Genomic DNA, 72,089 nt, shown 5'->3' on the forward strand with positions numbered 1-72,089 from the left:
AGAAGATGCAGCACAAGAGGGGAGAATAGGGAGATGAGGAACAATGTAGCACAAGGAGGATAATAGAAAGATGGAGGAAGATGCAGAGCAAGGGGATTATTAGGGAGATTGAGGCGATGCAGCATGAGAGGAGAGAATAGGGAGTTGGGGAAGATGCAGCACAAGGAGAAGATTAACGAGATAGGGATGATACAGCATAAGGATGGAGAATAGGGAGCTGAAAGGAAGAGGTCAATATTGGGGGACCAAGATGGCGTCTTGAGTGGAGGCCTCTGCAAGTGCTCCACATTGTGCTGCACTTCAACACTTTATATTTTCCTGTTCCTTCTGGTGAAAGCCATAACATATTTTACTCATAATGCCAAAGATGAAATGGAGATACAGAGAGGTTCCTCCCTGAGCACTCTGACAGTATTGCTAATTCTTTCGGGATGGTGCTTGCGACTTCTAGTGGTAGTCAGCTTCCATTGTTTAGGGGTTCAGGAGGGAGGTAGGGCCATGTTGAGGGGGACTTCTATTGTTGCAGGGGGCGTTGTACCCTGTTCATAATTGTGAACTCCTTTATTGGGCTGATAGAACAGGCCCATTAAATGGTTAACTGTGAGCTGAAAAAGTCTATAAGGATGACAGGTGCCTTTATATTTTCATCTTTAGCTACATTAACTACATGAATCAATATTTTTATTTGCATCTGAACTTTTGTCTTTTTTATTGCAATTTTCAAAATTGTTTACACAATCATAAGGAATGATAAAAAAATATACAAGAAACAAATCAATACAAAGCATAACAAGAAACAGTCATACATTATTAATCCTAGCTCACATTAATCGAAGGAGAGAACAATACCATCCAAAACAGAACAGAAAACAGGAGAAAGAAACACCTATCTCCAGTAATAGAGCCAATAAATTAGACCTGATGACCAGTGATAAATCTCCAATTACTATTAACCAACAAACTACAGAGGCCAATTAACCCTTACCCTGCTTATCCTTAAGAAAAGATTCCAAATGATCTGATTCCAGAAACACACAATATGAATTTTTATATGAGATGCATTTTCTCCCAACATTAAGACTTAGATTTTAACTAAAGAAACATTCTATGATGCACCTTAAATTAGAAGTCACAGATGATTTTAAGATCAATTTAATTTTGTAATCTAAACTTTAACTCATGCCATCCATGTCTCTATATTTTGGTTAGAAAAATTGGCTAGCTGACACACAAATGACTTCAATATCAGATGACTTCTTGTAAACACTATCCAAATATTCACATGAGAGATATTTGGTTCCCCATTGATATTGTCAGCAAAGAGACAGCACCAAAATCAGGAACAATCGCCGGGGTAGAGACATTGATAATACTAGACAGAGAAGCAAATTGATAATCAAAATGCAGCCCAGGAGTTCAGCATCTTTCCCCTTCTCAATCTTCTTAATCCCCTCTGCCATACATTAAAGGGCTGTGATTCGATTAAAATTTGTAATCACGATTAATCACATGATTAAAACAATTTTAATCACAATTAATAACACAAATAAAGGAGTGGAGGAGTGGCCTAGTGGTTAGAACATTGGTCTTGCAATCCAGAGGTAGCCTGTTCAAATCCCATTACTGCTCCTTGTGATCTTGGGCAAGTCACTTAACCCTCCATTGCCTCAGATACAAACTTAGATTGTGAGCCCTCTTGGGACAGAGAAATATCCAGAGTACCTGAAAGTAACTCACCTTGACCTACTACTGAAAAAGGTGTGAGCAAAATCTAAATAAATAAATTGTATTTAGTTAGTTATTTATGTATTTCCCACTGCAGGTCCTTGTGACTCTGGGCAAGTCACTTAACCCTCCATTACCCCAGGTACAGAATATATAATATGTAAACTGCTTTGATTGTAACCACAGAAAGGTAGAATATCAAATCCCATCCCCCTTCCCTTCCCTAAAGAACTGATAACCTCCCTCCCTACCACCCCCCAATCCAACATCTCTCCTTTCCTCATTTTCCAGATCCATTATCTCTCTTTCTTTCTTGGGGTCCATTCTCTCTCTCTCTCTCTCTCTCTCTTCCCTTCCTTCCTCCCTCCCATTGTCTACACCTCTCCCTCCCTCCCCTCCACCTCCATGAGCAGCGACACAAACTTAGTGGTGAACAGCACCAAACTCTTCTTGTGGCTGTTGGAGCTCACTACCTTGGCCATAGTTTCCATCAGTGGCCCCTCCAGTTCTGTTTGCAGGCCTGCAGATCACACCCCTCCCCCCATCCATGGTTCATCATTTTTCCCCTTCTCAATCCCCTCTGCCAGTGTACCTTAAAGGTGGTCTTCTGTTGGTCCCTGGAAGTGGCAGCATTGCACATATGCTGCATGTGGCCTACCCTGAAGCTTTCCCTCTGGCCTGCGCATCCTCTGACATCACTTCTTTTTTTCTGCATGGGTAGGATGGGTCAAAGGGAGAGCTTTGGACGAGGCTGCAGGCAGCATATGTACAATACTGCCACTGACAAGGATCAACAAATGACCACATTTAAGGTAAACTGGAGCAGGTATGGGTGTTATTGAAACACAGGAAAGGAGGGGGAGATGTCAGATTGCACCAAGGACATGGGTTGGTAGTGGAAGAGAGTAGAAGAAATGTTTGGTGGAGACAGGAGATGCTGTAATGTGATTCATTTTTTAATCACAACTAATAATACATTTCCTGTGATTAATTAACTGCGATTAACTTGCACCTGCACTAATAAGAGATAAAATACAAGTACTAATAAAGGCCATGGTGTTTCTGAATATAGTATGAAAAATGCATTCCTTATACTTACTTGGCTAGAAATACGCAACATTGCACAGAATTTGCAGACACTAAAAATAAACCCATTTGATTCATATCACCCAGGTCCCAAGAGATGATATTAACTATAAGTACATGGAGAAATGAAGTTACATTAAGCTACTAGCAAGTATTTAGATTGTCTAGGAACAAAGTGAAAGACAAAAAATATAAAAATTGGTTTGCAGGAATTATCTTTCAAGCATTCATGCAATGGGGAATATATAATATTCTTAGGCCTTTGTGTACACCCTTCTTTCCATGACAAAATAAATTGACTTTCATAATAAATCCGCATTCCAATAAATCTATCTCAGAATATACCCAGTTTTCTGATTGTGTTTTAAATTGAATATTAAGGGCATGTTTTTTTAGCAGGATACCTATATGAGGGTCATAAAGGTACCTATTTCAATCCTGTTTTATAAAGGCAACAGATCATCTATATAACTTTATAAAATAGATTCCCAGAACCACCCCCAATTGTACACAAAAGCTGACACACACATTTACAGCCAAGGAGATGGCTGTAATAAGACAGAAGATGGCATGAGCCTATCTGGCCCATTCTGTGGGCTGAAGTCAGTTGTTGGATCTTGCCGCCATATTGAGTGACCCCTAAACATTCGCAGACACTATTGAAAACAATAGCAAACTTGTGAGGTTTATATTGTTTTAGTAAACCTCCTTAGTTTTACAGTCTTTCTGTTAGGAGGGATCAGAGGGATGCAAGAGGAGGGGGGGGGGGGGGGTTGGGAGTTTTTTAGGGGTCTGTGAAGGGGGGAGGGTTGTTCAGTAGTTTGGGTCCCCTGCTGGTCGGTGAGGTTATTCTCTTCATTATTGTTCTTGGATGATCAATCAGTGCTGGGCCTCCCAGCCTTCCTGCAGTTTTCAAACTAGGAGCAAAAGAGTGTGAGTCCCTCAGACTGGCGCTGGACTGTGGCCCTTCTCGTGAGGATTGGGGATATATTGTGCTAATACGTTATTCTAGCAGGTTGGTGTGTAGGATGGGAGGGAATCGGCAATCTCTTCAGTGTGTGGGCATAATTACTGTAATTACAATTAATCTCAAGTGCTCGTTTGTAATAACCACTTTGTCCAAGGTTCGCAGCTGATAGTTTGTTTCAAGGAGGTTTTGGTTTGTTTAGGGTATGGCAGCTGTGCAGGGGAGACAGCTTCAACTATTTGACATCATACCATCTCCTGTCTTATTAATCCTTCTTGTTTACATTTGCTCTGAAGTTGATGTAAATGTGTGCAAGCTCTCTATGCTTGAACCATATGTCACAATCCAGCTCATTTTCAAAAGTGATCGCCGGCCATCTTCTGACACAAATCGGGAGATGACTGGCGATCTCCTGAACCCGGCCAAATCAGTATAATCAAAAGCCAATTTTGGCCGGCGCCAACTGCTTTCCGTCATGGAGCCGGCAAAACATCAAGGGGGCGTGTCGGTAGGGTAGTGAAGGCAGGATGGGGGCGTGCTCACGAGATGGCTGGCTTCGCCCGATAATGGAAAAAAATAGCCAGGCTTGACGAGCATTTCGCTGGCTTTACTTGGTCCCTTTTTTTTCACGACCAAGCTTCAAAAAGTAGCCCCAACTGACCAAATGACCACGGGAGGGAGTCGGGGATCACCTCCCCTTACCCCCCCAGTGGTCACCAACCCCCTCCCACCCAAAAAAAACATTTTTTGCCAGCCTCTATGCCAGCTTCAAATGTCATACCCAGCTCCCTGATAGCAGTATGCAAGTCCCTGGAGCAGTTTTTAGTGGGTGCAGTGCACTTCAGACAGGTGGACCCAGGTCCATCCCCCCCTACCTGTTAGACATGGTGGTAAATGGGAGCCCTCCAAAACCCACTGTACCCACTGTAGGTGCCCTCCTTCACCCCTTAGGGCTATGGTAATGGTGTAGAGTTGTGGGGAGTGGGTTTTGGGGGGGGGGGATTTGGGGGGCTAAATAACCAAGGGAAGGGAGCTATGCACCTGGGAGCTATTTTTAATTTTTTTAACAATTTTGAGAAGTGCCCCCTAGTTTTTTTCCACCCATTTTACTGTGGCTTGTAGCAATTCTGGGAAAACCATTTCTGGTAATTCTTCTATATGTTTCTTCATTTCTCTCCTGAGATCAGCTTCTTTTAATCCATTCATAAATCTCTCTTTAAACATTTTCTCCATATTTCCAGTGTAGGAATTATCTCTGGCCAATATATAAGTGAGCTTATCTTGTAAAGCATAAAATTAATCCCTAATGAACTCTTTATATAAATGTTTCTGGTTGTAAAACTCTTTTAATCGTTCAGTAATTGGAACTTGATCTCCATAAAATCTGGTCAAGAGTTCAAAAATGTATTCCAAAGTTCTTGATTCTGTGATCAACATAAATTTAAATGTTTCTTTAGCTTGTCCTTTTAAATTGTCTTTTACAATTTCTACTTGATCGTCAGGTGGAATTCTTAGGATCTTCAAAGCAGATTTAGTCTGTTTAATCCACATTTCTTCCACATTTGGATCACCCTGTTTTATCAGTGTACCATAAAAATCAGGGATATTCTTATCTCTAGGAATATATAAAGTTGCAGGTTGTGTTGGTATCACTGGATTTCAGCCTGACTCTGGAACTCTTGCCGTTTCATGTGATCTTTCAGATAAGCGGCCTATCAATCCTATAGCCTAGGCAATAGCTTCTCTCTGCTCCTGAAACTGAGCCTCCTGTATTATCAACTTCTAAATGTGCTTTCATTGCTTCCATTTTATCTTCTGGGATCAGATCTTGAAACCAGTGAATGAGTGTTGTGCAGAACCAGCAAAATTCAATATAAAATTCAAATTCCAATTTAGAATTCAAGGATTTGAATCCTGTCCTTGTGACGCCCAAAAGATGTCAAACCCCCTAGTGGTGTGGTGATGTAATTGTATTACAAATTAACAGTTACAGTTAATAGTCTTGTTTTTTTTTTTTTGTTACATTTGTACCCCGTGCTTTCCCACTCATGGCAGGCTCAATGTGGCTTACATGGGGCAATGGAGGGTTAAGTGACTTGCCCAGAGTCACCAGGAGCTGCCTGTGCCTGAAGTGGGAATCAAACTCAGTTCCTTAGGACCAAAGTCCACCACCCTAACCACTAGGCCACTCCTCCACTAATTGCACATGATGTTATTATAGTCATGGTTAGATGTTAAAATGGTTTCCCCTTTAATTTACATCAACACAGAGATTTTTTTTAAAGTGTCTTCCCTTTATTAATCAAATTACACTGCCTTCCCATCAAAGTGAGAATCACCTTCAAATTATGTACCTTTATCATTCAAATACTTTTTTCCCCCAACATTTTTTATTGGTTTTTCATATAAAGTTAACAATACAGAAAGGAAAAGTTATGCATGGGGAAGTACATCATAGAAATTGAATGTACCTTTATCTTTCAAATACTTTTTCCCCCGAAATGTTTTATTGGTTTTTCATATAAAGTTAACAATACAGAAAGGAAAAGTTCTGCATGGGGAAGTACATCATAGAAATTGAAGACATCAGCATATGACCAATAACATCTATGATTGCAATGTTTTAATATAGTCCTTGAGAGGAGCCCAGATTAAGTTCTTCTTCTTGTTGATAGCTCCTAGTAGATGTGCTGAAGTTGATTCAAACTTGTGATATAACAAAACAGATTGCCATCAGAAGTGTTCAACACAGAGATTTAACACATTAAAACAATTATTTATCTTTAATAATAATAATTAAAACAGAATCAAGATTTTAAATTAACAATCTTAGAGCCCTGTTTACTAAGCAGCGCTATAGGCACGTTAACATTTTTAATGTGTGTTAACCATGTATGGCAAAAGTAGAGACTAATAGACGATTCACCACTGGAGACGTGAGTCCAACAGTCTATTATATCAGAGATAACGACCCGACACAGGCCGTGTTTCGACAGAATATGCTGGATACAAACTATCAGAGTTTGTATCCAGCATATTCTGTTTGGTGCTACGTGATCAGTGAGTTGACAACACATATACAAGTAGGACTCTTCGTTTTGCATTCATTACTTGGTGTATTTATTGACCCCTGATGCAGACGCTTTTTAGCGTCGAAACACGGCCTGTGTCGGGTCGTTATCTCTGATATAATAAAGACTGTTGGACTCACGTCTCCAGTGGTGAATCGTCTATTAGTCTCTACTTTTGCCTTCTGTTAACCATGTATGCGCATTAACCATGTACATGCCTACAATATCCCTATAGGTGCCTACATGGTAAGTGCGTGTGCTAAGTGTAGGCAAACAGGGCCCTTAGTTTTCTTATGATGTTTCTCAACAGTTCAGATGGAAATCAGTTAAATTTTTTAATTTAGAATAACAAATTAAAATTATTATTCAAGAGTAATCAATTTTATATTGTTCATTCAGATATATGTAACAAATGACAGTTTTCAAGTATTTTATATTTTTAGCTTGAAGCCAGATTTCATTTTCAGCTTCAGAACACATGTTCCCCACAGGATCAAATACGTGTGGAGAGAGGGAGAGTGGCAGATGCTGCTCTGGTTCCTTCCCACTCACTGTGAGCCGCGGTTAGGCGCTATGGATGAGTACGAGGAGCTGTTCGGAGTGGAGGATGATTCTGAGAGTCAGTTTGAGGCTGAGCTGGAGCAGAGCTGAAAGGTGGAAATACTGTGCTGTATATTGGCATTCTATGGTGCTGCCTTTTATAGATGAAAGACTACGGACAGCAGAGCCAAAATGGTCACAGTTCCAAACCAAATGCAGCTTTGAGGAAGCAATTGCAGCTGGGGATGGAACATGCAGCTCTGCCAATAGAAATTGCAAGACAAAGCAGAAACCAAACTCTGAAAACCATACCAAATTTTCAGAGTTTAATAATGCAAATCCCAACAAATGTGATGTAGATAAAGTGCTTTTGGACATCTGTTCTAATAGTGAACAAAGCCCAAATGGCCAAAACTCAAAGCTGTCAAGAAGTTGGACTTTGGTGTAGACGATTTGCCCATCCTAGATTTTATTTCTGAGAACAGCTTACCACCTTCAACTGAATAGAATTCCAAAAATCAAAACACCAGGAGTATAGAGTTCTTGAACACAGATGGTCTTGAGGTCAGTGATGTGACCCCCATGCAAAAGATTAGGAAATGTGTAGTAAAATGGCCTCCTGTCCTTGAAGAGTATATCCATGTTATATCAACAGGAACCAGAGTATACATGACACTTAAGGATGAACTCTTAGAATCTCGAGCAGATCTGACCAGACCTGAAGGTGTTGGTTGGAATGGTGAGCATCAGCTTCATTTGCTGGGTGTTCCCTCTTCTTATCTGAAGGAGCAAGTTGCTGATGAGCATCATAAGCAGGTTTTAGAAGAATCCCAGCAACTGACAGATTTCTTAAACAGGCCTGAGGATGGCTTCCAGGCTGATGGCATGGTTTCTCTGATCACTCCGTCCCCCTTCCCGATTTCACCACGGGGCCTTTTTGAACAAGGCACTCAGCCCCACTGACATCTGGACTGAATCAAGTTACAGCGGGAGACTCCATCTTGACCTCTCACTGAACCCATTGACTGGAGGATCAGATGTGGGAGATCACTCCGCCCCCTCCCCAATGTCACTGCAGTACCTTTTTGAACAAGGCACTCAGCCCCACCGACATCGGGTCTGCATCAAGTCACAGCTGGAGACTCCATCTTGACCTCTCGGACCACAACTTACTGAACCCATCAACTAGAGAACTGGGTGTGGGTGATCACTCCGCCCCTCCCCAATGTCACTGCAGTACCTTTTTGAACAAGACACTCAGCCTCACTGACACTGGGACTGCATTGAGTCACAGCTGGAGACTCCATCTTGGCCTCTCAGACCACCACTTGCTGAACTCATTGACCAGAGGATTGGGTGTGGGAGATCAGTCCACCTCCCTCCCCAGTGTCAACACGGTGCCTTTTTGAACAAGACACTTAGCCTCATCATCACCGTGACTGCATCGAGTCACACCTAGAGACTCCAACTTGGCCTCTCGGGCCACCACTTGCTGAACCCATCAACCAGAGGACCTGGTGTGGGAGATTGCACCACCCCCTCCTTAATATCACAATGGTGCCTTTTTGAACAAGGCGCCTAGTGGCACACCGCTACTTGGCATGTTGCCTAAAGCACAAGCCAAAGGCAGGATCATCTTGCTGGATCCCCAGCTATGGGATGCCCCAGGGAGTAATATCAATTATTGCATTTCCTACATTGACAGTTGGGCTACCAGGCATCATCTATGCTTGAATAAATAAAAAAATAAGATACTCTGGTTTGGGGATAGGGCCATGCCAACCCAGTAAGCAGGGTAAGCACCGCAGGGGGGTACCTGCCTTCAAGGGCACCATGCCAGCCACAGCGCTGCCGGTCGAGTTCTATTTCAAAATTTAAAAAATAAACTGTACTGTACCACGTTGGCGCGTCGGCACCTATGCGCATGCGCTGCTGCCTTCCTGCGCGCAGCGCTCGGGCTCGGATCTCCTCCCTCCCTCCCCATCAGCGCCTAGACATGTCCGCCTGCAAGTTCTACACCCGGGTAAGTGAAGCGAGGAATCTATCTCTTCAGCTGCTCAGCAAGCCGGGGGGAGGGGCGCGATTTATCTCTTCAGCTTTGCTTAGCAGATGGGAAGGCGCGGCCTTAGCTTCCTTGCTGCTGTTTCCTGAACTAGTACCGGGGCCGATGTTGCTTGCGGTGTGGCAAGTTCTCACTCTGACCGAGTCGAGGAAGACCAGGAGCGGATGGGGGGCCGTGGGGTGGAGCTGCTGCTTGTCACAGCCAATGTGGGCTCCGTTTGTGACAAGGTGGGTATTGGGGGAGGGAAGGGTCTGCCCTGAGGAAGACCTGTAGTGTCCACGCGACTCCGGCTCCTGCAGTTGTGAGTCTGCAGCCGGGGGGGGGGGGGGGGGACACAAAGCACAAACCAACTTGCCAAACTCTCTTCTGACAGTATGTCTCCCTGGACGTAGTGAACAAGTTTGTACTCTCTGCTGACAGTACTCTTTCCCAGACACGCTTGAACAAGTTTGTGCTATAGTGGTGATGCTCAAGCAACCACTGCACTCATACAGTTGACATTTTTGACAGATAGGACTAGCTGTTCATTTATGTGCTATTAATTTTACTATTATTTTGTGCAACTAGATTTTGTTTGAGTTTATTATATTTGTTGTGACTCATGACTTTAGTACTGGGCGCCTGCTTTCAAGGGCGCAGTGCCGGCCGCGGCGCTGGCTGTCGAGTTCTATTTCAAAATTAAAAAAATAAACCGTACTGTACAGTGTTGAGAGAAAGGAGATGCCACACCGGGGGGGGGGGGGGGGGGGGGGCGCCAACTGATAGTCTGCAGGGGAGCGCCAGAGACCCTAGGCACGGCCCTGGGGATAATATTCCAAAAAGCTTAGCATCTGGCAAAAGCGTGTAATTTGAGGGATCCTCTAGATTATTTGGAGTAATTCTGGACTCCAACCTTACTTTTGAAAAACAGGTCACTGCTCTGAGCAAGAGGTTCTTTCTAAAGCTCAGGCAGCTGTGTGAAATCAGGTCTTCCTTACAGAAAGAAGACTTTAGAAGTCTGGCACAGGCTATGCTATTCCCCCAACTAGATTACTACAATGAAGAGCAAATGTAACAACTGCAAAAACAGCTCTCCAGGAAACCAGTACCTCACTGGTTCCCTGGAGAGTTGTTTTTGCAGAGTTGTTACATTTGCTTTTCATTTTGGAACGGAGTTTTTCAAGGAAATGGATTCTGATATCTTCTGGATCTAAGGCTACCCTTCATCAACACCAAATAGAACTAGTTCATTGACCCCTGAGGCAGGCCTATGTGCCGAAACACGGCTGTGTCAGGTCTCTTCATACGACTGCTACAATAAAGTTCCTTTTTTTCAAATCCTCCTTGCATTTCCATCTCTTCTGGTTGATTTTCACTTTTTTGTGTGGACATTGTCTCCCTCCTCTTTTTGTTTTCCTTAGTCTGGAACCAGCAACTTCTTTGAAGAATTCACTATGTGCTACTACTCTATCTTAAACAAAATGAAAGGGAGCAAAACCCTATTCTTCCTGTGTGTGTAAGTTAAATCAGTGTCTTCCTAGGCTAAAGACATGTATAGCTAGCTAATTAACAAAACAAAAACAACAACAACAACAACAAAAAAGAGATAAGCAAATATCCTTAAGCCAAATCTCCCATTTACAGAAAATGTATTTGTTGCATTTGTATCCCACATTTTCCCACCTATTTGCAGGCTCAATGTGGCTTACAATGTTCCGTAATGGCGATCGCCAATTCCGGAATGAGAAATACAAAGTGGTATTTCATTAAAGTTCATAAGTGACAGAGTAGATTAAGCAATCAAGAATAGAGAATTCATTTTCGTAGTGATTGATAAAGTGGTAGCGTTAAAGTTCATTAGTGACAGAGTAATTTAAGCAGTCAGGTATAGAGAGTTCGGTTTTGTCCAATTCTGGTATGGGTTTTGCTGTCTGGTATTTAGGATGGATCATTGTGGTATGCCTTTTTGAACAAGTTGGTTTTTAGTATTTTTCGGAATTTAGTTATGTTGTGTATTGCTTTTGTGGCTTTTGGTATTGTATTCCACAGTTGCGTGCCTATGTAGGAGAAGCTGGATGCATATGTTGATTTATATTTTAGACCTTTGCAGCTGGGGTAGTGGTGATTCAGGAATGTACGTGCTGATCTTTTGGTGTTCCTGGTTGGTAAGTCTATGAGGTCTGACATGTAGACCGGAGCCTCACTGTGGATGATTTTATGAACCACAGTGCAGATTTTGAACGTAATACGTTCTTTCAATGGGAGCCAGTGTAATTTTTCTCTTAGGGGTTTGCGGCTTTCGTATTTCATTTCTCCAAATATGAGCCTAGCTGCTGTATTTTGGGCAGTTTGGAGTTTCTTGCTGATTTGTTCTTTACATCCAGCGTAGATTGCATTGCAACAATCTAGTTAGCACCATTGATTGTACCAGGCTGCGGAATATTTCCCTTGGGAAGAAAGGTTTTATTCTTTTGAGTTTCCACATTGAATGGAACATTTTCTTTGTTGTATTTTTCGCATGGCTTTCTAGTGTGAGATTTCGGTCAAGTATAACTCCTAGAATTTTCAGGCTATCTGAAACAGGAACGGTAAAGTTTGCGGTGCTTATACTGGTGGGTTTGTTCGTGTTGTATTGTGATGAAAGGATGAGACATTGTGTTTTTTCTGCGTTGAGGTTTAGTTGGAATGCGTCCGCCCATGAATTCATGATTTGGAGGCTGTGATTGATTTCATTTGTAATTTCTGATGGATCATGTTTGAACAGGATGTAGATCGTGACATCATCTGCGTAGATGAAGGGATTAAGGCCTTGGTTGGATAGTGCTTTGGCTAGAGGTGTCATCATTAGGTTGAAAAGGGTCGGTGAAAGCTTTGATCCTTGGGGTACTCCACATTCTGGTTTCCATGGGAATGATGTATTCGAATTTGATATCACTTGATATGTTCTTGCTGTTAGGAAGCCTTTGATCCAATTAAGTATGTTTCCTCCAATCCCGAAGTATTCTAGGATATTTAATAGTATACTATAGCTTACCATGTCAAACGCACTGGACATGTCGAACTGTAGGAGAAGTATACCATTGCCAGTTGCAATTGCTTGCTTGAATTTGGTTAGGAGAGTGAGTAGTACTGTTTCGGTGCTGTGGTTGGATCGAAATCCTGATTGTGATTCATGTAATATTGAGAATTTGTTTAAGTAATCGGTAAGCTGCTTGGTTACCATGCTTTCCATTAGTTTGACTGCCAGAGGGATAGATGCTACTGGGAGGTAGTTAGTTATGTAATTTGCTTTTTTCTTTGTGTCTTTAGGTATTGATGTCAGTAGTATGTTTCCTTTATCCTTAGGGAAGAGTCCATGTTGTAACATGTAGTTTAGGTTTGTCCTGAGGTCTGTTATGAAGCGTTGAGGGGCGGATTTTATTAGTTTGTTGGGGCATATGTCCAATTTGCAGTGGGATTTGGCAAACCTGTTGATTGCTTGGGTGACGGTTTCATCATTAAGTAGGTCGAAGTTCGTCCAGATTCTGTCTGCTGGATATTCATCAGGGATTGGGTCCAGATAGTCAAAGAATTTTTTGTGGTCAGTGGTATTAGGTGATAACGTGAGTCATTGCTTTACTATTTTCTCGTTGAAGTATTTACCAAGGTTGTCTGCTGATGGGGTGTCTGTGTTGGTTGTAGTAATTGGTAGTTTGCTCACAAGTAGGAAAAGTTTATGCGTGTCTTTGTAGTCTGGCCCTATTTTGGTTTTGTAGTATGATCTTTTGGTTTGTCTTATTGCATATTTGTATTTTCTTTGCACTTGTTTCCGGGCATTAAGTGTGTATTCATCTTTTGTTTTATTCCATGCTCGTTCAAGCCTCCTAACTTGTATTTTTAGTTTTTTCAGCTCTTCGTTAAACCACGGTATCGAGTTGTGTCTTTGTGAGGTTCTTGTTTGTAGTGGTGCTATGTTGTCTAATATGCTTCTACATCTGTCATCCCAATCTAGGAGATAGTGTTTCAAGTCTGTTTGTGCTGTCCATTCATTCTTGTAAAACTGTTGCCAGAATATTGCAGGGTCTATCTGGCCTCTCGTGGTGTAGGTTGTGTGTACTTGATTGTGGTATGAGCCTTTCTTTCGCCATTGTAGGGATAAGTTTAGTTTGTGGTGGTCTGACCAAGGTATGTCTGTCCATATTGTATCTGTTAGTATTAGGTTTAAATCTGAGGACAGTTTGTGTATGATGAGGTCGAGTGTGTGTCCTTTGACGTGGGTTGCTTGCATGTTTGGCCAGTCGAGGTCCCATAGTTGAAGGAAATCCTTACATTCGCATGCATTGGTTGAGTTAGGGTCTTCTAGATGTAGATTTATGTCCCATACTATAAGTAGGTTGGAGTTAGATACACATGCGTTCGATATGAAATCCATGAGGTGTGGTTGGCATTCATGTCAGTTACCTGGTGGTCTATAAAACAGGACGACGTTTAAGTGGTTGAGCGAGGTTGTATGGTGGATTTACAGAAATGTTTTTTTGTTAAAGAATCATTTCACAAAATCTAAAAGCACTCTCCTTCAAATTGAGCTCTCAGCTTTTCCATTCAAAGCTTGTAGAAATTCTAATACTGATAATATTAGAAAATTAGGACTCAAACACTTTAGTGCTGCTAAGTTTGCAATTTAGTTAAGATACCTCAGTTTTGAAATTTCCAGCAGAATAAAGATTGAAACAAAACTGCAGAAATATAATACAGCATTGGACTAACTAGCAGATTCAAAATTAACTGTTCTTTCCTTGGATAAGATTTATATCCCAGATAAACAAAGTTATTAATAAAGAACAGCAGAAATTCAGTTCAGCACTGCTACATAAAAATTCACAAACTCAGATCAGGCAAAACAAATAACAACCCTCTGAAGGAGTGGCCTAGTGGTTAGGGTGGTGGACTTTGGTCCTGAGGAACTGAGTTCAATTCCCACTTCAGGCACAGGCAGCTCCTTGTGACTCTGGGCAAGTCACTTAACCCTCTATTGCCCCATGTAAGCTGCATTGAGCCTGCCATGAGTGGGAAAGCGCGGGGTACAAATGTAACAAAAAAATAATTCAGCAAATATGCCCCCCCCCCAATTTATAAAGCTGGCCAACACAGCCCATTCACTTAGTGAATGAGCTATGTCAGCATTACTGCATTGACAGCCACTAGAGCAGCTTTGTAAACATGGGCCATGAATTAGTACTTCTACAAAATTGAAGAGAATATACTTTATCTCTCAGCATCTGATGTTTCTTCTAATCACAGAAATCATCAAATCAATTTTAAATCACAAAGTACACTTTCAGAAATCCAGCAATATTTCCCAAACTCACTCCAACAGTGAATGTTCAAGGAATAAAAGAAATTTTTATCTACTTTGAAGAAAACAGAATCAAGCTCATTTCAAGTTTTCACTCTTTTAAATGTTTCAGTACCAGCATTAAAATCAAAGCTCCCTCAAATAGCTTCAACTATAGCCTGTACATATACAGCCTAAAACTCATACCACCTCAGAAATGAATAGCTATTAATCAAATTTTGACCCAAATACTTCTCACAGATTCTCAGCTGCCCTTTCCCCCTCAGCCATCTGTTTCTTCAGCACATCTCAACACCAAACAGTATTTTTTCTCTCTCCCAATAGATCTATTTGTTCACCTGTACACAGTTCTAGAACACTGTCTGCCATCCCCAGGCAACATTTAGTTTGCAGTATTGCAAATTAAACTTTCCCAGTTTTCTCATACCATTTCTTAAAATTAAAATAATATTTTTCTTTGTTATTAACACATAGTCATCCCACATTCACACTGTCAGCTTTGTTACACAATCCTTTTACGTGCACACATTCCAGCACTACTCTCTTTTACATTGATCATCCCAGCAGAATTTGAAAGCCACCAAAATCTCAGCATATGTAAAATACATTGCCAAAAGCTTTTACCAGATACTGTAGTACTTTCCTTATTTAAATTAACCAAATTACACAACACCTGCTTTCTCCCAATCATTCACACCACTAGCATGCAAATTCTCCAAAACCTCTTTTCATCTCCCAACTTCTGTTCTTGCCCTCACTGCAATTTTCAGTTTGTTTAGATCTCCAAGAAAACTTAGAGATCCTTAAAAATTCAGCCATGAGTTATTCATGACTGCCATGACCCTCAGTTTACAGCTCCCAGTCCCGTGAGCACACTTCTCACCCGCTGCACCTGGATAACTCTCATCCTCTCACTTTTTTGCTGGCTCCCCTCCTTAATTCAACCCCCAGTCTCTCCTAGTCAATCAGAGGACTGTCTCTAGGGTCCAATTTGCACCAGACACATCCCGGCACCTCTCTCTCTCCATGAACATGCATAAGCACTAACTGCCTGCACAGTATCACCAGTGCCACGTTCATACTCTGATGAGAGCTGTATTACCAACACTTCCAAAGGCAGCCACCACTGCCATCCTCCACATCCCATGGGTGTTGGATAGTCTACAGTTTTGTCCCCTTACTCAGCTATTTCACCCCAAAATCATAGCTAGCATCACACAGCTCAAAACTTCTCTTCTGCTCTGTTCTAGAGCAGTTCTGGATTCAGAGGCAAGCACAGCTCCACCCCTGGACCAACTCCACGGTGCGTTCTTTCTCTATTCTATACCTTCTTGCAATTGCAGTTATTCAGCACTGACATATACCGCTTCAGAAGGGGTGTGGGTTAGCTGAGCAGCCACCCTGTGAATTAAGCGTCCCACCCCTAAGTTCCCAAACCACTGGCCAATCCATAAGCCTAGACCACCAGTAACAAACCACTGTGGCAGAGAATAACTGCTATGCTACAGAGTCCAGCACTAGCATTAGGAATCTGTCATCATCACAGCACATGTCAAAGCTGCGAGGTATATGGGAACTGCTCTCAGGCTCCATAGTATTGGGTGGATATACTGCAGTCTCCCCTCCCAGCTCCCTCTCCAAGGTCATGGCTGTATGGCAGCTGGGAGTGGGGCCTTTCCTCAAACTTGGCGTTAGGCCTATCCTACCCGTACCTGTTTCCAGGGACACCCCGGCTACACAGGTGTTCAGGAGATGCCCAAGAAATATTGTGCAGCAACATATGTAGGTGCTGGCTCTGGTGCATGCACAGAGCTCTCATCATAGTTCTTTGTGATTTTCTGAACACCTGAGTGCCTGGAGTGCCTCCTGAATCAAGTTGCGTAATCACTGTAGCCATGGGAAAGGCCCCATTCCCACCTGTACAAAAGCCAGAGCACTAGCATTGTTCTTCTGTTGGGTGGAGGAGAGTATCCAGGTACAATGGGAAATGCAACAAACCCAATCTGCTGGTACATGTACCTAGACATGATCAGACAATTCATTTGAGATGTACAACAATGTGGGTCACTAAAAAAAGTCCTGACAGGTCACCTATGTCCATAGACCTATGTCCCTTGGGGGCTTACAATCTGTGCATATGCTAGGCCTGTGCTGCATAAAGGTATCTGCTTTGTAGTGCTGTTAATGTGAGTGGGGTGGAATATATTGTGCCTGGTTCTGTCTTCCCAAATCTCCCCTTATCTACCGACTACTCTCAACACCCCTGATCTCAAGCGCCCCATATCTGACAACTTAAAAAATACTGGGAGTAACAATAGACAGCCATTTATCTTTTGATAACCACACTAAGCTCACCACAAAGAAAATGTTTAATATGATGTGGATATTGAAACGAGTGAAGCCTTATCTCCCACTCAACACTTTCTGGAACCTGATACAGTCTACTGTTATTACCCACGCCGACTACTGCAACAGTGTCTTTTTAGGATGCAAAACCCAAATACTGAAAAGACTCCAAACCTGCCCAAAACACGGCTGCCAGACTTATTTTTGGCAAATCGAAATTCGAAAGAGTATCACCTCTTCGAGCAAAGCTTCACTGGCTCCCCATCAAAGAAAGAATAAATTTTAAGATCAACACAATGACCCACAAGATCATCCACGGCGAATCCCCTGGCTACATGAATGAATTGATCGACCTCTCTGCTAGAAACAGATCTAATTCTTCATGAACTTATCTTAACCTACACCTTCCCAATTGTAGAGGAATTAAGTACAAGACCTACTACGCATCCAGTTTCTCCTTTTTGGGCAGTCAGCTTTGGAACGCTATACCCAGACCAATCCGATTAATAAACGACTTCTTGCCCTTTAGAAAAATGCTGAAAGCTCATCTCTTTAAGCAAGCCTACCCAAAATGCCCCAACCTAATCTCGCCAACTTCCACCCCCAATTCTGTTCTGACTTAAATACCAACCTCCCATCCTTCTCTTTCCATCTCTCCTTAATTTTATCCCTTCTTACCCTTTCTCTCAAATTACACTATCCTATCTACCCTCTTTTATCCTAGTCATATATTACTACTACTACTACTATCATACACTACTAAGCCCAACTTTACATTGTTTTACTACTGTTATATTAAAATTCTATTAACTTTGTATTTCAAATTACTATGTAAGCTGCATTGAGCCTGCATTATATGGGAAAGCGTGGGGTACAAATGTAATAATAAAAAAATAATTAATAATAATACATAACCATGTCAACACTGGGATCATGCAGGCCCCTACAGTGGTCCCCATCATAAGTGAACCCTGACAAATATGATAGCCAGACAGCCTTGAAGGGTGGCAGCCACACCTGATACAGGGCAGATACTGCTAGCTGAAAAAGCAATTTTCTATCCAGCAGTAGACAGCAAGAGGTAAATATCAAACAGTGTAAGCTTTTTGCCAGCTGGCACCTTTGTTGCTGCTGTTTTCCACAATTATCCTCTCCACCCCATAACAATATTCAGTCAATATCCCTAACCTTTTAAATTTCTCCCCTTAGCCCAACAGCCTGGCGTGAACCTATGACCATCTTATTTTATTGCATTTGTATCTCACATTTTCCCATCTTTTTGCGGGCTCAGTGTGGCTTACAATATGATATGAATAGTGGAAATACAATTTGTTACAACTTGGTTATGGATTACATTGTGCAGAGTTATGCGAGATAATCGAAGTATCGTTGAGGAATATAACAATGGAACACAAATATTGAAACATTGTAAGGAAACAATGGAAAGCTTAAAGGGCAATATTAAGACACGATGACATATGGTATACATATTTCTGTGAGTAAAGGTATGAGTGATGTGAGATTACGGGGGATGAGAGTTCAGAAGTGGATGTATGATGCATTAATGAACAGAGAGTGTGGACTTTATGTGTTTTGGCTCTTTCCGTAGATTTTTTCAAAAAGATGGGTCTTCAATAATTTGCGGAAGGAAGCTTGCTCATAGATCGTTCTTAAGCTGCGCGGCAGTGTATTCCAAAACTGCGTGCTCATGTGAGAAAAGGTTGATGCGTGTAGCGTCTTGTATTTCAATCCCTTGCAATTAGGGAAGTGGAGGTTGAGGAAGGTTCGGGATGATCTTTTAGCGTTTCTGGGTGGTAAGTCTATTAACTCAGACATGTAGGCTGGGGCTGCGCCGTGAATGATTTTGTGAACTAATGTGCATACTTTAAAGGTGACGCATTCCTTGAGTGGAAGCCAGTGTAGTTTCTCTCGTAATGGTTTTGCACTTTCATATTTTGGTTTTCCGAAGATGAGTCTGGCTGCTGTATTCTGGGCTGTTTGAAGTTTCCTCAGTATTTGCTCTTTGCAACCTGCGTATAGTGAGTTGCAGTAATCCAGATGGCTGAGTACAAGGGATTGTACTAGGCTGCGAAAGACGGATCTTGGGAAGAATGGTCTAATCCTTTTCAATTTCCACATGCAGTAGAACATCTTTTTAGTTGTGTTGTTTGCGTGAGTTGAGTGTTAGGTGGCGGTCGATAGTGACTCCAAGGATTTTTAGCATTTCTGAGATTGGAAGGTTTAGGTTTGGTGTGTTTATAGTGGTAAATTCCTTCGTGTTGTATTGGGAGGTGAGTATCAGGCATTGAGTTTTTTCTGCATTTAATTTCAGACGAAATGCATCTGCCCATGTGTTCATGATATGTAGACTTTGATTGATTTTGTTGAAGATTTCTTTGATGTCTTGCTTGAAAGGGATGTATATTGTCACATCATCAGCGTATATGTATGGGTTGAGGTTCTGGTTTGATAGGAGTTTTGCCAAAGGGATCATCATTAGGTTGAAAATGGTTGGTGAGAGGGGTGATCCTTGTGGTACTCCGCATTCAGGTGTCCAGTCAGATGCAGCCATTTTCCCAGTAGAGCTATACTGAGCTGTAGATGGTTGCTTGCTAGCTCCACAGCCCTGCTTACCACATCCCCTAACGTAGTGTCTGCATGAACCCTGCCACCTATTTCCCAGACAAACCAAGCACTACATATACCCCGTACCCCATTCCCCTTGCTAGGCTACCCACATATAGTAGCTAGCACAATAGCAGATATATGTCAAGGTGTGTTGTCTAGCACTAACCACATGGCAGATACAAAGCCAGGAATTTGCTCTCTGCACTGCAGTCTACTTTCCCCATACCAGCTCTGACTGTTGGCTTTATTATAAGTGCATTCAGGTGTATCCTTAAATGTACAGGGCTTTAAATATAAACAGAGGGATAGGTAAAATTATAAATAGAGAAAAAGAAAATAACTTAAAGGTCTGTTGTCTAGCCCAATCCACAAGTCTGGTTTGACCCAGCAGGTATTTTCTGCCTGTGCATAGACAACATTTGCTCTGTGTTCTGCAAACCAAGAGGCATAGTAGTGGCGCAACATAGGGGTCCCACTGTAACCGGACTGTTCAGCAAGTAAATCAGGAGGCCGAGACGCTCACTTCCAAAGCAATGCAACTTTTACTAGCTAGCTGACACAGTACTAAGTTCAGACTCAGGATACTGCACCCCGAGCGTCATATGACACTCATTCTTATACATCATGAGTGATCATGCGCATAACACATGCCATACATCACACAAGCACATGCACAGTACAGTTTAGTAGTTCTGTAGTTCTCACAGAGAAAGAATACATCAGTTTCACAGAAAATGTTACTTTGCAAGAAAATGTAACTTATTGCATTGTTTCAGCACATCTACATAATACAGCCTCTGTGTATTGATCACGAGACTGCGCTGACAGAGCTAGCTGTCTCCCTTACAAGCCTTAATTGCTGACTACTACAAATTGTTATCTAGCTGCTGGTTAACAAATAGGTTTTACTATTAACAAGTTCAGGCTGTAAAGTTTTTAGTTTAGGCTCATTAGAGGAACTCTGATTCTTTGGTTAAAACACAAAAGTATATGCAAAGTCCAAGTATATGCAAAGTCCAAGTATAAAAAGTCCTTCTAGTTCAAGTAGTGCAACCTCGCCCCCTACAATCCCCCCTTTGATACTTTATCAATTGTCTAAGTGAAAAGTATCACAGCCAAGTCCAAGATGGTTAGTGTGGAGGAAGGTAAAGGATTGAAGTCCAGAGGTCTGAATGTTCCAAATAACAGATAGTTGCGAGTGAAGGCTAAGTTCATGAATGTGTGGCCCTAAAACTCCTCCCTTGGCCGTTGAGGTCTTCACCAGGGTTGAGACAAAAGGGCCCCTATTGGACTCTCCCCCCTTTGTAGCCGGTCTTTGCCAGGAAAGGTGTAGTTGGCCCGGTGTCCCTAATCGGAATGTACAATCAGGACAGGAGTTGTTCTGCTTGGTCCCATGATGGTTATGTGAGGCACCTGTAATGAGACAGAGAGGTTAGCACTTTAAACTAAATTTATGGTTCATCCACATATGACTCATGATCGAAATCCGCTGAAGGTAAGGGAGAATACATCTGCAAGGACATAATGTGTAGTGCTGCCCTTTGGTCAGCAATACGCTCCATTGCTCGGCGGGCAAAGGACAAAAAGCAGGGTATTAAACAAGGTAAAAAGATGAGTCCTCCAAACAGACATACCCCGAAAAATATTAATTTCTTCCACCAAGTACCCCCAAACATGGAGTCCCACCAACTATCACCCAGTATAGATGTCCATCTCTGGACGGGAACATGTGCATGCTTTCGAATGTCAGTAGCTATATTCATTACTGCCGCTCCAGTATCATCAATTTTCAAGCAACAATTGGAAGTATTCCACTTCCCACAAACCCCACCTTCTTCCGCAAGAAGGTAATCTAACGCCAGACGATTTTGATATATGGCAGTTCACATTTGGGTTTGTTGCTTAGCAATGAGTTCAAGAGCTTCAGCTGTATGATTGGTAATGACTTCTACTACTGCCTGTAAATGTATGATACGGTTCAACATATAAATAGGGGTTCGATACCCCCAGGACCCATCCTGGGCCCACGCTGCGGGTCCATATGTCTCTATGATCCGTTCTGGAGGCCACTCATCAGATCCCCACTTCTGGTCCCCTCCTATGGGAAAAGACCTATGGGAGTGATGACTCAAATCATCATACAATGGTGTACCTAAATCTGCAGCCGCAGAGTGAGGCAATAAGAAGAAGCCTGGATAGATTAACTCAATAGTGCAAGAGCCTGACCAGGTACCTGGCAATCGGGCGTACGCATTGTGCCCACATATCCAGAATAACCCATCGGGTGCTTGCCAATGTCGAGCACCCCGGTGAGCTGGGTTATTCCAGCGTCCTCTCAACTGAGATACTCCTTGAAAAGGGTTAGGTCCAGAACAATTAAAGAGTTGTATAGTACCTGTAAAGTTATAAGGTAAACATGATTTGTTGGCTACTGAACTGGGGTACCATGTGACAGCTGCCGGCCAGTATTGTACCTGGGAACCATTAACAGTAAGGATGGATATACATGGAGTGTCTCCCACAGGGCTAGTGAAATTGCCATCAGGATATCGGGAAATACATTCATGGCCTATCACCAGGGAGCTAAGAGTCCATTGTCCTGTTCGCTGTGAATATGAAGGGCGTCTAGTCCAATTCCAGGCCGCTAATTGTTCCGGAGTCATTGGGGAACCTCGCCAGGGCCAGGATTCTCCCATCAGGGCTCCCCCACAAATCCAACAGTTGGTAACATTAAGTGCCTGGCCTATACGGGAAGTCAGATCAATAAATTTTTCCCTTGCTTAAAAACATCATCAAAATCAGAAGTGAGGTGGACGACAGATTCATATAAAGTAGTACTACTGTTGGTTCCCTTAGCGAGGGGTGGGACAGGTCGGGTAACCCGCGCAACAGCTTTCTTCACTAATAATTCCTGTACCATGTCCTGTTTCCCTCCCCCGTCAGACAGGCCCCACTGTCCAGCATAAGTGGCACAAATCCTCTTTCTGCCTTTAGGACAGGTATGACACGCCCCTGAACACACTGAGCCAAACCTATATGCATGGGGCTTAAGATCACCCATCCAATATTTCCTGTTGTCCTCTATGCAGGAGATAGGGGGGGTGAACCAACAGTCTTTGTGAACGGAAGTATGGGCGACAAACATAGTACCCCCTGTATGTGGTCCACTCCGAACTGGGGATGTACAACTCTGGCATGTCTGGGTGTGGACTACTGAAGGGCAGGGGTAGCTATAGAGGAAGACCCCCCATATTAGGTATTGGGTGACTATCATCTGATGGCAGGGAAAAGATGGAGGGAAAAAATTATTTGAAGGGTTACTCTCCTTATTCCAGAATCAGCCCTATACGTTGGCCGCTGTATTTCTGGACATATGTGTGGAGCACAATTATCGACTCCTTTTAGAGTCAGCCGCAGAGGGTGATTCGGGTTCGAATGGGCAATCCACTTTCCCTGTGGTGACGATGCAGCAGCAGGTTTCACTCTGGTCCAATGTATCCAGACAGGAGTTCCTGCAATTTTAACAGCAGTGGGGGTGGTTAGAATGACGAGAGAAGGCCCCCTCCACTTGGGTTTTAAACAATCAGCATCATCCCATTCCTTTACCCATACTTCATCCCCTACCTAAAACTGATGTACAGGGGTAGTCAAAACTAGTGGACTTACACTCTCAGTGTACTGCTGAATTTCCTGCACTACCTCCCGTAACCCTTTCATTTGCTGCACAAGGGTACCCTCACCTTGGACTTGCAATGATGTAGGACATGAGGGTAAGGGCAGTGGTCTAGCATACATCATTTCATAAGGAGTGAGACCGGTGGTCCTGAGCAGACACCGGAGATGTAGCAAGGCTAGTGGCAAAAGATCAGGCCACTTGGCTTTAGCCTCCTGACAGAGCTTAGCTAACTGATTCTTCAGGGATCTATGATCTATTTGCCCTCTCTACCGCCCCACTACTCTGCGGTCTCCACGCGCAATGCAACTTCCAATCGAGGCCTAATCTCATGCTGAGTTGTTGAGTTACTTCGCTAGTAAAGGCAGGACCATTATCAGAGTTGATCTGCTTGGGGAGCCCATACCTTGGAAGAAGATGATGGAGAAGTAAAGAGGTGACTTCTTTAGCCATTTCAGTCCGTGTAGGTATGGCTTCAATCCATCCAGTATACGTACATACTGCTACAAGGATAGCTTTATATCCCCTGGCTGGGGGCATGTGCGTAAAATCAATTTGACAGACTTGGAAAGGACTGGTGTCCCGTAAGATGTTACCAGGAACTGGGCCTGGCCCCGTCCGTGGGTTATTCCGGGCACAAATAATACATTGACTAGAAGCATTCTTGGTCCAATGGAACAGGTTGTTGATATAGTAGGTTTTTCCAAGTAATCGACCTAGGGCGTCTCGGCCGAAGTGGGTCTGGTCATGGGCTCCCTTGACCACAGTCCAAGCCAATGTCTCAGGTATCCATATTCGGCCATCTGGCAGCACCCACCACCCTTTACGCAGTTTTAGTGCCTCCCGTCGAGCCCATTCTTCCTCTGATGAAGCATAAGTTGGTGTCTCGGTTGGTAAATGGATTAGGAGTAGCATCCCAGAATCAGAGGAATAAGGAAGTTGGCTCGCCTCCTTTGCTGCATCATCTGCTCGCTGATTGCCCCTGGCAATAGGGTCCATTCTGCATCCATAAGCCACTCCAGAAAATCACCTGGGCTTTCATGCTTCTTTTGTATTATGTCATGAATCTTTCCCATATTGGTAATTTTCCGCTTTCCCTTCTTCAAAGCTGCCAAATAGGCCTGCTGATATTGACGTAAGGACTCTCGGCCTGCTGGAGTTCGGTGATTCCATTCGGGCTGGGTAGTGGGCACCAGGGCAGCGACACGATTGGCCAAATTTGGTTAATTCGGATGTGCCTGCCGAACTGCCTCTTCCATATTCTGTTGCAACTGTCGGCGTTCTTCAGTAGTTAATATACGGGAACTCAGTTGCCTCAAGTCAGACCAGGTTGGATTGTGGCTAAATATTATGCCCTCCACTAATTCGATAAGCTGCTCAGGTTTCTGTTCATATGTGGGCCCATGATTTTTCCAATTCAGGAGGTCCGAACTCCAGAAAGGAACATGATTATAGACAACTGACTCAATCGAATGGTCTGGATCCTCAGGATTTGGTAATTGTACCATGGCTTCTCTGATGGGATACAAGTCGGCCACGGTTCGGCGATCTGATGAAACTATAACTGGACTCGTGGCAGGGTATCAGGTGGGTTCCTTGAGAACTCTCTGGCTTTTCCTAGAGGGCTTTTGGTCTACTGGGAGCTCTGTCTGATCAGGTGAAGGTGGGCTGTCTGAATTTACTCCCTGGGATTTAGGCCCAGTGTCCCCTCCCCCCTTTTTTAATTCAGTGAGGTCCGGATAGATTGGGCTATAAGGGGGCGGTACCGGACTAGGCATTGGATCCTCCTCCTCCGGTTTCTCCAAGACAGCGACCATCAGCACCCCCTCCCCAACTGCCGTAGGTAGGGACTGGGATCTGGATTTCAACTTGGGCCTCTGGCTTTTTCTCTGGGCCACCACCATTAAGGCTGCCTTCTCCACCTTCCTTTGGGCCCATATTGGCGGTTTCCGAACCACATCCACCCACCCCTCTATGTACGGGATATCCTCCGGACAGCCGGGGTTACCGTCAACTATAACAATGTTCTGAACAGCAGCAACTTTTTCATAGGCAAAGGTGCCCTCTGGCGGCCAGTCGACAGACCGACTTAACCCAGGCCACATAAACTGACAGCGCTGTATCATCCCTGCCCTGGAACATTGTTTCTGGGCGAACACTTCGCTAAAGTGCTCAGTCATTAAATCCAAAGGTGTAGACCCACCCCCGCCCATCCTAGCCGACGGTGCCAAAGGATAGTAGACAGACAGAAGGAGGTTAAAGGATAGCAGAGGGGTAAGGGGTCCCACTCCACCAGACACAGAAGGTTCAACACTCGCCCTGGCCAAGACGCGGTCGCCCGGCTTGAAACCGCAGGGCCAATCACTCTGCTTTCACACTTACTTGAAACCCGTTCTCCCGTCTCCGCTCAGAGCCTAGTGGGTTTAGGGACCTAGTTCCTACTCGGCACTGGCAAAGGGGGGTGATCAAGCCCCTCTTCGACCCTTTACCGGGTTGGTCAGCTGCTACCCCGAGTATACTCGCCTGATTCTGCTGCAGGATTCAAAAGTCTCCGGAGACCCAAAAAGTTGTCCTGCTAGGATCGCGCACCCCTTGTGCAGGCTACCCAGCCCTGCGCAGTTCTCTCACAGCGGCCAGACGCTGAACTCAGCGGTGCGCACTCTCCGGTCAGCTGAAGAGAATCGTCAGTCTCGGCTCAGCCGTGCCACTATCAGGGAGGGGAGGAAATATCCTCGTCCTCGGCCCCGCCTCCTGGCTGGCTCGCCAAATGTAACTGGACTGTTCAGCAAGTAAATCAGGAGGCCGAGACACTCACTTCCAAAGCAATGCAACTTTTATTAGCTAGCTGACACAGTACTAAGTTCAGACTCAGGATACTGTGCCCTGAGCGTCATCTGACACTCATTCTTATACATCATTAGTGATCATGCGCATAACACATGCCATACATCACACAAGCACATGCGCAGTACAGTTTAGTAGTTCTGTAGTTCTCACAGAGAAAGAATACGTCAGTTTCACAGAAAATGTTACTTTGCAAGAAAATGTAACTTATTGCATTGTTTCAGCACATCCACATAATACAGCCTCTGTGTATTGATCACGAGACTGCGCTGACAGAGCTAGCTGTCTCCCTTACAAGCCTTAATTGCTGACTACTACAAATTGTTATCTAGCTGCTGATTAACAAATAGGTTTTACTATTAACAAGTTCAAGCTGTAAAGTTTTTAGTTTAGGCTCATTAGAGGAACTCTGATTCTTTGGTTAAAACACAAAAGTATATGCAAAGTCCAAGTATATGCAAAGTCCAAGTATAAAAAGTCCTTCTAGCTCAAGTAGTGCAACCTCAACCCTACACCACTGCAGACAGCAGGTAGGGGACAGAGATGGCAATCCCTAGATTACCCCAACGTAGAGACAGAGGAGGCATACAAGTGCTGCCTGCAAGTGACATTGCCACATCATTAAAAATATAAATAGTGCAGTTCATAAAAAACAATATATACTGCGTTGCAATTCAAAAATAAATAAATATTGACGTCCATTTAAAGCATTACACATCAAAAGCCACAGCTGCCCTTCTTTGCAATGTTAAGGAAATGTTGAAGTTTGAAAATGGCAGCTAGATTGCTCAATATACACATCATTCACCCCAAACACCCAAATGAGTGGTCAATTTTCAAATTAAAAACATCCAAATTCAAAATGTCTAAGCAGCCACAGCTGACACACCCAAAATGCCCTATAAAGATGTCCAAGTTCTTATTTTCAAAATTCTATATCCCACTGTCACTATGGCAGCAGGCAAGGATACCAGCAAGGATGACCTGACTAGGGCCCAGCTGCACTAAACCTAATGAGCTAGCAATGTGGTTTTTTATACCAGTTCTAGCCGGTTTAGCGAGCAAATAGTAAAATAAGACATGCACAAAAGGGTTCTCTGAGCTATTTTTCTGTCACGGTAGCAGCTAATGAAAACGAAATTCAAAGCTATTATAATGAGCTAATAGCTATTATAATGAGCTAATTACTATTATAATGTGTATGCAAGATGATGCACAGCCGTTTTCCGACTCCATGCACAGAAGCAGTCCCTACCTTTACTATGGAAAATCTAACAGGAGGTCTGCAGCTCTCAGTAATGCCTGGCTATTATCCCTGCTGGTGCAAAGAAGCTGATCTGCCGGTTCTCGCTCCTCCCAATGGCCGGCAGCTTGATAGAGCACTTGATTTTTCTTTTAGGGAAAGGATGTGGTGGGATGAACAATGCGATTGAGGAAGTTTCAACCAGCTTTTATATGAAGATTCCTCTCTTTCCCAGCTCTTTCTCCCTTCCTTTGTAAGGGAAGCTGTGTCAGCTTGTCAGCTGGAGCTGACATTCACCGAGAACAAGAAAGCTCAGAGCCAGCTCTATTCTTTTTCTATTGTGCATTCCCATGACAGTAAAATAAACCCCTCCAAGTGGGTCACATTTGATATCCCCGTTCCCCACCCCCCCCAAGCTCCAGAACTGCTCCTTTCAGAAATGTAATTGCATCTAGACCATTGTTTTGCTTTTACTGCCTGGATCTTTGGTATGCAGAGTACACCGATTAGAAGAGGCTGCTTCAGATGGATACTTTCATTGCAGCTTTACGCTAAATGATGCAAAACAAAACAAAAAGAAGTCTACCTGCTTTCCTACACATAGCTTGTCTGCATGTAGGAAGGCCGTCTGTAGCATACACAGAGCATCCACGCATAGCGCTTGGCTGCTCTATGCATGCTCAGCTGACCAACTGGCTTCCCCCCCAGGAAGGAAATCACATGCAAATGAGCTAATAACGAGCAGCTCATTTGCATGCAATTTCCTTCGTGCATGCCCAGCTTTTTCAAAACTGCTAACCAGCAACCGAGATTGGTAAGGGAAAGGCTTATAGCATGGATTTTAGTGCATCTGGGCCTAGGAAGGAAAACCTCTGTGCAGGGGAAGTGGAACTCCTGGCCACAAACTGAATGCAGTCTTCTATGCCAATAAAGATGTGGAAAACTGTAGGTGTCAGTGGCAGAAGTTGAAGCTAGATGACAAGGCCATGGTTGGAAAGGAGCATAGGGAGGCCAACCTTGCTCAGCTGACTGCTGAGGTGCTGATGGTGCTGATGAAGATTCCCCAGAGTCCATCCATGGGGTGGGAAGGTAGGACACATCTGCAAAGCATGGGACACAGATAGGGTCAATGTTCATGCTGCTTTCTGTATCTCTCCCTCTCCCTATTTAGCTGGCACTAGGGGTTTGGGGATGGTAGGACTCCTTTCAGTCCCAGCAGCTACCCGAGAGAGAGAAAACACACATAGCACACTATAGGCAGAGCACTAGGTTTGCAGGAACACTACTCTAACACCATAGTGCAGAATAATGGTTAGTGCAGGGGTCTAAAACCCCTGAGGTCATAGATTCAAATCTTGCTCTGTCTGCCATTTTATGTGGAATTCTCCTCCCCCATCCACCTCCCTGAATGGCAGAAAAGGACAAGTGCATCCTTTGGAATTTCAGGCCAGTACTGACCCCTGATATTGCTGAGCACTCCGTCTGTCCCATATCCTTTACCCACCTGGGAGTGTGACTGTAGTTCTTCCCATGTTCTGAAATGGACAGTACATGATACACATCTTCTCTTCCACTGTGGGATCTCAAGGCATAGATAGAGTGATGGCAGACAGTGGCACAGGAGTAGCCAGGCCAGGATACCTCTGAAGGGAGGAAGAGCAGCAGGAGCTAGCCCTGGAATATGCTTTTCCTCCCCCCCCCCCCCCCCCACGAGTTAAAGAATGGTGCTGATGAGAAGCCATGGGGGTCATGCAGTGTAACATCCTACCACCAATGGCAAGTGTTCAACCTGGCCTTCAAAATCCTGCAACAGAGCGAGCTGCTGGTGGACTATAACTGTGAGAAGGTAGAGCGGCTCTGCTAGGCTGTGCAGCTGCAGGAGCACAGCATGGAAAAACAAGAGAGCCTGAAAGTGCTGTGGGAGATGCAGTGGGACTCCTGGGAGGCATGTGATACACTTTTGAGGCAGTTTGTGGGACTCCGGAGCAACTTACAGGCTAACTCTTAGGGCCAGACACCATTCAGCCTACCCAATGGGCCTTTTTACCCCCACCTGCCACTAGCAGGGCAGTAGACAGCCAGCAGCATCCTTAGCACAACCAAAATCTGCCCACAGAGCAGCCACCAGAACGAGGGACATGGCAGTAGCCACTGCATCAAGCAGCATAGGACCATAGACCACATGGGTGGCAGGCCAAGTGTGTTGCAGAGTAAAGCAGACAGCACACTGACAAACTGGGACTGGATAAACATAGAGGCATAAGGAGAGAAACAGTAGAAGCAGGTAAGCATATGCACACGGTATAACAGGCTTGAGGAGGCTAATTCTCCCCAGCCCAAACCACAACTTCCCCCCCTTGCTGCCTTGCTAGTATTTCTTCTCTCTTTTCTTCCATAAGCTACCTGTTGGCGTTCAGCAGTTTTTGTTCCCTTCCTCCTTACCATATCTGTTAGGCCTGTGGCAAAGCTGTGTGGGACCGCAACTCTGTACATGCTGTGCTGCTTCTTCTAGGCCAGTCCCATCTCCTTTGAAAGAGGAAGTTATCAGATGAGGTGGGGCTAGCAAAAAAGAAAAAAATGGTAAGGAGGAAGGGAACAAAATATGGGGAATACAAAGTGCAGGCAGATCTTGGAAGAAAACCAGTTCTAGTCAGACTGGAGAGAAGATTCACCTTTCAGCACAAAGTTAAAGCAACAGTGAAAGACCCGACAACAACAGAATGTTCTTCAGTAGCCCTGTGAAAACCCACACCTGAATCTAATAGCAAACCTGTTATATAGCTCAAAAACTGAATTCCTCACCCTGGATTCTATATATGATGTCCAGATTTGTGCATCCATATTTTGTGCACTGCCGAGATGTGTGTGCATCTAAATTGCCAAACGAGCTGCAATAATTGGATGCTAACAACCAATTATTGATACTAATTAGCGCCAATTAGGATATGTATATACATCTGGCTGTGTGCTATTCTATAACAAGTGCTATTCTATAACAAGTGTTATAGAATAGCACATCTGGCTGTGTGCTATTCTATAACAATTGGCACCTAAAACCCATAGTGCACAACTCCCATTGTGTGGCCATGGGAGAGGCATGGGCATGTCAGGGGCCTTCTGAAAAGTTGTGCACATTGTGTCACGTCTGTGGCCGTGACCACCCTCAGACTTACCTTATTCCTGGGGGTCAGCTTCCTAGCTGGCTCCTGTTTCTTCTGTCTGTCCTTTCTGAGCTAGCTCTGGTTCTCTGTGCTGGCTGCATCCAGCAGCATGACACTAATTGCTTCACTATACTGCACCTATGGGTGTTGCCTGGGTTAGCTCTCTCTCTCTGTGCTGGCTGCTTCCAGCATGACTCTAATTGCTACACTACACTATACCTGGGTGTGGGAAGCCTCTCTGTGTTTCACTGTGCTTTCTGCCTGCTCCTTGGTTTGTGCCTGAACAGCCTCCATAGTTACTTAGAGATTGCTGCAGTGCGCCTCTGGTGTTGAAGGGCTTTATTAAGCACTTAGAAACTGCAGCCTTTGCATCGTCTAAGGTCCCTGGTATGTTAGAGTGCTCTGTGCACTGCTACCGTGTCCAGTTTAGTGTGAGTTCCTAGCTTGGTACTAATTAGCTTTGGCACAGCTTTGCTTGTTAGCCTGTGTACAGCTTTACTAGTTCCCCTGTGTTTGCTTAGTGTGAGTTCCTAGCGTATGACTAGTTAGCTTGGGCACAGCTTTGCTTGTTAGCCTGTGTACAGCTTTACTAGTTCTCCTGTGTTTGCTTAGTGTGAGTCCCTAGCATATGACTAGTTAGCTTGGGCACAGCTTTGCTTGTTAGCCTGTGTACAGCTTTACTAGTTCCCCTGTGTTTGCTTAGTGTGAGTTCCTAGCCTGTTACTAGTTAGCTTCGGCACAGCTTGGCTTGTTAGCCTGTGTACAGCTTCTCTAGTTCTCCTGTGTTTGATTAGTGTGAGTTCCTAGCGTATGACTAGTTAGCTTGGGCACAGCTTTGCTTGTTAGCCTGTGTACTGCTTTACTAGTTCTCCTGTGTTTGCTTAGGGTGAGTTTCTAGCGTATGACTAGTTAGCTTGGGCACAGCTTTGCATGTTAGCCTGTGTACAGCTTTACTAGTTCTCCTGTGTTTGCTTAGTGTGAGTTCCTAGCCTATGACTGGTTAGCTTGGGCATAGTTTTCCTGTTAGCTTGTGTTCAGCTTTACTAGTCTTCTTGTGTTTAGCTTTCTGGTTTTCCCGTGTGTGTTTTCTTTTGCTTTTGGAGCTTCAGCTCTAGTCCTGTCTGTTGCCAGTACTCCTTGGTACTGGAGCTCCAGCCATAGTCTTGCTTCTTGACCTGACCTGCCTACTGCCTGGATCCGGATACTCTCTGCCCGCTGTCTGACCTGCCTACTGCTTGGACCCGGATATTCTCTGCCTGCGGTCAGACCTGACTATTGCCGGAACCCGGACATTCCCTGCCTGTCTGCCTTGCTTTCGACTAGGTGCCTGGGGGCACTTCTGTATCCTGACTCCTGTTGTTCCTGCCTGCTAGTTCCAGTTCCGATTTTCCTGTAAGCCCTGCCGGCTGCCCGAACCTGAGGGCTCAACCCTCGGGGAAAGGTGGCTAAGCGTAGGTGAAGCCTAGGTCCAGTGTGTTCCTGTCCAGCAGGTTCCAGTCCCGTGGGTTCCAGTCCAGTGGGCTCCACTCCAGTGTGTTCCAGTCCAGCGGGCTCCACTCCAGTGCGCCCCCATCCGGTGCATTCCAGTCCTGTGTAGAACTCCAGTCCGGGGTTCCAGTCCAGTCTTGCCTTGTTTCTACCTTGAAGGTGACCTTGCCTGCCACTGCCGCTCCACGGTAGTGGTCCAAGGACTCACGAACCCAGTGCTCCCGGGGAAGAAGCCTGACAGAATGCCAAGGTCCTCGAGAACGCGACAGAATGCAAAGGCCATGAGTCCGGCAAGATCATCGGTCCAGGTGGTCTTCCTGCCCATGACTTCGTTCCCTATGGACAATCTGGTTGCAGTTTCTGATTTTGACCTTGATCCCTATGCCAGCCCAGTTTCTTTTTTGGGTCCTTTTATGACGCTTCGGGAGTACCGAGATAAACGTCTGTCTGATCCAGCCCTAAAGGATACTCCTGAAGCAGCAGCCGGAAGAAAGCATCTCTGGTGGCGTCTGGTCCGCCATAGCCCAGTTTCTGACATGAATCCTGCTATCTCGCTCTGTGAGTACCGCCTCAGACTTCTGGAGGAGCCAGCTCTGCGGGATACTCCTGAAGCTGAGGCCGAAAGAAGACGCCGGGGAATTCCTCCGCTCAGGTCTCCTCAGCAGAACAGCCTGCAGTACCATAGCGGGTTAGTTCCTATCCGGGATTCCAGTCCACCGGCTCTGAGTCTGGTCCGGGGGAAGCTTCCAACTAAGCCTCCAATTCCAGTGCAAGTGGCACTTCCAGTGAAGCCACTGAATCCAGTCCAATGGGTGCTTCAAGCTGAACCTCTGATTCCTGTCCGAGGGGTACGCCTAGCTGAGCCTCTGCGGAGTTCCAGTCCCAGTCGAGATGCGGAGTGCGCCTTGAGTTTCATTTACAGGCTAGAGGTTGATCCCAGTCTGGAGTCCGGCTCCAGTTCAGCTCCCGTTCAGCCTCCTAGTTCTACTCAAGATGTTGAGTCCAGTTCAGATCCCAGTTCTGACCTAATTTTTTCTTTGGATTCATTAATGACCCTCCAGGATTACCAGGTACAACTTTTGTCTGATCCAGCCCTGAAGGATACTCCTGAGGCGGCAGCGGAGAGAGAGCGCGTTTCTGGGCAAGGGGTTTTTGAAAACCCAGTTTCTGCTATGGATCCCTCTACCAAGCTTTTCCTTTATCGCGTCCAACTTCTCTCGGATCCAGCTTTGCGGAATACTCCTGAGGCCCATGCGGTAAGGAGGTGGATGAGTGGTCCCGGTCCAGCTCCTGGTCAGAGTTCCAGTTCCAGTCCAGCTTCTGAGGCTAAGGCCGAAAGAAGGCGCCGTGGGATTTCTTCACTCAGGGCTCCACAGCAATCTCGGAGGTCAGGCCGAGTGAGACGTCGGACCCAGCCTCTGATTCCAGTCCAAGTAGTGCCGCCACGTAGGCGCCTGAGTCCAGTCCAGGGGGTGCCCCGCTTCCCGTTCAAGTAACGATTCCACTTAAGTCTCCGAGTCCAGTCCGAGGGAAGCTTTCGATTGAGCCTCTGATTCCTGCTCGAGTGGCGCTCTGGGCCGAGCCTCCAGTCCTCGTTCAAGTGGCACACCCTTTGAAACCTCTGAGTCCAGTCCGAGGGGTGCTTCTGACGGAGTCTCCGAGGCCTATGCAAGTGGCGCTCCAGGTCGAGCCTCCGGTTCTAGTACAAATGACCTGTCCAGTCAAGCCTCTGAGTCCTGTCCGAGGGACACTTCTAATTGAGCCTCCAAGTCTTGCGCAAGTGGCTCTTCGGGTCGAGCCTCCGGCTCTTGTCCAAGTGATCCGTCCAGTCAAGCCACTGAGTCCAGTTTGAGGGGGGCTTCTAACCAAGCCTCCGGTGCCAGTCCGAAGGGTGGTTCAGGTGGAGCCTCCGCTTCCAGTCCAGATGGCACCTCCAGTCAAGCTCCGAAGGCCAGTTCGAGTGGCGCTTCAGACCGAGCCTCTGATCCCTGTCCAAAGGGTGTTTTCTGCCAAGCCTCAGTTAAATTTCCGTCCCTGCCAGGAGGCAGAGGGCGCCTCGAGTTCCTATTCCAAGCAAGAGAATGATTCCAGCCCGAGGTCTGGCCTCAGTTCAGCTCCTGTTCAGAGTTCCTGCTCCAGTCCAGACTCTGATGCCAGCCCGGGTCCTAGTCCCGGTTCCATTCCTGATTCCAGTGTGGGCGTCCAGCCCATAAGTTTTGCTGCAATTTCTGCTCTTGATGATGAGATGACGTTCCAAGAGGACCGTGATAGACCTTGTTCTGATTCAGCCTTGGAGAATACCCCCGAAGCTATAGCTGAGAGAAGGCGTGTTCAATGGTTTGGGGTCCGGAGAAACCCATTTTTTGCATTTCACCCTGCTAGCATGCTCTGAGGATACCATGGCCGTTTTCTCTTGGATCCTGCTCGGCGGACGACTCCTGAAGCTAACGCTAGAGAGACGTCCCAGTCCAGCCAGAGGGGTGCGTCCAGCCCTGCAGCTGAATCTCTTCCAAGTTCCAGTATCAGCCAGGAGGCTGAGTCCATTTCCAGTTCCAGTATCAGCCAAGATGCTGAGTCCGTTTCCAGTTCCAGCCAAGATGCTGAGTCCGCTCTGAGTTCCAGTGCTAGCCAAGAGGCTGAGTTCGCCCCGAGTTTCAGGAGGCTGACCTCTTGCTGAGTTCCAGTTCCAGTCAAGCTCCTGAATTCAGTTCCATTGCAGTCAAGTGTTTGATTCCAGTCCGGGTCCCAATCCCGGCCCAGCTTTGGATGCCAACCCAGGTTCCAGTTCCATATCTGCTTCTGTTCAGACTTCTAGGTCCTGTCAAGACTGGGATGCCACTTCGGGCCCCAGTCCAGCTTCTGATGTCAGCTGGGGTAGTGGCTCCAGCCTTGTTCCTGCCACTACATGGAATTGCCAAGAGGTCCAGGACGTTGTGGGTTCCCTTAGGGAAGGGTTTCTTTTGAATTTTGTTCCTCTTGATGCATCCAAGTTCTTGAGTTGGTCCAGCGGTGATTCGAAGGAGCCTCCTGTTTACAAGCTCCGCTCCTGTCTGCCAGTTTTGAACTTCCTTGGGACTTCCAGTCCAGTGATCCATGTCTGGGTTTTGAAACCCATCAGAAGGTTTCACCACAGTTACCCCTGCACACCTGAACTCCCCGTGGAGATCAGAGGGGGGGGGGGTCTTGAGGGGGAGGTACTGTCACGTCTGTGGCCGTGACCACCCTCAGACTTACCTTATTCCTGGGGGTCAGCTTCCTAGCTGGCTCCTGTTTCTTCTGTCTGTCCTTTCTGAGCTAGCTCTGGCTCTCTGTGCTGGCTGCATCCAGCAGCATGACACTAATTGCTTCACTATACTGCACCTATGGGTGTTGCCTGGGTTAGCTCTCTCTCTCTCTGTGCTGGCTGCTTCCAGCATGACTCTAATTGCTTCACTACACTACACCTGGGTGTGGGAAGCCTCTCTGTGTTTCACTGTGCTTTCTGCCTGCTCCTTGGTTTGTGCCTGAACAGCCTCCGTAGTTACTTAGAGATTGCTGCAGCTGCACCTCTGGTGTTGAAGGGCTTTATTAAGCACTTAGAAACTGCAGCCTTTGCCTTTGCATCGTCTAAGGTCCCTGGTATGTTAGAGTGCTCTGTGCACTGCTACCGTGTCCAGTTTAGTGTGAGTTCCTAGCTTGTTACTAGTTAGCTTGGGCACAGCTTTGCTTCTTAGCCTGTGTACAGCTTTACTAGTTCTCCTGTGTTTGCTTAGTGTGAGTTCCTAGCGTATGACTAGTTAGCTTGGGCACAGCTTTGCTTGTTAGCCTGTGTACAGCTTTACTAGTTCTCCTGTGTTTGCTTAGTGTGAGTTCCTAGAGTATGACTGGTTAGCTTGGGCATAGTTTTCCTGTTAGCTTGTGTTCAGCTTTACTAGTCTTCTTATGTTTAGCTTTCTGGTTTTCCCGTGTGTGTTTTCTTTTGCTTTTGGAGCTTCAGCTCTAGTCCTGTCTGTTGCCAGTACTCCTTGGTACTGGAGCTCCAGCCATAGTTTTGCTCCTTGACCTGACCTGCCTACTGCCTGGACCCGGATACTCTCTGCCCGCTGTCTGACCTGCCTACTGCTTGGACCCGGATTCTCTGCCTGCGGTCAGACCTGACTATTGCCGGAACCCGGACATTCCCTGCCTGTCTGCCTTGCTTTCGACTAGGTGCCTGGGGGCACTTCTGTATCCTGACTCCTGTTGTTCCTGCCTGCTAGTTCCAGTTCCGATTTTTCTGTAAGCCCTGCCGGCTCCCCGAACCTGAGGGCTCAACCCTCGGGGAAAGGTGGCTAAGCGTAGGTGAAGCCTAGGTCCAGTGTGTTCCTGTCCAGCAGGTTCCAGTCCCGTGGGTTCCAGTCCAGCGGGCTCCACTCCAGTGCGCCCCCGTCCGGTGCGTTCCAGTCCTGTGTAGAACTCCAGTCCGGGGTTCCAGTCCAGTCTTGCCTCGTCTCTACCTTGAAGGTGACCTTGCCTGCCACTGCTGCTCCACAGTAGTGGTCAAAGGACTCACGAACCCAGTGCTCCCGGGGAAGAAGCCTGACAGAATGCGAAGGTCCTCAAGAACGCGACACATTGTTCCTGAATAATAGGACAGTGCGTCCAACCTGAGCACAAGCAGTTATACCAGGTTTCAGCAGGCATAAGTCTGGCCCCCAAAATTAGGGCACGGGATGCCCTTCATAGAATTACACTTAGTGCTGTTCTTTTCCAGCACCCATTTTTGAGTGCCATTTATAGAATCTGGCCCATAGTATCCAATTGACTTGGAAGAGCTGGAGCTATTCAGAGCTTTTAAAATTCAATTATAATTGCATTTTAATTTATTTTTATTTAAGCCTTAAAAACAATAACATAGTAACAATTACAACTTCAAAATAGTATGTAGTCAACACATAAATATAGCATGATGTCAGTAAATGTGTCATTAATTGTCAAAGCATCTCCACATAGTTTCTGCACATTTTTGAAATTCAAAAACATAAGTCACATTTTTTTATTCAGCAGCAACTTAAAATCCATAGACTTCCATCAAAACATTCCATTTAGCAAGGCTTTTCTCATGCCTTGTTTAGTAACCCAAGGCAAGTTATAGTCAATGAAGGATATGAAGAATTCTGAGAACACACGGGGACCTAAGTATATAATTAAAATTCTTTTTTTATATAGAAAATGAGATGTATAATTTAAAAGGTGTTACTGTTCTAGCTTCAGGTTTGTTTGTGTTTATTAATATTCTGATATAGCTGGATTATATATATTTTCAAAGCACTTAGCCTTCCAAAGTTCCATATACTCATCTTGCATTTTTGCGTTGTGTATGTATCATATGGAGATAATTGTTTTATGTTTATATATTTGGTTATTCTGATCAGAATTTTCAATCATTGATTTGGGGAGCTCTGTTCTTTGAGGCTGGTTGTCTTCTAAAAGATTTTTTCTTGATTTGAAATGATTACTGTAATCTTTGATTTGATCACAGCTTCATGCTGCTACATTAATAGAATATTAGTTGAATTATAAATGTTTAAAGAGCCTTATGTTTACACTAAAGACATTCAATTTATGACCCATTGGAAGATGTTGAATAGAAATTTGATCTTATGTATCTGTAAGTAGAAACCACAAAACAACTATCTCGTGATTTATAATCTCAGGTACACATTAAATTGACTGCTAATAAGATTCAAATTGAACATTATTATTAGTATTGGATCATCCATGTATATTCCACACCTTTTTGAATTCTGTTACCATTTTCATCCACACTATCTTCTGCAATAGTGCATTCCAGACAGACATCCACCGATCTTTCATGAAAACGTATTTCTTGATGTTACTTTTCAGTTCAATTGTATCAAATGCCATTATAAGATCAAAAAAATCATCAGTATATTTACCCTTTTACCTGAACTCATACACAATTCACAATATCCAACAAAACCATTTTTTTACCTTGCCACTTCGAAAAAATAGATGTGAAAACATGAAAAAGACATAATCAAATATCTATACAACTGATCATAACAGACCTTCTCCAATAACCTACTCAAAAAAGGCAAGTTTGCAAGTGGCCTGTAATTTTCCACTTTCCCAACACCTAAGTAGAACCCTATAGGAGCAAATTTCCCAATGAATTTGGTAATCAATAGAAATAAAACAAAATAAAACATTGAAAAGAAAATAAGATGATACCTTTTTTATTGGACATAATACATTTCTTGATTAGCTTTTGAAGGTTGCCCTTCTTCGTCAGTTCGGAAATAAGCAAATGTTGGTAGATGACAGTATATATAAGTGAAACATCAAAGCATTTCAGTGACAGTCTAACAGGATGGGGGTGGATAGGTGAGAGACAGGAAGAGGGACAGGTGAGATATGCATGGAGACAGGAGGGTGACAAAGCAGTACGATTTTCAAAGCAGTACGATCTTATGGTTTATAATGGGCTAGAAAACCCAGATCTTTGTTAAGTCCTGTCTGATGGGTGTCAAAATATTTAATCATTCTGACTTCAAATGTCTTACTTTCCTGTATTGTTTTAAAGTTCCCTTTTAAGATTCTTACCATGAAGTCACTGGTACAGCATTCTGGTTTTGTAAAGTGCTGCCCCACAGGCGTGACATCTTTATTAGTACTGGCATTTTTCATATGGTGTCTATGGAGTTGTGGAGGTAGCTGCATTTGTCTGTGGGTTTCTTGTATATGGACCAAACCCCTAAAATACTACCGGTACATCAATGACATTTTTATGATTTGGACTGAGGAGGAAGAAACTCTGCAACAATTTTACAATTCCTTCAATACATACCATCCTGCAATCAAATTCAAAATTGACTACTCCCCAGAAAAAGTCAATTTTTGGACACCACAGTCTCAATCAGCGATGGATATATACAAACATCCAAATACAAGAAACCCACAGACAAATGCAGCTACCTCCACAACTCCAGTTTCCACCCTTCACATACAAAAAGATCCATTATTTACAGCCAAGCCACAAGATACCACCATATCTGCTCTGACCCAGGGGACAGAGACAGGCACTTTGAAATCCTGACTGCATCCTTCGAACAGAAAGGCTACAACCCCAAAATAATCTCCAAGAATATTGCCTCCTCCCTCAAAACACCCAGGGAAAATCTGCTACAGTACAAAGAAAAAAAGCCACAGATAGAATCCCCCTTATAGTGACATACAACCCAGAGCTAGAAAAATTAAGAAAAATCATAAAAGATATGCAGCCTCTACTCCAGGAGGATGAATTACTGAAAGAGATATTCCCATCCCCACCAGTGCTGGCCTTCCGACATCCACCCAACTTAAAACACAAGCTAATTAGAAGCAAGCTCCCAACACAGACTCAAAAACAAAAGAATGGCACATATCCTTGCAATATATCCAGCTGCAAACTATGCCAAAACATTTCGCAGGATCCCACGGTCATTCACAAAGGAAAAATATTCAACATTAAGGAATCTTTCACGTGCTCATCTTCCAATGTGGTATATATCATTCAGTGTAAAAAATGCAACGAAGGTTGCTACATTGGAGAAACCAGTCAGATGCTGAGGAAGAGATTTAATTTACATACACACCATATCAAAAATGCCAGTACTAATAAAGATATCACACCTGTGGGGCAGCACTTTACAAAACCAGAACACTGGTGACTTCATGGTAAGAATCTTAAAAGAGAACTTTAAAACAATACAGGAACGTAACACCTTTGAAGTCAGAATGATTAAATATTTTGACACTCACCAGACAGGACTTAACAAAGATCTGGGTTTTCTAGCCCATTATAAACCATAAAATCGTACTGCTTTGTCACCCTCCTGTCTCCATGCATATCTCACCTGTTCCTCTTCCTGTCTCTCACCTATCCACCCCCATCCTGTTAGACTGTCACTGGAATGCTTTGATGTTTCACTTATATATACAGCATGGAATGACAGCGGCACAACTGAGGCAGGGCTATATAGTAGTGATAGGCTGTCATTTGCAATTTCAAGGAAAATATCAATGATCTATCCCATCTTGTTGCATGTCATTAACAAATGAAAATGAGCAGAGAAAACATTTTTTGTTTGTTTGCCAATAATAATGTGCATTCTTGGCAAAGAGAGCACACGCTTTCCTGATAGTGTGCACATGCACGAGCTATCACACATGCATGAATTAGGAAAGACTTCACATTCTTTCTGAAAGAGTGCATCCTCTTTGCAAACAATGCACATTCTCAACGACATACTCCTGTAATGACAAAATGGTCAAAAAACCTAAATTAAATGAAAATACCCATAAATGAGATGGGAAATGAAACAAAACAAAACTTGTCCAGCTGCCTATTGCTAATGTATAATTTTAAAATATTTTTTATGAGTTTAGGGCTAGATTCTATATATGGAGCCTAAAAAACTGGCACCAAAACATACCCACTTAAATGTTTTTCTATAAGCTGTGCCTAAATTTCAGCGCAGTTTATAGAATACATGCTTAAGCGGAGACTCAGGCAGAGCAAACAGGAAAACCCTCTACGTCAGACAGTACAAGCAAAAATAAGTAAGAGGCTGGTGAAAGGACAATCCAAACCAGGAGATGATGCTTGAAGGATGCTTTATTAGTAGCTTAAATACAAAACGATCTGACATGGTCCATGTTTTGGCGTCATAGGACGCCTGCCTCAGGGGTCACAAACATACTCATATGAGTGTTCTCCTTCTGGCAGCGCTGTTGTTCAGCTTGATCTCTGAGCAGATACATTTGGACTGTTGACATATTCAGTGAATCATTCATGAGTACTTTTGTGACCCCTGAGGCAGGCATCCTGTGATGCCGAAACACTGACCATGTCAGGTCCTTCGGTTGTCAAGCTACTAATAAAACATCATTCATCTCCTGGTTTGGCTTGTCCTTTGACCAGCCTCTACTTATTTTTGCTTAAGCAGAGACTTACACATACATTTAGGCATGCCCATTTGTACCAACGAAAATGTGGTACAAATGCCCATGCCTAAATTTACATGCAGAGCGCCATTATTCTGTAATTGTGGGAGTAACTCGAAACTATGCCTCCATTCTACCCCAAAATGCCCATGACCCTCCAATTTCCATGCAACCTTTTCTGGAACGCATACAAATTTTATGTGTGGATCCCGTGCCTATCTTTATGCACATTGGTCCCAATAAAATCTAATTAGTGACAATAATTGCTTGTTAAGAAGCACTATTGGCACTAATTGGCTCATTCTTCATTTAAATTATGTGCATAAATCGGAAAAATACACCTAAATTTGCATGCACACTTTTTGTGATCTTTATAGAGTCAGGGGGTAAAAGTGTTGGCATACAACTAAAGATAATGGTTTTTGTTAGTGCGTACCTCACAGTATATAAAACAAACAATCAGAGAAAAAGTGCTGACCTTATGCTCTATACTACACATGCTTTATATTTCCTTTTACAGCTGAGATGACTTAAGGGCATCAAAGTGAATGACTCCTCAATATTCAAATAGCTAGGATTAAGGATACAACAGAAAGTGATATTATATTCTTAGAATGTTTTGAAATATTGATCAAAATGCTAAGCAATATTGATTTCAAGCTAATGAATAAATGACGCTTAAACTCTGCTCTCCAGAAGAGAAATTGCTGAACCTTTGTGAATTTTAGATTTATAAATATACGTAAGTTGTATTGTATTTTAGGATTAACAAAATCAGTCTGTCAAAGTGGAAATATTGCTTCTGAGTTCTCACCCAGTGGTATATTTTTTCATGTAGCTGCATCGTATAGATAATTTATAAAGATTTGTATTCACAGTAAAAGAAGTGGAGTACTTGAAAGAACTTCCTTATCCTGTGCTGCACTGAAAAGAAAATCTATTTTCTCATAAATGACTGAACTTTTTAAATTATTTATGTCATACACAAAATAAGCAACAAGCACCTGTATAGTAAGTGACATGATCAGAAAATAAACTTATATATACACATGCATTGTTGTAATGGAACAGACCAAAGATCCATCAAGCCCAGTATCCTGTTTTCAACAGCGGCCAATCCAGGTCACAAGTTCTGGCAGGGACCTAAAACAATAAAATAGATTTCATGCTACTTTTCACAGGAATAAGCAGTGGATATTTCCCTAGGTCCAGTTTGATAATGGTTTATGAACTTTTCTTCCAGGAACTTTTCTAAGTAAACCCTTTTAAAACCCTGCTATGCTAACTGCTTTCACTGCATTCTCTGGCAGCAATTCCAGAGCTTAATTATATATTCAGTGAAGAAATATTTTATCTATTTTATTCTAAATGTACTTCTGTATTTTCACATATATAGAGCCAGATTCAGTAAATAGTGTCTGAAATGTAGGCATGTTGGAGTAACGCACGTAGTGCTTTTCTATAAACCACACCAACAGTAAGGCATGGTTTATAAAATAGTGCATAGGCTGGGGTAATGCACCTAAATTTAGATGCAGACATTAATGCTGCTAAAAACCTAGTGTAAATACCCATGTTTAAATGTAAGTCAGCTACCCCAAATTCTATAGCAACGTGCAAAAATTTAAGTATTGTCCCTGGCATGGCCACATGCTTCCCATGACCATGCCCCCTTTTCAGCTATGTACTTTGGAATTTATACATGCCTCTTTTTAGAATATGCTTAAACAGATGCATATGTAAATTCCAATTATTGCCAATTAGTAGTGATAATTGTTGTACTTGGTAATTCAATTATTAGGCATGTAGATATCTGGGTAGCTGGTGAACATGAGGATCGCCTGGTCACTTGCCTGCCTGGTAACTTAACATAGTAACATAGTGGATGACAGCAGAAAATGACCTGCATGGTCCATCCAGTCTGCCCAAAAAGATAAACTCATATGTGCTACTTTTTGTAGCCTTACCTTGATTTGTATCTGCCATTTTCAAGGCACAGACTGTAGAAGTCTGCCCAGCACTAGCCCTGCCTCCCAACCACCAGCCCCGCCTCCCACCACCGGCTCTGCCACCCAATCTCAGCTAAGCTTCTAAGGATCTATTCCTTCTGAACAGGATTCCTTTATGTTTATCCCACGCATGTTTGAATTCCGTTACCGTTTTCATCTCCACCACCTCCCGCGGGAGGGCATTCCAAGTATCCACCACTCTCTCCATGAAAAAATACTTCCTGACATTTTTCTTGAGTCTGCCCCCTCACATGTCACCTAGATAGGATTTTAGATAGTGCTGGGGAGGAGCTGGCTGTGTTGGTACATTTGGGTACCAATGACATAGGAAAATGTGGGAGGGAAATTCTGGAAGCCAAATTTAGGCTCTTAGATAGAAAGCTCAAATCCAGAACCTCTAGGGTAGCATTTTCCAAAATGCTCCCCATTCCACACACAGGGCCCAAGATACAGGCAGAGCTCCGGAGTCTCAATGCATGGATGAGGTGATGATGCAGGGAGTGGGGTTTTAGATTTGTTAGGAACTGGGCAACATTCTGGGGAAGGTGGAGCCTATTCTGGAATGATGGGCTCCTCCTTAACCAGGGTGGGACCAGGCTGCTGGCATAGGCATTTAAAAAGGAGATAGAGCAGCTTTTAAACTAGAAACTGGAACCACATGGTTTGGAATAAGGTATCTTTCAATGCAATGTGGAAGATGTTCGCTACTTTTGCATATCCTCTCCTGAAGAAGTGCAAATTCTATAACTGTCGAAAGAGTGACTTAATGGAATAATTCTTGTGGATCCTGAAAGGACTATACTTATATTATACCTTTTTTTGCTAAGGAACCCACTGAGGCGCCTCTTTGATGAGGTTTTCTTTTCCCTCCTGGATTGGAAGCTCCTGTAACCTTTTTGGCTATGTGATATTTTATAATCCTGTTTTTTCCCCCATCTGAATTGTACTTTTTCATTCTTCCGTTATATGACATTACATCCATTTATTAGATATTATATGTGGCTGTTGTTAATTAAATCTACATTAGCCCTACTCTTTTTTTTTACTACAGACTGGTTCAGTTATTCCACTGTAGGTTTTTTGGAGGTGGTGGCTGGCCCTTGATTGAAGCCTGTACAGGTGTGTCCACTGAGTTGGTACCCTTGGCTAATGAGGCCTCTTATTTAAACCAATAATGATATATTTTCATATACAGCTCAGATAATTCTTATAACCTATTCAAGAGCAAATTGTTTTTTAGTTTCTCATTTCTTATTGCTCTTAGCAGATTACTGAATTTTTATATCTTTCAAAGATATCACCAAAACAGGGAAGACAGGATATTCTGATAGCGAGGCTATAATAGGGACCATAGTAGACTATCAGGCTCATTTTCAAAAGAGAAAAACATCCAAAAAGTGACATAAGTCTGCATTTGGATGTTTTTCTCACAAAAATATCCAAATCAGTATTTTCAAAACCTCTTTTTAGATGTTTTTCTCTGAAGTCCATCAGAAGTGTGTCTAAATCTCATGGGGGGTGTGCCAGGAGCGTGTTCAAGTTGGGACTTGGGCGTGCCTAAGACTTAGACATTTTTCAGTCATAATGGAACAAAACAAAAACGTCCAGGACTAAAACTTAGATGTTTTGAGCTAGACCTGTTTTTATAATGAATAACTGCAGTGGGAATTGAACCCACTACCGCAGGATCAAAGTCCACTGCACTAACCACTAGACTACTCCTCCATTCTACACAAAAAGGTGCCCCAAATGACCAGATGACCACTGGAGGGAATCAGGGATCACCTCCCCTTACTCCCCCAGTGGTCAGTAACCCCCTCCCACCCCCCAAAATATGATTAAAAATATTACTTGCCAGACTCTATGCCAGCCTCAGATATTATACACAGGTCCATTAGAATAGCATGCAGGTCCCTGGAGTAGTCTAGTAGTGGTGCAGTGCACTGCAGACAGGTGGACCCAGGCTTCTACCTCCCCAAACCTGTTACACTTGTGGAGGAAACTGTGAGCCCTCCAAAACCCACCAGAAACCCATTGTACCCACATATTGGTGCTCCCTGCACCTGTAAGGGCTATGGTAGTGGTTTATAGTTGGGGGTAGTGGGTTTTGGGAGGCTCAGCAGACAAGGTAAGGGAACAATGGTGAGATGTGTACCTTGGAGCAGTGCTGTACAATTTAACAAAGAGAGACAGTCCCTGCTCAAAGAGCTTACAATCTAATAGACAAGTGAACGGTCGGTCCGATAGGGGCAGTCAAACTGGGGCAGTCTGGATTCACTGAACGGTAAGGGTTAGGTGCCGAACGCAGCATTGAAGAGGTGGGCTTTAAGCAAAGACTTGAAGACGGGCAGGGAGGGGGCTTGGCGTAAGGGCTCAGGAAGGTTGTTCCAAGCATAGGGTGAGGCGAGGCAGAATGAGCGGAGCCTGGAGTTGGCGGTGGTCTCTGAGAGGTACTGAGAGGAGGGATTTATCTTGTGAACGGAGGTTACGGGCGGGAACGTAATGTCATTGGTACCCACATGTCCCAAGACAGCGTGCTCCTCCCCAGCACTATCTAAAATCCTATCTAGGTGACGCGTGAGGTCCGCCACCTTTGCACCAGGCGAGCAAGTCACCAGTCGATCCTCACGTCCACCAGCCACCCAGCTAGCTATATGCCTAATGATCGAATCACCAGCTACAACAGCTGTCCTAAACTTTCCCTCCCGGGCAGCACTTGGAGACATATCCTCGGTGCGAGAGGATAGTACATCCCCTGGTGGGCAGGTCCTGATAACAGGAGTACTTCCTACTTCACCAGGGTGATGCTCTCCTTCTAGGAGACCTCCCTCATAGCACAGGGGCAACCAGACTGGGGGTGGGACTTCTCTACAACATCCCTGTAGGTCTCCTCTATGTACCTCTCTGTCTCCCTCAGCTCCACCAAGTCTGCTACTCTAGCCTCAAGAGAATGGACATGTTCTCTGAGAGCTAGGAGCTGTTTGCATCGGGCACACACATATGACATCTTACCAACTGGGAGATAATCATACATGTGACACTCAATGCAAAAGACTGCATAGCAGCCCTCTCGCTGCTGGACTGCTGACTCCATCTTAGTGTTTTTGAGTTTTTCAATAATTTAAAACTTGCTACAGAATTAAGGATATTAGCCCAATATAAAAGTGTCTTTTAGTTTATATAGTATATTGTATGATTTATTTAGTGTTTCCTTCTTAGATGGTAATGAAATGTATTTAAAGCTCTGTAAGAGTACTCCTTGCTTGTTACCCTAATTACTATAACTGACTATAAATGAAGAGTTGTCCTAGGGGGTGGGAAGACTAAACTAGATCCTGCAGTGCCTGCTAGATTCTATCTGTTAATGCTGTGGTACAAATTTTTTAAAACTAAGTGGAAAAGACTATGGAGATTAGTTGATAAAATTGCTTTTTATATTTTTATTTTGCCTAACACTAACCTACAATTCCTCCTTTAAACCCCAATCTTTAAGTTCCCAAAGGAAAATAGCATTCACTTACCAGAGAAATGTCCTCTTCTCTCAGAACTTCTCAGAAAGAAAATTCAGTGGGACCTTTCCTCTTTATATAGTTTTGAATCTAAGGGGCCTTTTTAAAACAGGCTCTTTGAAGCTGACTCAGCAACCTATGCAAGTATTCTACTTCCCCACACTTTAATAAACACTTAATTGAGGTAGCTGGATGAGCTACCTCTCCAGCAGCCAAGGAACAGAAAATAGCTGCCTTTTAGAACAAGAGTTTTTGGCTTTTTAGTTTCTACCTCTAGAAAAGGTTTCAGTTTAAAACTATGGGAAAATTGCCTATTTCTAGAGAAAATTTCAGGGTTTTTTTTGAATATTGTTTATTGGCACAACATCATACAATGCAAAATATCATAACCACAAAAAAACATTCCACAAAAAGCTGACAAAGAAGAGTGTCGGATCTGCACAAAGCAAGTGCCAAACATGCGATTTTCATTTCCCCCCTCCCCCCTTTACTCCCATACAAACCCTGGGGGTGGGGGGTAAATTTCAGTTTAAAACTATGGGGAAAGGTTTTGTACAGCTGCTGCAGTGGTACATGAACCCAGTTTTTCTGCTTTTCAGGCTGCTGGGCTATTAGACTACGGCAACAGGCTGAGCTTCAGCCTTTTTATTGAAAGAACACAAGAGCACTGCATAGTTAGGTATGACATATCTCCATGAAACATTAAAGAGGTGCGGTGCTGTGTCCAGAAGAAACACATTGTAGAGCGTGCCAATGCACTCACCAAGTCCCAAACTTTAGCACTGCTTATAGCAGGTGAAGGAATCGGCACAGAACGCTACTCTATAAACAATACCCCAAGATCTGCACTGAACCTTTAGGTGAGAGGATTCATATGAGCTGACACCATGTACAAATCCCTGCACCTAAATTCAGCACGGATCCTCCGAATTGTATAACCCCATTTTCAGTTGTGCACTGAGATTTATACGCATATCTTTATAGAATAAAGCATTAAAAGATATGTGCTTAAATGCAAATTGTTGCCACTTTTTCCCGGTAATTGATTGTTAGCGCCCAATTAGCACTGATTGGCTTATTACTCTATTAAACTGTATGTGTAATTTGGTATAGAATATGTTCAATCCATGCCTAAATTAGGTGTGGGCATTTACACCAAATTTACACATACAATTATGAGTGCCATATATAGTATCCAGGAGTATCTGGTTAAGTGTTGCTGAATATCCGCAGATAGCCCCACAGAGGCCTTTCCTGCTTGCTTAAATCACTTTGAATATTGACACCATTGTGGGGTTAATTATTTATTTACTTTTTAAATATATTTAAACATTTTTAGTAGCAATATTAATTACAATGCAATAAAACAAGTGGAAGAAATAATTTCATAATGGAAATATCAAATATAATATTTGTCCAAAAAATAAAAGGAAGTCAGATCCAAAATTAAGCAAAGTAATTAAGAAACACAACTCAATAAGACACCATTCCAACATTGTCAAAACAGCCTGTCTCTCTCAGTGGGCATAAGATTAGTCTACTAAACATTCACTTTTATCTCTTCCTTAGCAATAATAAAGTCTAAAGCTGCTTTGCTGACTACCATGGGCAGAATTAGGTCCTGATATTCAATCTTGAGTCATGTCTAACCACCAACATTGAATATTCAGGGCTGACTGGACTGCTTCTTGGTTCCAGGAGTTATGTAGGTCCTGTCCGATATTGAAGAAGATATTTATGTGAGTCCTGTTGAATATTAATTGGGACCCGCATGAATGCCTCCTTTTTTCCCTCTATCCCCCCAGAGAGAAAAACCTCCCTTCTTCCCTTCAGGCCCTGTTTACTAAGGTGCACTAACATTTTTAGCGAGCGCTAATACTAGTGATGCCCTTAGGAATATATGGGTGTCTCTAGCGTTAGTGTGCGCTAAAACGTGGCTTAGTAAACAGGGACCTTAATGTGTTTTTGCAGTACTCCGTTGGCACACACTAACTTCATGATAAAGGCTTACCCTCAGATTCCATATATGGCGCTCAAAGTTGTGCATGCGACAATTTTCATGTGCAATTTTATTGAGTAACGAGACAATTAACACCAATAATTGAGTGCTAATTATTTACTGTAATTGGCAACAATTTGGATTTATATGTGCATCATGGTAGGCACTATTCTATAAAGATGTCTGCATACATTTTTTAATACGCAACTGAAAAGGGGGAATGGCTATTGGAGAATTCAGGGATCTGCACCTAATTTACACATGAGGATTTATACCAGGTTTCATTTTACTCAATCTAGTCCTTAATGCCTTTTAGTAAAAGGGCCCCAAAGTAATACAGCAATTTACCAAAAGCTTTTTTCAAAATGTGAAAAGCAATTCTATTACTTGGTGCATGCTCCTATTTATGCCAGCCATTGACGTAGCTTAAATGGTCAGACATACATTTTAGGTGTGCCAATGCAGGTTTATGCTAGTATTCTATAATGGAATTGGGGCACTCCCTGTGCAGCTTTGGAGTGCCTATTATACAGTAGCCCACATATAGTCAGTAGAAGAAAATAAGAAAGGTACAAAAAGGTTTGGGAAGATTCTCCTCCAGGAACTACACATAGGACCAAATTCTATATATGGTGCTAGAAAAAAAACCCACACAGCACTATTCTATAAACCATGCCTAACTTTAGGTACAGTTTATAGAATATGTGTAGTGCCTGGGCCACGATTAAATTTAGGCACAACCATTTATGCCAACTAAATCCTGTGGAAATGCCCACACCTAATTTAGGCACAGATTGGGCATATTCTATACCAGTGTGTGTAATTTCTAGAAATGCCCATGACCCACCCATGGCCATGCCCCTTTTGAGATCCGCACATTAGAACCACTTTACAAAATAGACTTACAAAGTTGCACATGTAAATTCTAATTAGTGCCAATTAGTGCTGATAATTGCTTGTTATTGGCCAATTATTAGCACTGATTTAATTGTTCAACAATTAAATTGCGCTTGCAATTTGGCCACACTGCCAAATTTGCACACGCAATTTTACTCGCCATAAATAGAATCTGGGGGATACTCCTTAATCATCCACTGAGCTTCCATCACCAAAGTCATATGAGAAGTAAAAGGCCTTAAGGCTTGATTTAAATCTAGCCTGGGGAGTCGATGTAGTAAGTTGTGCTACAGCTCAGTACATAACTTTATGCTTGACTTCCTCATGCTAATCATGCAAGAAGAAAGATTAATGCAGGAAATCATCTTTAAAACACTGCAGGGTAGTGTAGTGGGCATGCAAATCACATGCAAATGTTGCTTCTAATGTAAAAAAAATGCTGAACTGAGTCTTAATGCACAGCCCTAATGCAAAGTAACTACATCAGGCCCTAGTTGCCAGAATACTTTTTATCCACTATAAGCAGTAGGTCATTATTTAGTTCTATTATTATTTTATTAGACCCCTACCCACCCTATGTGATAAATAAACTTAGAATATAGACCTTGATGTGAGAGAACCGACCAATGTTCTATTTCCTTTATACTCCACCAAAATAAAACTAGATGGATGACAGGAAGGGATTGCCAATGTTATAAGAGACCCATCTTCTATCCGATTGACTATCACCATTTTTTTCAAGGTATTTTTCTCAGCTGTCATGCTCAGCATTATAAGCTCTTATAGTGTTGAGAATACTCCTGCAGCAGTGTTTTTCCTAAAAGGTAGAGCTTATTGAATATCTATAAGAAAATTGGAGATATTTAACATAATTGATTTTTACTTTTGTGATTTTGTTTAATGCAAATAAAGTCTGAATAACAATAACTGACTTCCAAACATCATGCCATCTTTCCAGTCATTTAACATGAAGCATACACCTAATTAAAGGATATGTTGGATCATTAAGCTCTCAATTCATTAATAATTAGCTGACATCAACAGTAAATGCTGCACCTTAGATTATTTCTCCACATCTCTGCAGACATGTTTTAAAGAAACATTAGCAAGTATGCATACATTCCTTCATTTTGCAGGAACTCATAAGCAGCATTTTGCTTAAATGTATGAAAATCAAAATGATGCCTGTAGTCTTCTGCAGTAAATATAGTATGGTGTATATCTTTAACATCTCTTCATACCCTTATCAAATTTTCAAATTCTGATCTCTAAAATATCCAGTTCAAAGTAGGAGTGTTTTTCACTGATCTCTACAACACACTTTAGACTTTCAATGTGAAATATTCAGGACGTAATTCAGAATAACAGACCAGAAGTTCTGATTACTAGGTCTTCAAATCCTTTGACCTAAACTTGGTGGAAGCCTGTTTTGCAGCAAAGCAGTCATAAGTCATTTAAGATATGTCTGACAGCTTTGTACAGAATAACGGTGCAGGTTTTGCCATTTCTTCTTAACACAAGAGCTCAAGCATTTTCAATTTGGGCACACTAGATGGACTGTACTTGTCTTTATCTGCTGTCATTTATTATGTTACAGATTCCCTATTGGATTTAGGCCTGGGTTTTGACTGGGACACTAAAAGATATTTGCTTTCTTCTCACTGACCCACTCCATTATTGCTTTTGCTTAGGATCATTACCCGCTGAAAGGTGAATATTCTTTCCATTCCCAGATCTGTGGCAAACTGGAACAAGATTCCTCCAGTACTTTGCGTCATCCATCTTTCTCAATATCTATACAAATCTCCCTGTTCTTACTATTGCAAAGCCTATCCATCAAGTAATCCTATACCACCAGGCTTTACTGTAGAAATGGTGTTAAAAAGGGTTGTTTGGTATGATGGTTTTACAGCACATATGGACCTTTATTTTAGAAGTCCTATTTATCATTTACATGGGTAATACCATCATTTACACATGTATACTGAATAAATTTTGAAAACACAGTTTCAGAAAGTGGAGACGTTTATGCATGGTTTGGGTGGGAATAAGGAGGAACCGAAAAATAAACATGTATTCCCCATTTTGGAAAGGGAATGCACATCTATGATCTCTGAGATCAATGGCAGAATTTCAGCTGCACCGGGGTGCATATAGGTTTTGTAAAAGTGCTCATTTTTGGCAGCACTTTACAGGAAAGATTAGTTGAGATTATCCTCTTACGTGTTCAGGTTTTCAAGTCTCTCCTCATACGTCTTGCTACGCAAAGCACATACCATTTGTTGCTTTTTTTTTAACTGCTTCAAGTCTTCATACATCATTAGCAAGATATGGCCTCCAAAACTGAACACAATGCTCCAAGTGGCCTCACAAACAACTTGTACAGGGACATCAACACCTCCTTTCTTCTGCTGGTTATACCCCTCTCTGTGCAGCCTAGCATCCTTCTGTCTGTGTCCACCACCTTATTGCATTGTTTTGTCATCTTGAGATCCTCTGACACCATCACCCCAAGGTCCCTCTCCTGAGCCAAGTTTACCCGTTTCTCTCGTTCTATCTGGTACATCTCTTTTGGATTTCTGCACTCCAAGTGCATCACTTTGCACGTATTCACATTAAATATTAACTGCCAGACCCTTGACCATTCTTCCAATGTTTGCAGATCCCTCCAGAGTATCAACTTTATTGGCTATCTTCATGTCATCTGCAAAAAGGCAAACTTTTCCCCTTAACCCTTCTGCAATGTCACTCATATGAATAAAAGAAAATAAGAAAATAAGAACATAAGAATAACTATACTGGTCAGATCAATGGTTCATCTAGCCCAGTAACTTGTTTCCAAAAATAACCAAGTCAGGTCACAAGTACCTGGTAGAAACCCAAATAGTGACAACATTTCATGCTACCAATCCCAGGACAAGCAGTAGCTTCTCCATAAGGAATGCCAAGCCAAATGCAAAGCGGTGATAAGGAGGGCAAAAAAGGACATTGAAAAAAAGTTAGCATTAGAAGCGAAGATACATAGTAAAAAATTTTTTAGATACATTAAAAGCAGGAAGCCAGCTAAAGAATCAGTTGGGCCGCTGGACGAAAATGGTGTTAAAGGGGTGATCGGGGATGACTGAGCCGTAGCGGAGAAATTAAATTAATTCTTTGCTTCGGTCTTTACCGAGGAGGATTTGGGAGGGACCCAGGTGCTGGAAAGTATATTTGAAGCAGGCGAGTCGGAGAAACTAAACAAATTCTCTGTAAACTTGGAGGATGTAATGGGCCAGTTCTGCAAACTGAAGAGTAGTAAATCACCGGGACCTGATGGTATTCATCCCAGAGTATTAATAGAACTGAAAAATGAACTTGTAGAGCTACTGTTAGTAATATGCAATCTATCCCTAAAATCAAATGTGGTACTGGAAGACTGGAGTGTAGCCAATGTTATGCCGATTTTTAAAAAAGGTTCCAGAGGAGATCCAGGAAATTATAGACCGGTGAGTCTGACGTCGGTACCGGGCAAAATGGTAGAGGCTATTATCAAGAATAAAATTACAGAGCACGTACAAAAACATGGGCTCATGAGACAAAGTCAGCACGGATTTAGTGAAGGGAAGTCTTGCCTCACCAATCTACTGAATTTTTTTGAGGGGGTGAACAAACATTTGGACAATGGGGAGCAGGTGGATATTGTGTATCTGGATTTTCAAAAGGCGTTTGACAAAGTGCCTCATGAAAGACTCCTGGGGAAACTGGAGAGTCATGGGATCGGAGGTAGGGTATTAATCTATGGATTAAGAGCTGGTTGAAAGATAAGAAGCAAAGAGTAGGGTTGAATGGTCAGTATTCTCAGTGGAGAAGGGTAGTTAGTGGGGACCCGTAGGGGTCTGTGTTGGGACCGCTGCTTTTTAACATATTTATAAATGACCTAGAGATGGGAGTAACAAGTGAGGTAATTAAATTCGCAGATGACACAAAATTATTCAGGGTCGTCAAGTCGCAGGAGGAGTGTGAAAGATTACAGGAGGACCTCGCGAGACGGGGGATTGGCCGTGCAAGTGGCAGATGAAGTTCAATGTTGACAAGTGCAAAGTGATGCATGTGGGTAAGAGGAACCCGAATTACAGCTATGTCATGCAAGGTTCCGCGTTAGGAGTTAAGGACCTAGAAAGGGATCTGGGAGTAATCGTTGATAAGACGTTAAAAACATCTGCCCAGTGTGCTGCGGCGGCTAAGAAAGCGCACAGAATGTTGAGTATTATTAGGAAAGCAATGGAAAACAAACACGAGGATGTTAGAATGCCGTTGTATCGCTCCACGGTGCGACCGCACCTCGAGTATTGTGTCCAATTCTGGTCGCCGCATCTCAAAAAAGATATAAAGGAATTAGAAAAGGTGCAGAGAAGGGCAACGAAGATGATAAAGGGAATAGAACGACTTCCCTATGAGGAAAGGCTGAGAAGGTTACGGCTCTTCAGCTTGGAGAAAAGGCGGCTGAGGGGTGATATGATAGAAGTCTACAAGATAATGAGCAGAGTAGAGCGGACAGATGTGAAGCGATTATTTACACTTTCAAACCACAACAAAACCAGGGGACACAAGATGAAGCTAGAATATCGTAGATTTAAAACAAATAGGAGAAAGTTTTTCTTTACTCAGCGTGTAGTTAGACTCTGGAACTCGTTGCCGGAGAATGTAGTGACAGCAGCTGGCCTTACGGAATTTAAAGGGGGTTTGGACAGATTCCTGAGGGAAAAGTCCATTGAACATTATTTTTTTTTCTTGGCAGAACTTCAGAGGTCAGCTGGGCCGTTGAGCGAACGAGCTTCAGGTAGACATCTTTCCACTCTCCCTAGTTGGGACACTCTTTGTCTGGTTTCTCCTCAGAGGCCTGTCTGATATGGGTAACCCTTCAGCATAGCCCTCTGAGTCATTGAAACACGGAAGCCCACCCACCACTACAAGGTGGTGTCCCTTCGGAGGGGTGAAATATGCCCAGACTTACTACACCAGCCCTTGCAGTTTGATAAGTTTCTGTTCCTTTTGGGGGGCAAAAGATTAGCTGCCCACCTTTATCCAACTCTAGTAGAATCTTTTTAATAGTGGACCCCTTAGTATATAGAGCTCTGGGAAAGATCTACTGGAGAGTAAGAGGAGGGCTTCTGGGAGGAGATATAGGATTTCATGTTTATATGTTCCATCTCTCTAATTGTCTCCACTCAAGTTTAAATCCTGATTTATAATTTTTTTTTTTTTTTCGATTATTCATAAAAAAATAGATCTGGCTTGAGAAGTTTGAAAACTTTGCATGATTTTTCCTCAGCCAGAGGGATGACTCAAAAATCATATTGGAATGTTCTTTTTTATTTCAGGGTATAAGAATATGGAATACGTCTCACTTATTTTCGTATTATAAAGCGAATGCTACATACCTGTAGAAGGTATTCTCCGAGGACAGCAGGCTGATTGTTCTCACTGATGGGTGACGTCCACGGCACCCCCTCCAATCGGAATCTTCACTAGTAAAGACGTTTGCTAGCCCTCGCGCGCCCATGCGCACAGCGCATGCGCGACCATCTTCCCGCCCGAACCGGCTCGTGTTCATTAGTCCCGTATGTAGCAAGACAAAGAAAAGGGAAGACACAACTCCAAAGGGGAGGTGGGCGGGTTCGTGAGAACAATCAGCCTGCTGTCCTCGGAGAATACCTTCTACAGGTATGTAGCATTCGCTTTCTCCGAGGACAAGCAGGCTGCTTGTTCTCACTGATGGGGTATCCCTAGCCCCCAGGCTCATTCAAAACAACAAACATGGTCAATTGGGCCTCACAACGGCGAGGACATAACTGAGATTGACCTAACAACTTATCCAACTAACTGAGAGTGTAGCCTGGAACAGAATAAAAAATGGGCCTAGGGTGGTGGAGTTGGATTCTAAACCCCAAACAGATTCTGAAGCACCGACTGCCCGAAACGACTGTCGCATCGGGTATCCTGCTGCAGGCAGTAATGAGATGTGAATGTGTGGACAGATGACCACGTCGCAGCCTTGCAGATCTCTTCAATAGTGGTTGACTTCAAATGGGCCACTGACGCTGCCATGGCTCTTACATTGTGAGCCGTGACATGACCCTCAAGAGCCAGCCCAGCCTGGGCGTAAGTGAAGGAAATGCAGTCTGCTAGCCAATTTGATAAGGTGCGTTTCCCCACAGCCACTCCCCTCCTGTTGGGATCAAAAGAAACAAACATTTGGGCGGAATGTCTGTTGGGCTGTGTCCTGCTCCAGATAGAAGGCCAATGCTCTTTTGCAGTCCAATGTGTGCAGCTGACGTTCAGCAGGGCAGGAATGCGGACGGGGAAAGAATGTTGGCAAGACAATTGACTGGTTCAGATGGAACTCCGACACCACCTTCGGCAAAAACTTAGGGTGAGTGCGGAGGACTACTCTATTATGATGAAATTTGGTGTAAGCAGCATGGGCTACCAGGGCCTGAAGCTCACTGACTCTACGATCTGAAGTTTCTGCCACCAAGAAAATGACCTTCCAGGTCAAGTACTTCAGATGGCAGGAGTACAGTGGCTCAAAAGGAGGTTTCATCAGCTGGGTGAGAACGACATTGAGATCCCATGACACTGTAGGAGGTTTGATGGGGGGCTTTGACAAAAGCAAACCTCTCATAAAGCGAACAACTAAAGGCTGTCCCGAGATCAGCTTACCTTCCACATGGTAATGGTATGCACTGATTGCGCTAAGGTGAACCCTTACAGAGTTGGTCTTGAGACCAGACTCAGACAAGTGCAGAAGGTAGTCAAGCAGGGTCTGTGTAGGACAAGAGCGAGGATCTAAGGCCTTGCTGTCACACCAGACGGCAAACCTCCTCCATAAAAAGAAGTAACTCCTCTTAGTGGAATCTTTCCTGGAAGCAAGCAAGACACGGGAGACACCCTCCGACAGACCCAAAGAGGCAAAGTCTACGCTCTCAACATCCAGGCCGTGAGAGCCAGAGACTGGAGGTTGGGATGCAGAAGCGCCCCTTCGTTCTGGGTGATGAGGGTCGGAAAACACTCCAATCACCACGGTTCTTCGGAGGACAACTCCAGAAGAAGAGGGAACCAGATCTGACGCGGCCAAAAAGGAGCAATCAGAATCATGGTGCCTCGGTCTTGCTTGAGTTTCAACAAAGTCTTCCCCACCAGAGGTATGGGAGGATAAGATTACAGCAGGCCTTCCCCCCAATCCAGGAGGAAGGCATCCGATGCCAGTCGGCCGTGGGCCTGAAGTCTGGAACAGATCTGAAGGACCTTGTGGTTGGCTCGAGATGCGAAGAGATCTACCAAGGGGGTGCCCCACACTTGGAAGATCCGGCGCACTACTCTGGAGTTGAGCGACCACTTGTGAGGTTGCATAATCCTGCTCAACCTGTCGGCCAGACTGTTGCTTACGCCTGCCTGATATGTGGCTTGGAGAAACATGCTGTAACGGCGAGCCCACAGCCACATGCTGACGGCTTCCTGACACAGGGGGCGAGATCCGGTGCTCCCCTGCTTGTTGATATAATACATGGCAACCTGGTTGTCTGTCTGAATCTGGATAATTTGGTGGGACAGCCGATATCTGAAAGCCTTCAGAGCTGTCTTGATCTCATCTTCTCCTCCAACTGTTCACCCTCTAGTTTCCTTGCCTCTGATCTTCCCCTCTCTGATCACCATCTTATAACTTTCACACTTAAATCTCCTCCCTCCCAGTCCCGTCCTATTATATCTAATTTATCTAGGAATCTTCACGATATTGACCCTTCATCTCTATCCTCCCATGTTTCAAACCTCCTCTCTACAGTGGCACCATCCACGTCTGTCAACGAGGCTGTTTCTTCTTACAACAATACTCTATCCTCTGCCTTAGACACTCTTGCACCTTTGATGACCCGCCCTATAAGGTGCACAAAACCCCAACCTTGGCTGACTTCTAATATCCGCTACCTACGTTCCTGTACCCGCTCCGCCGAACGCCTCTGGCGGAAATCTCGGGTCCTTGCTGATTTCATACACTTTAAGTTCATGCTGACCTCCTTCCAATCTGCTCTTTTACGTGCCAAACAAAATTATTATATCCAACTGACCAACTCTCTTGGCTCGAACCCTCGACTTCTCTTCACCACATTGAACTCTCTCCTCAAGGTGCCCTCTCCCCCAACTCCCCCTTCATTATCTCCTCAGACCCTTGCTGAATTCTTTCACGACAAGGTTCAAAAGATAAACCTTGAATTCTCTACCTCGCCACCTCTCCCTCCACTAGTCCGTTCCCCTCTCTCTCCTTCCCCTCATTCTATTTCCTCCTTTCCTGAAGTTACTATAGAGGAAACTACACTTCTCCTTTCTTCCTCAAAATGTACCACCTGTTCCTCTGATCCCATTCCCACCCACCTTCTTAATGCCATCTCACCTGCTCTTATTCCTTTTATCTGTCACATTCTCAACCTCTCACTTTCCACTGCAACTGTCCCTACTGCCTTTAAACATGCTGTGGTCACACCTCTCCTTAAGAAGCCTTCACTCGACCCTACTTGTCCCTCTAATTACCGACCCATCTCCCTCCTCCCTTTTCTATCCAAATTACTTGAGCGTGCTGTTCACCACCGCTGCTTTGATTTTCTCTCTTCACATGCTATTCTTGACCCACTACAATCTGGTTTTCGCCCTCTCCACTCAACCGAAACTGCTCTTACTAAAGTCTCCAATGACCTATTACCGGCTAAATCCAGAAGTCTCTATTCCATCCTCATTCTTCTTGATCTTTCCGCTGCTTTTGACACTGTCGATCACAGCATACTCCTCGATATCCTGTCCTCACTTGGATTCCAGGGATCTGTCCTTTCCTGGTTCTCTTCCTACCTCTCCCTCCGCACCTTCAGTGTTCACTCTGGTGGATCCTCTTCTACTTCTATCCTTCTGCCTGTCGGCGTACCTCAGGGTTCTGTTCTTGGTCCCCTCCTCTTTTCTATCTACACTTCTTCCCTTGGTTCATTAATCTCATCCCATAGCTTTTCCTACCATCTCTATGCTGATGACTCCCAAATCTACCTTTCTACCCCTGATATCTCACCTTGCATCCAAACCAAAGTTTCAGCGTGCTTGTCTGACATTGCTGTCTGGATGTCTCAACGCCACCTGAAATTAAACATGACCAAAACCGAACTTCTCATTTTTCCCCCCAAACCCACCTCCCCACTCTCCCCGTTTTCTATTTCTGTTGATGGCTCTCTCATTCTCCCTGTCTCCTCGGCTCGAAACCTTGGGGTCATCTTTGACTCTTCTCTCTCCTTCTCTGCTCACATCCAGCAGACCGCCAAGACCTGTCATTTCTTTCTTTACAACATCCGTAAAATCCGCCCCTTTCTTTCCGAGCACTCTACCAAAACCCTCATCCACACCCTTGTCACCTCTCGTTTAGACTACTGCAATCTGCTTCTTGCTGGCCTCCCACTTAGTCACCTCTCCCCTCTCCAATCGGTTCAAAGCTCTGCTGCCCGTCTCGTCTTCCGCCAGGGTCACTTTACTCATACTACCCCTCTCCTCAAGTCACTTCACTGGCTCCCTATCCATTTTCGCATCCTGTTCAAACTTCTTCTACTAACCTATAAATGTACTCACTCTGCTGCTGCCCAGTATCTCTCCACACTCGTCCTTCCCTACACCCCTTCCCGTGCACTCCACTCCGTGGATAAATCCTTCTTATCTGTTCCCTTCTCCACTACTGCCAACTCCAGACTTCGCGCCTTCTGTCTCGCTGCATCCTACGCCTGGAATAAACTTCCTGAGCCCCTACGTCTTGCCCCTTCCTTGGCCACCTTTAAATCTAGACTGAAAGCCCACCTCTTTAACATTGCTTTTGACTCGTAACCACTTGTAACCACCTGTCTCCACCTACCCTCCTCCTTCCTGTACACAATAATTGATTTGATTTGCTTACTTTATTTTTTGTCTATTAGATTGTAAGCTCTTTGAGCAGGGACTGTCTTTCTTCTATGTTTGTGCAGCGCTGCATATGCCTTGTAGCGCTATAGAAATGCTAAATAGTAGTAGTAGTAGTAGTAGCGTTCCAGACCGCTCGTAACTCCAGGAGACTGATCTGTAGACCTTGTTCCTGGAGGGACCAGCTTCCCTGGGTGTGAAGCCCATCGACATGAACTCCCCACCCCAGGAGAGACGCATCCATAGTCAGTACTTTTTGCGGCTGAGGAATTTGGAAAGGGCGTCCCAGAGTCAAATTGGACCAAATCGTCCACCAGTGCAGGGATTCGAAAAACTCATGGACAGGTGGATCACGTCCTCTAGATCCCCAGCAGCCTGAAACCACTGGGAAGCTAGGGTCCATTGAGCAGATCGCATGCGAAGACGAGCCATGGGAGTCACATGAACTGTGGAGGCCATGTGGCCAAGCAATCTCAACATCTGCCGAGCTGTGATCTGCTGGGACGCTCGCACCCGGGAGACGAGGGACAACAGATTGTTGGCCCTTGACTCCGGAAGATAGGCACGAGCCGTCCGAGAATCCAGCAGAGCTCCTATGAATTCGAGTCTCTGTACTGGGAGAAGATGGGACTTTAAATAATTTATCACAAACCCCAGTAGCTCCAGGAGTCGAATAGTCATCTGCATGGACTGAAGAGCTCCTGCCTTGGATGTGTTCTTCACCAGCCAATCGTCGAGATAAGGGATCACGTACACTCCAAGCCTGCGGAGCGCTGCTGCTACCACAGCCAGGCACTTCGTGAACACCCTGGGCGCGGAGGCGAGCCCAAAGGGTAGCACACAGTACTGGAAGTGACGTGTTCCCAGACGGAATCGGAGATACTGTCTGTGAGCTGGCAGTATCGGAATATGCGTGTAAGCATCCTTTAAGTCCAGAGAGCATAGCCAATCTTTTTCATGAATCATGGGAAGAAGGGTGCCCAGGGAAAGCATCCTGAACTTTTCCTTGACCAGATATATGTTCAGGGCCCTTAGGTCTAGGATGGGACGCATCCCCCCTGTTTTCTTTTCCACAAAGAAGTACCTGGAATAGAATCCCAGTCCCTCTTGCCCCGGTGGCACGGGCTCGACCGCATTGGCGCTTAGAAGGGCGGAGAGTTTCTCTGCAAGTACCTGCTTGTGCTGGAAGCTGAAAGGCTGAGCTCCTGGTGGGCAATTTGGAGGCATGGAGGCCAAATTGAGGGCGTATCCTTGCTGGAATATTTGAAGAACCCAACGGTCGGAGGTTATAAGAGGCCACCTTTGGTGAAAAACTTTCAACCTACCCCCAACTGGCAGATCGTCCGGCACGGACACTTTGATATCGGTTATGCTCTGCTGGAGCCAGTCAAAAGCTCGCCCCCTGCTTTTGCTGGGGAGCTGTGGGGCCTTGCTGAGGCGCACGCTGCTGAGGAGAGCGAGTGCTGGGGCTTAGCCTGGGCCGCAAACTGTCGAGAGGGAGGATTGTACCTACGCTTACCAGAAGAGTAGGGAACAGCCCTCCTTCCCCCATAAAAACGTCTACCTGATGAGGTAGATGCTGAAGGCTGCCGGCGGGAGAATTTGTTGAAAGCGTTATCCCGCTGGTGGATCTGTTCTACCACCTGTTCGACCTTTTCCCCAAAAATGTTATCCGCTCGGCAAGGGGAGTCCGCAATCCGCTGCTGGATCCTATTCTCCAGGTCGGAGGCACGCAGCCATGAGAGTCTGCGCATCACCACATCTTGAGCAACGGCCCTGGACGCAACATCGAAGGTATCATATACCCCTCTGGCCAGGAATTTCCTACATGCCTTCAGCTGCCTGACCACCTCCTGAAACGGCTTGGCTTGCTCAGAAGGGAGCTTGTCCACCAAGTCCGCCAGCTGCCGCATATTGTTCCGCATATGGATGCTCGTGTAGAGCTGGTATGATTGAATCTTGGCCACGAGCATGGAAGAATGATAGGCCTTCCTCCCAAAGGAGTCTAAGGTTCTGGGGTCTTTGCCCGGGGACGCCGAAGCATGCTCCCTAGAACTCTTAGCCTTCTTCAGGGCCAGATCCACCACACCAGAGTCGTGAGGCAACTGAGTGCGCATCAGCTCTGGGTCCCCATGGATCCGATACTGGGATTCTATCTTCTTGGGAATGTGGGGATTAGTTAGTGGCTTGGTCCAGTTCGCCAGCAATGTCTTTTTTAGGACATGATGCATGGGTACTGTGGACGCTTCCTTAGGTGGAGAAGGATAGTCCAAGAGCTCAAACATTTCAGCCCTTGGCTCATCCTCCTCGACCACCAGGAAGGGGATGGCCGTAGACATCTCCCGGACAAAGGCCGAGAAAGACAGACTCTCGGGAGGAGAAAGCTGCCTTTCAGGGGAGGGAGTGGGATCAGAAGGAAGACCATCAGACTCCTCGTCAGAGAAATATCTGATGTCCTCCTCCGCCTCCCACGAGGCCTCACCATCGGTATCAGACACAAGTTCACGAACCTGTGTCTGAAGCCGCGCCCGTTCCGACTCCGTGGAAACACGGCCACGGTGGGAGCATCAAGAGGTGGACTCCCTGGCCGGGAGCGGCGAAGCTCCCTCCCCCGACGTAGTCGGGGAGTCCACCTGGGAGGCAGCCGAAGCCGGTACCGCAAGCGGTACAAGTACCGGGGACCTCACCCCGGGCAAAGGGCCAGCCGTCGCTTCAGTCGACGGCACCGGTGGCGTAGGCACCCCCGGTACTGGAGGAGAAGGGCGTAACAGCTCTTGCAGGATGCCTGGAAGAACGGCCCGGAGACTCTCGTGCAGAGCGGCTGTGGAGAAAGACTGAGAAGCCGGTGCAGGCGTCGAGGTCAGAATCTGTTCCGGGCACGGAGGCGGTACCGGGCTGTCCGGGGTACAGCGCACCGACACCTCCTGGATGGAGGGTGAGCGGTCCTCCCGGTGCCGATGCCTGCTGGGTGCCGACTCCCTCGGCGACCCAGAGCTCCCGGTACCAAGTCGGGAAGGTGACCGGTGTCGATGCTTCTTCGACTTCTTTGAGCGAAGCATATCACCGGAGCTCCCCGGTACCGATGAGGAGGACGATGAATTCAGACGTCGCTTCCTCGGGGCCGGGTCCGAAGATGGTCGATCCCGGGGGGGCTGTACCGCAGGAGCCCTCAGGGCAGGAGGAGACCTACCCGAAGGCTCACCGCCACTAGCAGGGGAATGGACAGCCCTCACCTGCACTCCAGACAAAACACCACTGTCCGACAACATCAGCACCAGCGGGGGTCCCAGTACCACCGACGCCGACGCACTCTTCCGAAGTCTCGGTACCGTCGACGCAGGAGGAATATGCCTCGATGTCGTCGACGCCGATGCACTCCCCGAAGACTTCGGTGCTGCCGACGCCGATGCACTCGACGAATCCTGAGATGCTGTTGCCGTCGAAGCGCAGGAGAACAGAACGTTCCACTGGGCTAATCTCGCTACCCGAGTCCTCTTCTGCAAAAGAGCACAAAGACTACAGGCCTGCGGTCGGTGCCCAGCCCCCAGACACTGAAGACACGAAGCGTGCCTATCAGTGAGCAAGATTATCCGGGCGCACTGGGTGCACTTCTTGAAGCCGCTGGAAGGCTTCGATGACATGGGCGGAAAAATCGCGCCGGCGAAATCAAAATTCGCGATGATGACAATAGGCACTGGAAAAAACGGGGAAAAACCCGTACGGGCGGCCAACAAGGCCGCTCCCGAAAGCGAAAGGACACTTACGCTGGGAAAAATCTAGAAATACGGGAAAAAGGGGAACCTTCCTTTTTTTTTTTTAAACACAGAAAAAGGTAGAAACGCGAAAGACGCGCGAGGTCTTCTGAGGGGCACGAAATGGCAGCAAAACACGACCATCCCAAGCACGGACAAAAGAAGACTAACGAACACGAGCCGGTTCGGGCGGGAAGACGGTCGCGCATTCGCGATGCGCATGGGCGCGCAAGGGCTAGCAAACGTCTTTGCTAGTGAAGATTCCGATTGGAGGGGGTGCCGTGGACGTCACCCATCAGTGAGAACAAGCAGCCTGCTTGTCCTCGGAGAAATAAGTTTATATGTTTTAATGAATTTGAATGACATTTTGTTTCTCTACTTTGCTGTAATTCCTTCCCTGCTAAGAATGTGCTATCTTTTGTAATCCACATAGAATTGATGAAATAAAAGTGGAATATAAGACTTAGAATCAAATAGAATAGAATGTGCATTATCCTCATGACCCAGAAAATGAATAAATAAGACTGAAGTACCTCCACATTATGTGGAGATTCTATAATCCGTCTGGTAACTTTAAGCTCTTGTGGTGGTTTTGCTCTATACTTCAAGGGTATTTGCAGGAGGTGTTAGTTACTATTTTGGCTATTTAATACATTTCTATGCCTGCTACCATTTCAATATTAGTATTAGGAGTGGATCTCCCCGTAATTAATCCCAAATTCACCAGTTGTCTTGTTCAGGGCCTACTGTTGGCTGCTATATGTACAGTAACCCAATTTTGGAAGAGAGATTGTTCTCCCTTGCAGGAAGAGTGGGTGGAGAAGTTATAGGGAATCTTCATCATGGAGAAATTAAGTTGTATATTATGGGAGAAACAGCATCTGTTTTTGAAGATCTAGATCCCCCCCCCCCCCCACACACACCCTTTGTAACTATATAGGTATACAATTTGAGTATTGTGGGTAATCTATGGGATTGGTGCTTTTCTAGGGGACACAGGAAGCTCAAATAATGTATTTTGAGTGATGTTTGAGATAAAGGCATTTGAGGTAATGGTTTTGGGGGTTTAGGGCTCTTAGAAGTTTAGTTTTTAATGCTATTGTATATGGTATTAAATTTTATTTCATTTCAAGCATTCACCAGCAACTCCGTTTGTTTATTGTTTTAGCATCTGTGGCTAGGGTAGACTTATATTATTCCATTTTGTGTGTGTGTGCTCCTTTGCCTCTTGCTAATTACTTAAGATTTATAATCAAAATATTTTGACAACAGAAGAGAATATTTGCTTTTTTGCAGATGGCATGGAGTTCTATAACAGCGATGATACCCAAAAGAGAGTAGATAAAATAAGAAGTGATCTACTAAACTATAAGATTTCTTTAAAGGTTAATTGCCAGGCCTTTGACCAAAAAAGTAAAGAGTGATGCACTTTTTGGGGGGAGAGAGGGGCAGAATTCTAAAGATGCTATGGGGCTCTTTTTCAAAAGAGAAAAACATCCAAAATATGACATAAAAGGCATATAAACGATTATCTCAGTGGGAAATGTCCAAAGCATATAATAACACCCCCCCCCCCCCCCCGAATGCTTTAAATTGCTAGTGTGTCCAGATTAGAACGTTTCCAGAGGGAGGGTGTCGAAGGCATCTCTTGGGCAGTCTTACGGAATGAACATCTCCAGCCCATAACTGATAGCAAAATGATTTCACATTGGCGGCAATTCAAATGTACAGACTTACTGTGACTGAGAGAGTGATTGCTGTGTGGCTCTGCTGAGTGCTATGTGTGACTGCATTGTTTGTCATTGGGGGGAAAGTGAGCATCAGGTCATTTTCATTGGTGGTGGTTTTCACTAAGTTGATAGGGAGAAGTGAGCACACAGGTGTGTCTAGGGTCAGTAGGTTGCACCTGCGGTGTTGGGATATAGATGCACTGAATGCACAGGTTGCTCACATGTTGGAGGAGGAGAGTTTAGTGGAGAGGCCCTGTATTTAGTCATCTTTTCTTTCTGAATCATTGAGTAAGGGGCCCTTTTACTAAGCTGCATTAGGTGCTAATGCCACTGACATTATCCCTGGATATTTGCTGCCAGGCTATATCTGGGCACTATCCAGGTATATGGAGTCAGTTAAGACCTATGCAATATTCAGTATTTAACTGCATAAGCTGAATCAAAAAAGACAGGACTGTGTTTTATGTGGTTCTATTTATGCAGTTATCTTATGAGGTTAAGCGCTGAATGTATGATTTCAGCTTGGGTTCTAACTGAAAATATTCAGCAACACTAACTGGTAAAGTGCCACTGATTATCCATGGTTAGCCCCGAACAAGCCATGTGAACAGCCAAGAGCCTCTCCTGGCCATTTAAATCACTTTGAATATCAAAACCCTGGATTAATAAAGGAGAAGCCAGTACTGTGAAGCATTCCCAAGATCTCTCTTTGCAGTTTTGAAAACGAAAAAAAATGAAAAGTGCAGTGCACTTGGAATAATCATAAAGAAAAAGAGCCAAAAATCTCCCAAATAAATGTAAATACAAGACTTTATTCAATTCATACCTTTTAGTTGCAGACAATATACTATAACATTGTAACTGAAATATATGCCATTGCAATCATGGAGCAAGTCAGAAAACATAAACAGAAGAAGTTATGGCTTAATAGAAAATACTAATTAAACAACAGGCAATTAACATATCAAGGAAAGCTATCAACATACGATTCCTGGAATCCCACCTTATTTATTTATTTCATTTATATCCCACATTAGCTCAATAGATCAAGTTCAATGTGGCTAACAACTTATTGTAGTTAACAGTACAAAAAAGTGATACAGGATAGTATACATTAAGTAGTAATAATAAGGTAACCCCCTGTTTACTAAGCTGATATTATTGATATGATATTATTAAGGGCATGCCTAAATATAGGCATGCTGCCTCAATTGTCCATGTAACTTGAAACCACACTCATGACCCACCCCAAAATGCTAATTACCCTCCAATATCTGCACCCCCTTTTTAGGCTATATGTAAGTACCAATTAAATCTAATTAATGACAATTGCTTGTTAAAAAGTCAATTATTGGAACTAATTGGCTTATTCAATTAAGTTGCATGCACAAATTAGATGCATGTGCAAATTTGCGTATGCAGTTTTTGATGAGTTTTATAGAATTAGGGGCATAGCACTATCTGTACAGGCTCCAGCACTATCCCCCAGATTGTATAAAAGGCAACCAAATTTATGTGCGCAAAGTTGCACTCTATCCTGAGATGCACATGCCACTAAATTAGCTAACAGATCAATTTACGACAATCAATTATTGGCATTAATTTGCAGCATTTTGGATTTGTGCACACATCTTGCTAAGTTCTATTCTAAAAAGATCCATATGCAAATATTATAGCACACAACTCAAAAGGGGAGGGGCGGGGCATTCACTAAAGATGCATGAAATATTACTGAATACTGGGGATCTGTGCCTAAATTATAAACCAAGATTTACACCAGGTTTCAGTTGGTATAAATTCTTACGCCCAAAGTTTGGCGTGGAAATTGGCTCTAAGCACTATTCTATAAATGATGCACAACTCAAAGCATTTCCTTGTTATGTGCATTTAGGCATGCCAGCTTATGCTTGCCATTGACATGGTATAAGTGAGACTGCACAGGAGTGGAATAAGCCACCCACAATGTCCAAAGATTATTCTTCAGAAAAGATATGTTGACCGTGCAGTTTCTTGTGGAAGATTTGTGTTCTCTGTTTGTGAATGTTTATGGTATAAGAGGGCACATCTAAATATGAGCTTGCCAATGCCGACATACGCTAGCATTCTAGAAATGATAAGTAGTAGTATTAATCCATAATAGAATCTTGGTGCCAAGATGCTGTTACAGAATAGGCGCTGCGTTAATTACATGGCATTAAAACACCTAAAACTGAGGAGCCATTTCATAGAATTGCTCCGATTGCTATTTTACTCTGTATTTGTGTTTTATTTTAAAACCATGTCTGAATTTCATTCAAGCCTATGCAGAGATGTGCATAAAAATCAAACTGACAGTACAATTTTCTTGTGACCATAAAGGTGCTAGTACAGAGCCATGTGTGCATGCATCCAGTGTACTTTCCAACATTAGTGCATGATTTTTGTGCACAGCGCATTTGCATTCAATTTGCTTGCTGCATTGGGGAGCAATTCTTTTTTTCGCATGTGCAACAGGAAATCCTGAGCTGAGCTTTAGCACAGAAACATAACACACAGCTTTTGTATTTTCCTTTTACTGACCTGCTTTAGGGGCTAACATGTGCAATGCAGCTTAAAATGGTGTAATGTGGCACTCTCATGTCCTGCAGTAACTCCCCAATTAGTGTGTGCTAATCCAGGCACTAAAAAAATATTTGTAATTTTTTGGGGGAGGGGCTTGTCACAGGTTGGAAAGTAGGTATTCTTGTGCTTAACACTTAGCACGTCCAATTAGCATACACTAACTGGTTAATGCAGGATTATCGCATGAGCTCTTACTGCCTACAAAATGAGTGGCAGTAACGGCTCATGCGGTAATAGAAACATTAGCACGTGGCCATTAACACAATTAAATAGAAAATCAGCCATTTTAAAGCTGCAGTAAAAATGGCCTTAGCGTGTGGGAAAGACATGCACAAGTGTGTGCTGGGGCCAGTTGTTGTCACAGCTTAGTTATTTATTCTTCCTTTCTATCCCGGGAAGAATTGCCCCTCTCCCACAATGGACATGTGTCCAAATGGACGAGGGGAGTCTCCCAGAAGGCTTAAAATATATTCCTCTAACATGATCTGGGATAGGAGGAAATGTCCTGTTGTGGATTAAAAACTGGTTGAAGGATAGGAAACAGAGAGTGGGGTTAAATGGGCAGTATTCACAATGGAGAAGGGTAGTTAGTGGGGTTCCTCAGGGGTCTGTGCTAGGACCGCTGCTTTTTAATATATTTATCAATGATTTAGAGATGGGAGTAACTAGCGAGGTAATTAAATTTGCTGATGACACAAAGTTATTCAAAGTCGTTAACTCGCGACAGGATTGTGAAAAATTACAAGAGGACCTTACGAGACTGGGAGACTGGGCGGCTAAATGGCAGATGACGTTTAATGTGAGCAAGTGCAAGGTGATGCAGGTGGGAAAAAAGAACCCGAATTATAGCTACATCATGCAAGGTTCCACGTTAGGAGTTACGGACCAAGAAAGGGATCTGGGTGTCGTCGTCGATAACACACTGAAACCTTCTGCTCAGTGTGCTGCTGCGGCTAGGAAAGCGAATAGAATGTTGGGTATTATTAGGAAAGGTATGGAAAACAGGTGTGAGGATGTTATAATGCCGTTGTATCGCTCCATGGTGCGACCGCACCTTGAGTATTGTGTTCAATTCTGGTCGCCGCATCTCAAGAAAGAAATAGTAGAATTGGAAAAGGTGCAGCGAAGGGCGACTAAAATGATAGCGGGGATGGGACGACTTCCATATGAAGAAAGACTAAGGAGGCTAGGGCTATTCAGCTTGGAGAAGAGACGGCTGAGGGGAGACATGATAGAGGTATATAAAATAATGAGTGGAGTGGAACAGGTGGATGTGAAGCGTCTGTTCACGCTTTCCAAAAATACTAGGACTAGGGGGCATGCGATTAAACTACAGTGTAGTAAATTTAAAACAAATCGGAGAAAATTTTTCTTCACCCAATGTGTAATTAAACTCTGGAATTCATTGCCGGAAAATGTGGTGAAGGCGGTTAATTTAGCAGAGTTTAAAAAGGGGTTGGACGGTTTCCTAAAGGACAAGTCCATAAACCGCTACTAAACGGACTTGGAAATATCCAAAATCCCAGGAATAACATGTATAGAATGTTTGTACGTTTGGGAAGCTTGCCAGGTGCCCTTGGCCTGGATTGGCCGCTGTCGTGGACAAGATGCTGGGCTCAATGGACCCTTGGTCTTTTCCCAGTATGGCATTACTTATGTACTTATCTGACTCCTGATATCCGTGAATATCAGTAGATGAGTAAGGGTCCTACCCATAACTAATTTAGGCTCAGGAGGTTAAGCATCCTGCTAGTCATTATTTAAGAAGGAGAGAAGACAGATAGGTAGGATAATTACCTTTATTATAGCTTACCACAATAACACCGCAGGATCAGGAATACAAGCAGATGGGTGTACGGACGGACAGCACTTCGTGTAGCAAGTCAGAAGGTCTTCTAAAACGCTCAGTTTTTGCCCTCTCTTATGTACAATTTCGAGTACATAGAAAACCAATGCATTCCATTGACTCTAATGTAAATTCCAAACTGGCTGACCACAATCTTGCTCACAGGAAATTCTCCCTCCCCTCTTGGACAGCTACTTCCCTATTTTATTTGCACCTGGCATGACTCACTCATTTCTCAACTTGCTTTTCTAACTTAGATTAGAGAAAATTCCACTTTGTAACTGATAGTTTCCATTTTAATTCTCTAATCGTCCATTTTGTTTCATTTTTTCTTTACCTAACTTTCCCTAATTTAGCTTATTTAGGCCTCAATCCGGGCTACAAACTAGGCCATACATTTCCAGTAAGCTCCCAGTTATGTCAGCCATCAGTTTTCTGACTTGGCCAAGGTCTGTAATAGCCTGAGCTCTATGACTGTGCCCTCATCCATTCCAGTGGGGGGGTCTCTGGCTGTACCATAATTATACAAAGGGTAACTTTATTTGACTGAAGAACTTTTGCCCTCTAGCTGCACTCACATAGTATGTGACTATCTCAGTAGTTACACACCAAAACAGAAAAGAACTAACCTCCACAGAACAAAACGCACAAAAAGGAAACAGTGAAGGCGATAAAAGATAAAATAGTCATCAATCTTGTGCAGTAATCTTTCTCCGAGGACAAGCAGGCTGCTTGTTCTCACTGATGGGTGACGTCCACGGCAGCCCCTCCAATCGGAAACTTCTCTAGCAAAGTCCTTTGCTAGTCCTCGCGCGCCCGCGCGCACCGCGCATGCGCGGCCGTCTTCCCGCCCGAAACCGGCTCGAGCCGGCCAGTCTTCTTTTGTCCGCACTCGGTACGGTCGTGTTTCGCCGTGTCGAGCCCCGGAAAGTCGACCTCGCGCGTCCAAATTTATTTTTGACGTGTTTTTTCTTCGGAAAAGTCTTAAAAGTGTCGGGAATTGCTCCGGAACCCCCCCCCCCCCGGGTTTCGTGTCAACCCCTTCCCGTACTTCCAGCTTTTTGCCCCGATAAGTTTTCTTTCGTCGTCGGGGTAGGCCTCTTTTCGGCCTCGGTCGAGATTTTCTCCCTTAAAAATTTTTGGTGCTCTTTTTCCGTCATTTCGGATTTTGACTTCGCCGGCGTGATTTTTCCGCCCATGACATCGAAGCCTTCCAGCGGCTTCAAGAAGTGCACCCAGTGCGCCCGGATAATCTCGCTCACTGATCGACACTCGTCGTGTCTTCAGTGTCTGGGGGCCGAGCACCGCCCTCAGAACTGTAGTCTGTGTTCCCTGCTTCAAAGGCGGACTCAGGTAGCGAGATTAGCCCAGTGGAACGTGTTGTTCTCGGGCTCTTCGTCGGCATCGGCACCGGGATCTTCGAGTGCATCGACGTCGTCAGCGTCCAGACCATCTTCCTCGGCCGCCACTGCATCGAGTGCATCGAGGCATCGGGCCTCTGCATTGGCGCCAAGGTATCGGGCGACTGCATCGACGTCGGTGGTACCGGGACCTCGTCTGCTGATGTCGTCGGACGGTGGTGCATCGTCAGGAGTGCAGGTGAGGGCTGTCCATTCCCCTGCTGGTGGCGGTGAGACTTCGGGTGGGTCTCCTCCTACGGTACAGCCCCCCCGAGACCGACCTCCTTCGGCCTCGGCCCCGAGGAAGCGACGGCTGGATTCTACGTCCTCCTCGTCGGTGCCGGGGAGCTCCGGTGACATGCTTCGGAAGAAGTCGAAGAAGCATCGACACCGGTCGCCTCCCCGCGTCGGCACCGAGAGCTCTGGGTCGCCGAGGGAGTCGGCACCCAGCAGGCATCGGCACCGAGAGGACCGCTCACCCTCTGTTTAGGAGATGTCGATGCGCTCCACTCTGGACAGCCCGGAACAGCCTCCTCGCCCGGAACAGGTTCTGACGTCGACGCCTGCATCGACCTCTTTGCCTTTCTCTGCAGCCGCTCTGAACGAGAGCCTCCGGGCCGTTCTCCCAGAGATTCTGGGAGAGCTGTTGCGCCCTACCCCTCCGGTACCGGCGGTGCTTGCGCCTCCGGTACCGTCGAGCGTGGCGCCGGCTGGCCCATCGCCCGGGGTGAGGTCCCCGACGTCGGTACCGCGTGCGGTGCCGACAGCGGCCACCTCCCAGGAAGGCTCCCCGACTACGTCGGCGGAGGGAGCTTCGCCGATGCGGGCGAGGGAGTCTACCTCTCGACGCCCCCATCGTGGACGTGGCTCCACCGAGTCGAGCCGGGCGAGGTTGCAGACACAGGTTCGTGAACTTGTGTCTGACACCGAGGGTGAGGCCTCGTGGGAGGAAGAGGAAGACCCCAGATATTTCTCTGACGAGGAGTCTGAGGGTCTTCCTTCTGATCCCACTCCCTCTCCTGAAAGACAGCTTTCTCCTCCTGAGAGTCTGTCTTTTGCTTCCTTTGTCCGGGAGATGTCTACGGCCATCCCCTTCCCGGTGGTTGTGGAGGACGAGCCCAGGGCTGAAATGTTTGAGCTCCTGGACTATCCTTCTCCACCTAAGGAAGCGTCCACTGTTCCCTTGCACCATGTCCTAAAAAAGACATTGCTTGCGAACTGGACCAAGCCACTAAGTAATCCCCACATTCCCAAGAAGATCGAGTCCCAGTACC

Source organism: Microcaecilia unicolor, chromosome 2 (assembly GCF_901765095.1).
Source record: "Microcaecilia unicolor chromosome 2, aMicUni1.1, whole genome shotgun sequence".
In the NCBI taxonomy this organism is placed as follows: Eukaryota; Metazoa; Chordata; class Amphibia; order Gymnophiona; family Siphonopidae; genus Microcaecilia; species Microcaecilia unicolor.